The following is a 72,089-nucleotide window of genomic DNA, read 5'->3' as shown; positions in this document are numbered from 1 at the left end:
TCCTTCCTTCCTTCCTTCCTTCCTTCCTTCCTTCCTTCCTTCCTTCCTTCCTTCCTTCCTCCCCCCCTCCCCTCTCTCCCTCTTTCTTTTATCTTTCCTTTTCTCCTTCTCTTCCTCTCTTCCTTTTTTTTGTACCTCTTCCCTACTCTCCATCCTTCCACCCTGCCTTCTGTTCCTCCTTTCTCTCTTGCTAAGGTTATTTGTGGTGAATCACTCGTAATTCTAAATGCCTGCTAGTTGTCTTTCAGAATAAGTGGCTGTTTTTGCTTTGTTCCTAATCTAGTATTGAAAGGTGACAAATTAAGTTAAGAATAATTATGACCTGTGCATTATATATCGATTTCCTGACAATTTCTAATCATTCCCTGAAGAACAGCTTTTGCAAGCTTACAGTTGCAAAATTTATCCTGAGATCCTACTTATTCAGCCATGAAAACAGTTGTGAAGCTGTTGGATGGTGGATAAATAGTACTGTGCAAGCAGGAGTCATTAAGACCTCCAGCAGTTAAGATACCCACTTCTCTCAGTGACTGGTTGGAGCATGTAACAGACACAGCTGGCTTTCATCCTGGGAGCCCAACGTAATAGATAACACAGCAGAAAAAGCAGAGAAGTTACAAGGTCCAGTGAGGCTGGTAATTACCACAATTATGCAAAATCTTTGTTTCTGAAAATGCGAATTTTGATCATAAATTTAGATCACATATAATAATATTTAAGGGTCATAAGCCTTAAATAGCATATAGGAAAAATCATTCATCTCTTTTAATCTCCAAGTTTTCCGTTGTATCATTTTCTCTTGTCTTTTGAGAACATTTAAAGAATTTCTCTCAGAGTTTTTAAGAATTTTCACACATGGATGCTTCCCATGATGCTTTGATTATATAAAAGCTGCTTTAGTTTCCATTGTAATGAGTAGGAGGTATGTTGTAATACTTCAAGGGAAAATCTAACTGCTCCCTTTCCTTATCTCTGGCACATTTCTAATTCAAGCACACATTATAAAAATTTTTTTCTCCCCTGTTTTCATCAGAATCTGAATGTTTTATTTTACCTTTGTTTTAACAATAATGTCCCACTGCTCACTTTTTCAAAGTAACAGTTCTGCACTTCACTGGCAAAGAATTCAGAAGCATTTAGTTTTGTAGGTGAATGATTTCTCACTTGTTTTAATTTATTTATTTTCTTCTTAAGTTGAATAAATATTTTGAAAGTTGTCTTCTATATCCGCAGAAGTAAACCATGCACAGTGATCAGCTTTAAACTGCCAGTATAAACGTTTTCCTTTATGATTTTTTACTTGACTTACCATCTGTGACAACATTTTTCCCTTACTAAAAAATACAGTGCATACTCCATACCTTGATTTTGCCAGTATAATTAAAAAGTAGGAAAATAAGGTTTTTCTTTTTTTTCTTCAAAATCGTATTATCATCAGGAAATATAAAACTTATTTTGATTGACTGAGCCAGAATCAGGAATGAATGTGTTAACAGTGACAACCATAATTTCCTTCACAAAGCCTCCTCATTAAGTAGCATGGCATAGGATGTTTCCTTGTGTCTATGTGAGTTTTGTTTATGTAACTTGGAAACTGAATGCTAAATTTCCAGTTGCACTTTTATAAGCTTCAAACCAACATTTTGTTTTGGTCTCAGCAGACTAAAACATCATGAATTACTGTTACATGATCCTGAAATTCAATTATGTAATTTATTAGTATATTTAAAAAAAAAAAAAAAAAACTACAGTGGTATTTCAGAATTTTGTCTTATAGTTATCCTGCTAACTATGCACATTAGTGAGGTCATGTGACATTATTAGGGGTGAAACCTGTTTTGAAGGAAAAGCTGTGACTACAGAGAAAACAAAAGTTTGTGAAGTCAACAAAAAGTCAGTAGTGTGTTTTCTTTTTCCATTGAATAGTTTGCTAAAGAGTTTGAAATGGTGAGGCAAATCCAGAGAGGGACCATTAGAGTTTCTTCCCTCTAAAATTCAATGTGGACTGAAAGGAGTAAATTCTGCAGGTGACTGTGGCACACTTGTCTTGATATCATTCGGCATGGTTTCTTCTGACAGCAGGTTTTGGGCTTTTTCTGTGTTTGGCTCTTTTTCTCTGCCTATCATTCTTTTGAAGAGCAGAACAAAATTATGAGGGTTTTGGTTTGATTTTTTTCCTGACTGCAGAGAGATTTACAGCCTAGCATCCACGAAAGGTATGTTTAATTCCAGAAACATTAGTTTATTGATATAGAAAGTCTTTTGCATGTGCAAAAAAAAAAAAAAAAAAAGAAGTTAGAAAATTTGGACAACTCAACCTATTATAAGTATTTTTTTCAAAGGGAAAATATCTGGAACTGTAAGAACCTACAGAGTATTGATGAAGAAATTGAGTTCTCTGCAAAGACTAGAAAAAAGGATGGTCAAATACTGTCTTTTCCTAGGTGATTTGATAATCATAACAGTATCAGTCACCTTATGTAAGTAAGGGAGACCTACCTTTTCAGGATGCTATCATCTGATACCTTAGACACCAATATGAGGCTCTAGGTAAATTTTTTTTCCAAGTATTTGGTAAAATTTACAGATAATCAACTTAATGATAGGAAAACTTTCTGAGATCATAATAATTTGGTCGTTAATAGCAACTGATCACAAAAAATAAGACATGATCACTAAAATTGTCTGGACTCTAAAATGCTATTTTGGCTCTTGCCAAATTTCTCTTTCACTTTCGATGACTTAATTTCTAAGTGTTTCCTTTCAATTTCTTTTTCTTTTTTCACAATAAAATTCTTAGAAATGTCAGACTCATATCTTTTCATCTCTCCCATGAGCTCTAAAATCACCAAATTATTCTAAAGGGATGGGAAAATGGGAGATCACCTCATCAACCTCCTGCATCACGTTTCTGAAAGAACGTCAGGACTCCTATGTCCATGAAATTTACATCCATCGATAGCCTTACAAATCTGTTAGATCTTAGGAAACTCATTCTGAACATCCTTTTTTTCACTAATAATTCAGGGTAAGTAAGAGCAGCTTTTCCATTTAAAAGTGCAGTTTCCAAATCTTACATGGCTTACAATTTGCTGACTTTTCCTGGGTAAATATAGCTTTTTTTACTATAACATTGTAAACTCTAAATTCATAATGTAGTGTGCCATATGCATTCACTATATATTGTATGCAACTGAAAATATATTCAGCAAAATGTAACAGATCTTCTGAAATTTACTAGCATGGACCTCAGTGATACAAGGATATTCAGATATTTTTTAATGAGTTACATGAAGTGAAAACATTGATGCCTTTGCCAATGAAGAGAAAACATGCTCTAATTAGGAATCAGTCATTTCTATGTCCATCTGAAATGAAGAGTGAAATCTCCATGTTATTTATTAATGTTCCTGTGACAAAAATGTATTTTGGTCAATGTTTTTAAGCTTTTAAGTCAGTGCGTGCAAATTTACCCCATCATCATTCTACTGTAGGGAAAAAAGTGATTGGACAATTTGCAGAGAAAGCAAGAAAAGACAATTATTTTATGTTACAGTCAGTTACTTTCAAGTGACAGTCCTAATGGAAGCAGGGAATGTATTTGATGCAAGTTTGACTAACAGTGTTGAGCTGGCTCCAAAGTCACTGTTTTACTTACTTGAAGATGGAACTAAGTCAGCAGTTTGTTGTGCTCAAGGTAAGGAGGATTCACATAGGTCAATCACTTGAGTGTAATAAACAGCAGATACAGTAATTCTGCTTGGCAGTTACACTGCAGGCATTGAGAGCTGCAACCACAAATCAGCAGTGCTTACTCAAATGTTCCATGACTCTTCCTATCACTTTTTCCAAAGGATATCATCATTCAATGAAATGAACATGCTGTCACTATTAAAAATACAGAACTAAGCTATAGTTCTAAAAAGTTGAAAGCCACTTGAACCTACATCATTCTCCACTCTACAAAGCCAAACCACTTCTATACTTTTAATATTTTGATGCAAAATCTTATTACCTTTACTTACTGGTCACCATATTTGTAGAGGACTATACCTTATTTGTAGTGGAAAAAGAAAAAAGACATGAACCCCTCATTGATCTTAAATAATAGGAATATAATAACAGACAAAAAATACCATTTATTGGAAAAGGATAATATTTTTAGAGTTTGCAAACCCTATAATGTGACAAGTCTGATTCTTATTTCAATTTCTGTATTTTTTTCAGCTCTTTAGCCTGCGTTATATGGAGGTTTGAGGATCATATTAGTTGTCAGTAAAATGTACAGAAAATCAAGCCCTATAAATCTTTGTATCAGCCTTTTAAGTAAGGTAAGAAAACTCAAATTCCATGGAGGAAAGGCTGATTTGTATGTGAAAGTTTGCTGTGTCAGTTCAGGTAAACTGTCTGTAGATATATATAAAATACTTTGTCTTCCCAGACCCTGAGATTATCTCGGTTGTTCAGAGCATGGTGCTAGGACCAAGGTTGTGGATTCAATCCACATATGGGCCATTCAGTTAAGAGTTGGATGGGATGATCCTTTGAGTCCCTTCCAAATCAGAATATTCTGTGAATCTGTAGTCTTTCCAGTTTCAGTTTGAACTCTGAATCTAACACAGCTGTAATATAGTCCTAATCACTGAGGGTTATTCAACAGAGGACATCCTGTATTCAACACCACAGTCTACAAACTTGCTCCTATAAAAAAAGAGGATTTGGTGTGGAGAAAGCATCAGTGTTGTCTGAGATATGAAAAACTTGGCTTTGGCAATAAGATCACAAGGCAGAGGTCTGTGATCTTATCATGTGAACAGAGTTATCAGGCAGAAGCTGTGGGATACTATAAAGGGTTGTGGGTCAAGCTGATGGGTAGAAAGGGGAATATTTAAAACCCTCTTCTTTTAAATAGAACTTGTCCTTCTTCAAACATACTGTTATGGGGAAAAAGGGCTGGAGAAAGGCATACTGAACTGAGAAATGTATCCTATGATACATTTGTACATTTGTACATATCCTATGATATGTACTCCTTGAAAAAGAGTCCTGATCCACCATTCCTGAAGACACAGTTTAGATACTGGATATGAAAGTGTTCTATTTTATGCCTTTCAGATAATTTACTCAAACACTGCCACAGAAGCAAACATCTGAATATCTCCTAACAAATACAGTTAGGATTTAGAGAATATATACTGATTATAATTCATAGTTTTCCACTTCACAAGGCAAGGTAATTAGCTGTGAATCTTACCAGCTCTACCTACACAGAAAAATTGCACTTGACTTTTAAGGCACAGCTTACTGTTGAATAGGAGTTTTCTTCTTTCTTTCTTTCTTTCTTTCTTTCTTTCTTTCTTTCTTTCTTCCTTTCTTCCTTTCTTCCTTTCTTCCTTTCTTCCTTTCTTCCTTCTTCCACCTTCCTTCCTTCTTCCACCTTCCTTCCTTCTTCCTTTCTTCCTTCTTTCTTCCTCCTTTCTTCCTCCTTTCTTCCTTCCTTCTTTCTTCCTTCCTTCTCTCTCTCTCTTTCTTTCTTCCTTCCTTTCTTCCTTCCTTTCTTCCTTCCTTCTTCCACCTTCCTTCCTTCTTCCTTTCTTCCTTCCTTCTTCCTTTTTTCCTTCCTTCTTCCTTTCTTCCTTCTTTCTTCCTTCCTTCTTCCTTTCTTCCCTCTCTCTCTCTTTCTTTCTTCTTTCCTTCCTTTCTTCCTTCCTTCTTCCACCTTCCTTCCTTCTTCCTTTCTTCCTTCTTTCTTCCTTCCTTCTTCCTTTCTTCCTTCCTTCTTCCTTTCTTCCTTCTTTCTTCCTTTCTTCCTTCTTTCTTCCTCCTTTCTTCTTTCTTCCTTTCTTCCTTCTTTCTTCCTCCTTTCTTCCTTCCTTCTTCCTTTCTTCCTTCCTTCTTCCTTTCTTCCTTCTTCCTTCCTTCCTTCTTTCTTCCTTTCTTCTTCCTTTCTTCCTTCCTTCCTCCTTCCTTCTTTCTTCCTTCTTTCTTCCTTTCTTTTTTCCTTCCTTTCTTCTTCTTTCTTTCTCTCTGTCTCTCTGTCTCTCTTTCTCTCTCTTTTTTTCTTCTTGAGGATGTGTGTTCATATCTCATGTATTGCACACATATTATAAGCACTGAAGAGCTCGTACAGCCCTGTCATATGGTTATCTGAAATCTTCATTCTTTTTTTCATAGGAGTATGTATTTTACGGGTTTTTATCAAGTTTACATTTGACTGAGTCATAATGAAGAGGAAAACAAGTTGATTATAAAGTTTTGCTTTTTAATCACACTGATTTAAAGATTTAAGACTATTTTGGTTTGCACTTCAGAAAGACATAATATAGGGAAAATTGTGAAAGTGATGTCCTCATTGAATTCAATGTTTGTATTGAATTCACATTTATTTTATTCATTTATTGTAACTAAACCAAAGTACAGTAGAGACCAACGAGTAAGAATGGTCTTTGTCTTATTCCTTCTTTGCAGGTAGTTATATCCCCAATGTAGAAGGTCCGCACTAAGTTAGTTGGAAGTGATGGAGTACATGAATCATGACAGTAAGTAGATTTGGAAGGCAGTTGTTGAACTCAGATGTTCCTAGCAATAAAGCACCATTAGTAATGGTGTTGTTATTGCTGCCTATATATATTTTTTGGTTTTTAGTATGTGCCATCAGGATGAAGAACTGCATATCTCTATGGTATTCATATATTCAGGTAGAGTCAATTATGTTGAAGTAGGTGTGCAGTTCATGACTTATAAAAAGGTTCACTTACCGTGGAGAAAGTTCATATTGCTTGATCTAAAGTTCAACTAAAATTGTTGGAAATTGGACTTCAATAATATAAGGTTTCCTGAGTGTTGATAACTATTGTCTTCTGGAGGATTTTGTTTGCTTTTCTTTCATTTTCTTTTATTTTTCTATTCATGAGAATTACTAGACCAAGTAGGAATTTGCTATCAAACAAAAAACCAAGAGCCTTTATGTTTCTTGTAAAATTTAGATTCTGCTATTCTTCATCTTAAACAACACTTTATTCTTCTTACTAGGATTATATGAGACAAAAGAGCAAGTCTTTAATTAAATACCTATGAAAGCTTTAGCAAATTCAAAACCATAAACCAATTACAAAACCAGCACTGTAATTATTATAATAAGACCCAAATGTGTTGGTATCTTGTACAGTGATGCACATTTTTTAAACTACAACTAGATACCAGAACTTTATTGATTTGTATCATCCAAGTATGAGTATTTCAGCATTAAATTATGCAAGACTTTAGCTCAACAGAGCTGCAATAGTGATATTTGATATTGAACACATTCCAACCATGCAAATGGTTCAGGTTTAAATGATAAATGTTTAAATATGAATAGCATTTGATTTTAAGCAGCATAGTTTTATGCTGTTAAAGCTGTTATCTTATTTCATTTCCTGAGCATCTTCAAGTAGAATTCAGCCCAACAACTGATTTGATGTGATATGATGTGATGTATTACTTCTGGACAACCCCAAAAAATGTGGTTTTCATGCTGTGCTTAAGTGGCTTTTTTTGGTAGCTGTTAGGCTACTCAGGGAACTCCAGTCTGGTCAGCCCTCAGCCTCTGGGAAGGTGATGGAGTAAATTATCTTAAAAAACATTTAGACCTGAAAATGTATTAAAGACAAAAAGGCAATAGTCAACATGAATTTCTGAAGGGGAATTAAAACCTGACCAATCTGATGGCCTTCTCTTAAGAAATGACTGTTTTTCAGGATGAAAGAAAAGCAGTGGATACCATTTATTCTGTCTTGAGTAATGTTTTCAGTGCTATCTCTTGTAGCATCTTCGCAGAAAAACTGATTAAAACTAGACTACAAAATTGGGAAAAAAAGTGGACTGAAAACTGCCTAATTTGCAGTAATTGGTGGCATGAAGTCCAGCTGGTGGCCAGTCAGTAGTGATGCTCTGAGAGGCTGATATGGGGTTCAGTGCTGCTTAAGAGTCAGGAATGACCTGGGCAAAGGGATAGAAGAGTACCCTTAATCTGCAGACAATATAAAACTGCTTCAAGAGACCGTATGGCTGTGGTGCCATTTAGAAGGACACCAACAAGCTGCAGAAATAGACCAACAGGAACCTCATCAAGTTTTTCAGCACAAAATTCAAAGTATCGTCCCTAGGAAGGAATAATCCCCTATGCAGTACATGCTGGGGACCCACTGAAACAGATTTGCTTCACTGTTCTGGCTGACAAGAAGTTGAACATGAGCCAGTAACATGTCTCTTGTAACAATATAAACCAACAGCACTTGAGGCTACCTTGGGAAGAGCAGTCAGCAGGTAGAGAGAGCTGATCCTTCCCTACTGCTCAGCCCTGGGAGACACATCTGGACTGCTGGTGTCCTACCTGGCCTCCTCAGTGCTAGAAGATGGACACATACTGGCACAAGTCCAACAAAGAGTCACAAAGATGATAAAAGGGACTGGATCATTTGGCATACAAGGAAATGCTGAGGGAGCTGCAATTCTTCAGCCTGGAGACAAGCAGCCTCAGGGGCCTCTGAACAGCACAAAAATGCCTGATGGTCTAGAGTAAAACAGAAGGAGTAAACTATTCTCAGCAGTGCCCAGTGAGAGGACAAGAAACAAAGGGCACAAACTAAAACATAAGAAATTAGATTTAAACATAAGAAACACTTTCTCCTGGGAGGGTGGTTAGAGACAGGAGGATGTTACACAAAGGCATAGTGAAGTCTCCACCCTTGGAGATATTAAAAATTCAACAGGATGTGGCTGAAAGCAATAAGACCCAGGTGACCTTGCTTTGATCAGGGGGAGTTGGACTGGAAATATGCTTCTATTGTTTGGGGTTTTTCACTGAATTAAGTCTAGCTTATTCAAGGAACATAAGCAATAAGCTAAATATAAAACAAGAAGATTCAAGTACAGTGGTATTAAACTATAATTGGTTTCCAAGGAATGAAAAAGCATCTGAATCCATAAAGATAGGAATCTGGCATAAAGGCTCTGTAAAATGATAAAGCAACCAGTATTGAAATAATATAAAGTGAATAGAGGCCACAACACACCTGCAATTTTTATCCAAATGAACTGGGTTTAGTGACTGAATCTGCAACAGGTTTAAATATTTCAGAATAGAGAAGTAGAACTAATGTAAATCAAGATTATATACCAGAGACTACAAGAGAGCTGATAATCCTCGAAACAAGTGGTCTGACCTGAAATGGCTCTGTAATCACGCTGGGCAATTACAGCTTAGCGGATATCTTTAAGGTGGCCTTCCTTAGCACGTTTATTAGAGTCACAATCTCTGCTCACAGAGGTATGTGGACTGTTAGGCCATACATTGAAGTCTTGCAAAACTTTTCTGAAAAAAAATGTACACAAGCAAAAAACAAAACAAGATGTTTTTGTCTGTCTGGTAAAGCATAAATATGAAAAGGTATGAGAGGAATAGTCTCTTAAAAGAATGTGTGTAATTCTTACTAACAATTATTAGAACATTTTGCTAGTATTTGGTATTGTCTCATTGTTAGTATTTACATCTAAATAGAATTGGAAGAGATAATTTTTTTATATATTACCAAAGAGAAAAACTGCAGAGGGATTTTCTTCAAAGCAGGTTGACTTAATCATCAGTAAAGCTATACTGGCACACTTAAGCCCTACATAGCTAGCTTATTAGCTTCTAAAACTACTTTGGCTTTTTTTTTTTGTTTTAAGAAAATATCCAACAAAAACAACTCTTGAGAAAACAAAAACTATTTTTCCTTACCTAATGTAAAACAAAAATCATTCTACATCTCATTTCTTTGGAATGACCATCTTCATGGTCATTCCAAAGAAAAAGCTGAAATATCAAATGGGGAAAGTATTAAATAATTTATTCTACAAAACCTCAGCCTAGAAATCTTGTATTGAAACTCTGAGGCACATTGTATGTCAAAGGTAACAATCCATTTTAATTAGATAGATCTGAATTCCTGTTTACAGAGCTCAGGTGTAAAATGCTACTGATTGCAGTAATGAAAAATTGTGCTGTAAATTATTTGCAATTAAAGTATTCTTGATGGAAATTTTGAGCACATTTCCGAGTTTTCATGTAGCTCTTTTAAATATAATTTTTGTCGGTAGATCATAGTTCTCTGTGTGTTTATAATCATGGCATATACTAATCGCTGGACTGATGTCAGTACTGTCACCTATGTGGGATTCAAAATAGTTCGGCTGTGTTCCCAACATTAGTACTTTCCATAGTTTCTATAGAAATTTTCAAGTAATGCTTTCAAAGACATGACATCACAAGATCATTATCACTTATGAACACCAGCAGCACCAAGCAAGGTCTCTTTGAAAGGTTAACAACAAATTACTATGAAAATGCAGTTTTCTCCTTGGTGTCATATTAAACGTTCCTTTGTTTAAAAGTACAGACCTAATGTCAGCTGAACCATGCCTTTGTCTTAACGACTTTATCAAGTGAAAACATTTACTCAGAAGTTACTCAAAGTCTGTTAGAAAACCTAGAAAGAACAACACAACTTTTTACCAGTGAATAAAAATTACTTTTGTAAGTGATCTATATACTAGAGAGCTTCCTGACCATCTGTGTATGGTGCTCTCAGATCTAAAGAAATACTTTAGAGGAACAGCAATAATATCTTATTTCTGGCTTATGCTATAAGTAAGACAACTTCATGTGAACTTTTCTAGTTGAACTAATTTAAATGTTTAAAGAAAAAAAAAGAAAGAAAAGGAAGCTATTAAATTATTTGAAATTCCAGAAAGTAAATTTGCACCACTATTTCCAGAATAATGCTGATAGCGATTTTAGTTTTACAGGATTTTAATTTTCTAGTCATACTTAAAAAAAAAAACCAAAAAAAACCCAAAAAAACAAAAACATGATAGAGTGCAGTAAAACCAGCTTACTTTGCATATTATGTAAAGCTCAATGAAGCTCAAATCTGAGCTGTTGCAGTGTGGCTCTGCAGAGCTCCACGAGGTTTTTCCTTTTCTCCTGCTCTGTATGTTATTGGTTGTTTTGAACTATGCATCCTGCCTTATCAGAAGTCTATTGGTGTGTATCCCTGCCTTTCTTCCCCTCAGACCTTCCTAGATTGGCTCACTAGAGCTAATTCCCTCCCCTCTTCCCTTTCCTTATAAACCCCTGTCAGCGTTAGTCTGGCGTCACTGTTTTTGGGCTCCCAGCCCTTTTGCTCTTCCCCCGCACTCCTTCCCCCCTTTCGCCTCCCCTGCAACCCCCCTGAAGACCCGAATAAACCTCCCTGGGAGAACAGAAACAGTGTCCAGTGCGTTCTTTCGTCTCACCGTGGTTCTTGCAAAGTTTCTGTCGCCTGAGCTTCACGCCGCGCTGTGCGCTCTCCGGACCCGGACTGGCGCCAGCCAGCCCCGCTCAGCACGTCCCATGCAGCCGTTAGCCTTTGGAGCGTTGGGGCTCCAGCTGCCTTTAGGGGACAGCGCTTCACTGAGCTACAGAAGATCTCAAAAAATACTTCAGTCTTCATGGTCTTTTCAATTCCTGTTCTTTTCATTGACAGTTCCTCTTGTGATTCTTATGTTCTCTTAATTTTACTACAAATCAAAATAACATGTACACACCAGAACGTGTAACTTCAATCTTTTCCCTTGTGCGTCTAGATCTAGCACATTTCACAGGAAGACACACTGAGAGCTGTTAGCAGAAGACATTCTATCATGAATTCTATCAAGACATTCCAGGTAATCTGTGAAGCATTGTTTGTCTATATTTAATAATGAACCTATTTCTCTGTGCATTTCAATCTCCACAGCTTCTTAGTCAGTCTTTTCTAAATGCAGATAACTACAAACTTGTATAATTCCATTAAAATCAGAAGAGCTGCTCCTAATTTACATGTCTTGAAATCAAATCTAATTGCCATTGATGTTGACAGTAATATCTTGCATTTGTGTATTGTTCTTCACTTGCAGATCTCACACTGGGTACAAATGAGATGATTATCTTCATAATCTCTATTTTTCAGTGAAAGTAATTGAAACACAAGACATGAAGTAATTTGTTCAGCATCTTTTAAGTCTTGTACACATATTCTTTAGACTGTATTGCCTAACTACAGCCTTTTCACAAACACATTGGGCTCTGATAAATCAAGAACACATTTAATATGTCATTTTTCACCAGGTATTTCAAAATTTGTTCATGTCCAACAATAGTTTGATAGTTTGGTGTTGGGGGTTTCTTTTGGGAGGGTGTTTTGTGATGATGGTGATGATAGTAACATTATTAATAATTTGATATTTTGTTATTTTATTTTTAAAACCATATTGAGAATGCTTTCCTCTATTTAGATCAACTGATTAAACCAAAATAAAAATGTTGATAATTTCGTTAAATTTCCTCTTATTTCACATTAAATTTCACAGGAGTCGATCAATTGATCTGATGGCCATTCATGCTAACACTGGAAGGCCAATGGCATGGCTTGCTCACTTGAAAAAAAAAAAGCAGAATAATTGCTTTGAGAATAATTTATTAGCCTAATAGCATTTCTAATTCAAGAATACTCAGCCCAAAATATCTAGTACAGAATAATGTTATTATCCCAAAATTACCTTCTGAGATCATGCCGGAATCAAAAGCTAAATGTACTATGCAGAAAGGTTTGTGTATTTATGTTTTCTTTTCATGGTACCAAGGAAATCTGTAACATACTTTTCTGTCTGTTCTGTGTTAAAAAGCAGATTTTGCATCTGATGTGTACTGCCGAAATAACAAGACCTTGTGAGACCTATGAGATCTGTGAGCATTCATCCTTTTCTATTATATTCTTGATTAGAGTTAAGAGTTTTCTCTGAGAGTAGCCAGACTTTCTGGATGCAGTAATCTGAAGAATAAACATTGGAATCACTTCACAGAATGTTACAACTATTGGCTGTTATTCTCTGTTCCAACTTTTCTTTGTGATTTGTGCAGGAATGATGCCACAGGTTTCATGTTACTGGCCTTCTGATTGTGTTATTACTGCTCTGGTCCTCTTGTCCTTCCTATTAAATTGATGAGGAGCAGCTGGCAGCCTGGAGTCCCTGTTTCCCTGTTTTCTTTGTCTGTGGTGGTTGGTTCTTTTTGTTGTGTGAAAGGTGGCAATTTCTCACACATGACACAGATGTGCTTCATGGAATCTTAGTCCCCTGTAATTTAAAAAGTCTCTTCTGAAAGAAAGTAGCCTCTTCACTCTTCACTAAATTCCTTTTCACATCTCCTTTGGAAAGGACATTGTGTGATAAACAACCTCTTTCCCAGCTGCCTGAAAATTTTTTGTGGACTAAGTGTGGAAGAATTCAATGGCCCTATTTACTCCACTGTGTTAAACCAAAATCTGTTTTTGCAAGATTACTAAATTGAAACATAATTTTACATAGATTTACGAAGAGCTAAAATATTTATACTTTCAGCAGTAACCTGAAATAATATATTAGCTTGAAAAATTTTTAGTCATTCGTTGGTCTTATAATAGAGCTGATGAATTGGTTGAAAATATTAATTATTCTATTCTTTCAGTGAAGATACCTGACAGATATTATTTGGTGCAGGAAAAGATGAAGGAAAATAAGTCATATAAGGAAATGATGAAATTTCTTCTGTTCCATAGTTTCATGGAAATAATGCATCACTGATATGTGCCTTAAATCACAGTGGAAAGCAGAACATTACCCAAGCTATAGGTATTATTTTAAAAGTATTTCATCTCTGTGCTGAGAAGAAAGTACTTGACATTTTTCCTTAAAGCAGAAATTTTATGCAGAGTACCTCAGGATCAAGGCCAAAAATTACTTATTTTTCTTGCCTAGATTCAGGGCAATTTCTGCTGACTTTTAATTCTATACTTCAAACCCCTCTATTTCTGACTTTGGAATCCAGGAATGAGAAGCTGCTGGGTTTTTTAATGCAATTAGCATGATACTAAACAGATTTATTCTGCTTATGTCATACTTGAAACAGGTTTATCAAATTATTTCATGGATATTCAGAAAAGTAGGCAAAAGTTAGCCATCCAGACTCCTTAGTATATTCCAGATCTTTAGGAATATGTAATGATCTGTCTCCAAAACAGTATTTCCATCCGTAGTCACAACCTCATTATTCCTAGCCTAATTCTGCTACAATTTTGGGCTTTAACCTAGCATAAGGCCTTTAACCCCTCTAAACATTTGCTTTACAGTAAATTCTATATTTGCTTTGGAGTCCTGGTGTGTATGGCTGAATTTCAGTCCTTGTCTGCTTTTTATGTCAATCCTATGTCCTCCGTCTAGTCTCCTAATTTATTTTTTCTTCCCAAAATATGCTTTCTAAACTCTTACCTTTTTCATAGGCTTCATCTGTGCTTCTAAGACCAAGCAGTAGTAGCAGCAGAACTGAGATAATTTCTCATTTCTTCTGTAATTTTTTTAATCCAGAAGAACACTGGACACAAAAATTGAAGACAAAACTTACTGTAAATATGAATAAAAATATTTCAGATCTTTAACAGAGAAATGTTTCTGTAGCAATCTGAATGGAATAAAAAAGAATATGTGAAGTGAAAGCAAATTAAAAAGCACCAACAAAATGTAAAAAAAAAATCCTTGAAAATAGAAGGTCCCTGTACAGTAAATAAATTATTTTTGAAATGTCACAGGAAAGCAAGTGATAGTGTAATATTCTCAAATGGCTTCTGTTTTATATTCAGAGCACAATCCTGTTCAACTTACATATATGCTGCCATTTTGGATAGCAATTTTAGAAGGATTTAAGCTAGTTTAATATTTAGAAGAAGAAGGTTAAACAAGCCTGACTTTCTGTACTTTCTCCTTGCAGATTACTTTATTTTAATAATAATGGGACACTTAGTTTTATTTAAAGTGCTCTGTGACTTACTCAAATATAAAATTAAGTAATAGGTACCTGAAAGCAGACATATAGAGACCAGAAAGATGTAAGCAGAGCAGTCCTTGTGCAACTTTTTTTATCTTGGGAACAAGACATTTAACTGTTCTGGAATAAAATAATCTATTTTTGTCTTTCCATGTGTTTTGAATTTTCGAGTACTTTGGGTTTGTATTTTTCTTTATTTTTGCACTTTACAGAAACTCTGTGATATGTACAGAATAAAATCTTTGTGTCTCAGCGTAAGCTGGGGACAGGAACAAATCTTCTTCCTTTTTAAAAAAAGAAAAAAGACATCAGAGCAGCTAGACAGTGATGACAGCAATAAAAAACCCAAAAAAACAAGCAACACTGTTTTGTGGATAAAGCTAGAGACATGTCTAAGTTAATTAACAAAGCCTAGAAATTTTGCCACAAAGTCAAAGGAATCATTTAAATATGGTCAGATTTGTATTTGTTAACAACAACAACAAAAGTGTTAGAAAGGTCAATACTAATGATGTTATATGCTATAATGGAAGTCTTGGCATTCTTAGCTATCAATTAGAAACCAAATGATAGCACTAACTGTATTCCAGATATTACTGAATGAGATAGTCAAAACTGTCACAGAATTAAGCTAAAAGAGTCTTTTATTTTAGAAAGTACTGAATATTTTAAACAAGGTGGTTGTAAATTTTATGGAAGAACTTGTCATATTGAAAAATCTTGTACTGATTAGTCATTGGTTGATTGTGTTCAAATAGAATTTCTGAAGCTTGAGCTCAAAACTCAAAATGCATTGGCTAAAGCAGAGTGTTAGTTGATCAGCTCAATAGAGGAGGTGGTGTGGATTCATATGTTGAGACTTTCTGGACTCCTTTTTCTAAAAAATCAAAGGCACTATACACATATGCTGAAGGAATCATAACAAACTTAGAGTTCTGCATCTCCAGTTGAATGAAAAATAAAATAGCCTACCCCAAAAAGGATATTAAGAGTTAGCAAAAATTCTATAAAATGGGATTTTAAAAGAGAGATATCTCTCAAATTACACTAGACACTTGTATATTGTAATGGTATCCTTGTCTACTGAGTTGTAACTGCAGTGTAGCCATACTTCCAATTTCCACTTTCCTTTTCAATTTAAGAGCCAGGGAAAATATAAGCACCAACTGGAAAGCCTATTTCTTTAGAAAATATGAAGATAAGGAAGAGTGGAAGTGGATAGGTAAGTTAAGTTAGTAATAAACATATAAATTGTAATGAAATATATGGGCTAAAGGCTATTAAAATAAAGTCTAATTCTGTTCCAATTTTCAATGTGACTTTAATTTAAGACACTTCTCCATGAACATAAATAGTCAGAAATTTTCCTTAAGAAAATTAAGCCCTCTTCACTTTTGGTAGTTTTCTTGGAGTAGAATAGAGACACAGAATATTTCTTATTACAGATAATTTTAGGAGATTAGTATGAATATTACCTTTGTCTTGGCCCTCTTTAAGTACAATTAAAAAACCCCAATAATTAAAATCCATCAAACAATAACTTTGTGGTTTGAAATAGTGGTTCAGTTTTGCTCAGTATTTTGAGCATTCCCCTGTCCTTCTGTGATCATTAATATTCACACTTCTAAGAGTGGAAGTAATAATAGAACTTCCATAAATTTAAAACAGATTGTTTTATCATAAGGTATCTTGTAGATAAGATTATCTCCCCATTGTAAAACTTTAACTGCAGTGAAGTGACTGACCAGAACCACAAAAATCTCTTGCATTTTTCCATACAGTCTGTTAAATTTCAGTGATGGATTCCTCACTGCAATGGTCTTCTATTTTATATCAAATGTATACAAAATTACTCTTTCATTAGTGGTGAGTAAGAGTGTGTGAAGGAAGTAAATATAATAATGCGCTCAGGGGTTTAGTTAATAAAATGTTCACACTCCAGAGCACTTTAGCAAGAATTTACAAAGTTAAACATTTCAGTGATTTTATTTAATCCCCATGACACTAATGCAGAGGTCAAAGGGACTGTTGTTTTCAGGGAAAAGCCATGTTAGTAAGAAAGCATGTTAGAAAAGTGTTCAGTAGGAAAGTGACAGTAAGCAAAAAATAAATAGAAGGAAAAGAATGCCTATGAAGAAATATTCACTGACAGTCATTCTTTTACTGCCCAGGCATTTTATGTGCACAAATCATAATGTTGAGAATGGGATGGGAGTACTCCACAGGAGCCATCCTACCAGCACGGTTCCTGTGCCACACAACCCCTACTGACATAAAGCCTGTAGAAGAACCATAACAGAAACAGGGAAGAATTATCCAGGGCAAAGAGATTGAACTTGGCAGGCTGTTTTGCTGTGCCATTTGGTATACACTGTCCATGTTTATAGATAAATATATGCTATAAAACATTGCCAAATCAATTGCCTGCAGGTAAAATGAAATTGTATGCTGATGTAGTGGAGGAACTCAAAGAGGAGAAGCAGCCAGAGCCATAACCCCTTCTTGACCCTGTTTGTATGCAGTGAGCTGAACATTCAGTCACATCTATCTGAATTGCCTTAGATCACCCTGTACTTCCAGGTAAATTGCACTATCAAATAAACTGATGTAATAGAGGAAGAAAATGTGTAGAATGTGTAGAATCAGTAATACAGAACTGAGAAGAAACAGTAAAATGAAGAACTTAGATATTTTTTCCTCCTGCTACTGGTGGTAGTTGTAGTATAACCATCAGAAATAGTGATCCCAATTATGTTTTACAAATAACCTGTGGATAGTATGCCTGAAAACATTACAGCAATATATTGATCATAGAATCTCAGAATCATAGAATGGTTCAGGTTGGAAGAGACCTTAAAGATCATTTAGTTCCAACCCCCCTGCCATGGGCAGGGACAGCTTTCACTAGACCAGGTTTCTCAGATCTCCTTCCAGCCTGGCCCTGAAAGCCTCCAGGGAAGGGGCAGCCACAGCTTCTCTGTGCAACCTCTTCCAGTGCCTCACCACCCTCACAGTGAAGGATTTCCTCCTAATATCTAATTTAAACCTACTCTCTTTTAGTTCAAATCCATTTCCTCTTGTCTTGTCACTACATGTTCTTGTAAAAAGTCGGTCCCTTTCTTTCTTGTGTGCTCCCTTCAGGTACTGGAAGGCTATGATGAGGTCACCCTGAAGCCTTTTTTTTCCAGGCTGAACAAAACCAATTCACACAGCCATTCCTCATACAAGAGACCATCCTGGTGGCCATCTCTGGACTTGTGACAACAGGTCCATATCTCTTCTGTGCAGGAGACCCCAGAGCTGGATGTAGCACTGCTGGTGGGGTCTCACCAGAGCAGAGCAGAGCAGAGGGGCAGAATCACCTCCCTCACCCTGCTGGCCATGCTGCTTTGGATGCAGCCCAGGATACAATTGGATTTCTGGGCTGCCAGTGCACATTCCTAGCTCTTGTCCAGCCCATCAGTGACAGCACCCCCAAGTCCTTCTGGGCAGGGCTGCTCTCTATCTGTTCATGCCTCAGCCTGTGTTGATACTGGGGGTTGTCCTGACCTAGGTGCAGCACCTTGAGCTTGGTCATATTAAACGTTATGTGATTCCCATGGTCCCACTTCCTGAGCTTGTCCAGGTCGCTCTGGATGAAATCCTGTCCCTCAGGTGTGTCAACAACACCACTCAGCTTGGTAGGAAGCTCACCTGGATTGCAAACAACTATTTCAAGGGTTGCACAGTAATAGCAACCCTTGAAGCAGTGTTAGAACATCACAGAACACACTTACTGTCACTTTGGGAAATACAATAATCTAACGTGTTTGAATTCACTGTATTTTTATTACAAGTTGAAATACCCTTTACTATACAAAGCTTTACAGTAAATGAAACCCTCCCTCTTCTAAAACACTGAATATGAGAGACTGACAAACCCATGGGAGGAAGTTGCTAAAAACAGGTGTCTTCTGGAGCAAGCAGACCAACACTCTGCAAAATTGTGACAAGGAATAAAGCTGAGCTCCTGGTTGTAAGACAAATGTATCAAGGGATTTTAACCTTTGGAACTTCATTTTTTTTAAAATTTCCCCTGAGATTTAGTGCAGAGGGAGCCATAAACAGGAAGACTGCGAGTCAAAGTGGGACTTCAGAAGACAAACTTGGACAATTAAAAAAAAAAAAAGGATCCTCTATAAATATACACACACAGAAGTAGAGCTCTCAAAGTGTTTTTCTCTTAAGGGCCAAACTCTGAAGAATAGGTGGCATCCATGCATATTTTCTCTTTTTTATATTATTTTCTTCTTATCAGAGAGAAAAGTACTTGGTAAGAATGTTGATTTTTATCCTTAAAAAGATGTTCAAACAATGGGAATTTAGGTTTTAAATAATTTTTCAGCTTCTCTTTCTGCAGAAAGATCCTGAGTTACAGTTTATCCAAGTATAATTAAAATAATATTGAATAATTTTCTTACAGAAGTGAAATTTTGATTTCCCAGATGTATTGTTATTAAAAATTGCACACCATTTTTATCCCAATGATCACACCTCCAGGCCAGAGAAAAGAGAAATGCTGAGACTAATTTTTGATTATGAGTTTTAATTATAACTTTTAAATTTTATGACTGCCAAAAATGTACTCCATATATTTATATTGCATTATATTATAGATATAAATATGAAGTAATTCTCAAATTACTTTTAATGGAGACAAGGTTGCATTAGAATACAAGATCAGTATTTATTAAGTGATTGCTAGAATGGCAGATACAGAAACTTTTTCAAAACATAAATATTATTAATAGTAATATTTGATAATACTTTGATAACTGGATATTTTTAGGCTACTCAGGCAAGAATACTGCTATCATTTTGATATATCAGAAAAAATAAAAACACATTTTTCTTACTGCTTCTTGTCACAAAGTTTGAACTAAAATAACCTAAACAGTTAATAACAAACACATTAATTTGGGGTTTTTTTAACATCCAATTTAAAAATAAATAGTTTCATACAAAAATTCTGACTGTTGCTGAAGTTGCCAAGAGTTTTAATATAACCAAAACACGGTTCAGGCTTTAAATTACAGTTATAAAGATATTTTTTACCTGCTGTCTAGAACATTTTCACATCTTCTTAAATGCAAATTAAGACTTCTAACCGGAACACACTTTCACACTTGAATGTAGCTAGATCATATTGTATACTAAGACAATATGCTATTTGTTCTATATTTGCTCTTTAATATGAAGGAAATCATCTACACTGAAAAATAAGAGGAACAGATTGAAATAAACATTGTAAAAGTAAGAAAAACAAGCTACAGGGATGAGGTGGAAGGACAACAAAAAGCTCAGATAAAATTGTAATACCAGTTGAAGAGTTTTTTTCTATTTCTTATTTAAAAAAAAATGCTCCTGCAACAGAAAATCTAAAATAAACTGAAAATTCCAACAAACAAGTAAAAAAAAAAAAACATTATTTTTTTTGAGGGGGGTGAAAGGAATGTTTGAGCAATGCTTTGAAATTTAAAAAATATATCTAAAGAACTGAAAAGAAAAACCTAGAAGGCACATTTTTAGTATTTCTTACTTTTAAAACAGGACTGAGATGATAAGGAAAATATTTTTCAGGGGGTTTTGGTGGTTATGTTTTAGGCCCTGCTTTCTCAGCTCATATTAAATATAGTCTTCCTCATTTAAATGTCATTTCTTTGGAAAGGGTCTAATACTTTAGCATATACTACTTCACCTGTAAGCGGGGGAGCAGGGTCTACAGTATCTAGAAGCAACTAGGATTTTCCTTCCTGCTGTAATTAATACAGTTAGAGTCTTAGAGCTCATTCTGTAATGTACTGACATGAGCTAACATATGAAATTCTACAGTTCAGAGCAGCCAATTATACCTGCTGACTGTCTGCTGGTAGCCATGGTATGTGCAGGCTTTGCTAATTGTTCTCACATCAATCTCAGAGCTTAAATAAGCTCAGACAGCAGCTCAGCTGGTTCAAAATTCATGCAGCTCTGGCTTTAGCAGAGGGATCCCACTGCCACTCATTAGGGACTGAAGTGCAAGGCTGCAGAGCTCAGGGGGCTTTCTGCTATGCCAAGTAGTCTGCACAGGAACATGAGAGATATATTTGTTCTTAGCCTTATGCAGATGTTTCAGCAAAACTTAGAAAAATTCTAGAGTTTCTATTAAAGCATCTGTTCTTCATCTAAGTTTGGGTTTATTCTGTCTGGCTACTTTAGGAACAATGTGTGCTGAAGTTAAAAGACACTGCTTCTTTCTTTATGCTGTGAGTAATTTCATTTGAGAGAGCAAAAGGAATTAAGGCAAAGTGTTCCAATCTATTATTAATCACTGAATTTGCACAGGTAAACATAATCAACCAAGTCTCCTCTGTCATGTCCCTGTTCTCGTTTCATGTCTAATTTGAGAAAGACACTTCTGTGAGGGAGATTGCTCCATTCTCAGCTGAAATTTGAAAATGGCTTTTTTTCCTAAATCCAAATGAAAAGCATTAGAGTTTTAGTTAATAAAATGTTTTGAATTATTGAATATGAATAGCTACATGATTTGAGTCAAGAATTTCCCCTTCGCTATGTGAACTTAGCATCTAAGGGAACAAATATATTGTACAAAAATAAGAAGAAATATCTTATTTTGAGTTAAGTTAACATTAGATCTAAACCCTGATATTGCCCCATACAAAGAAAGATGAAATATTTCCAGTTATCAGGTTCATTCTGTATTATTCTGCAATCCATTTCCACTGAATGGCCTTTGCAGAAGTGTGATTAAGAAATATTAGTGCTTCTTCCAGAGCTTCATCTTTTTGCCTAAAAGTTTCATTCAAGTGTTACCTATAATTGCGTCACTTCAGAAGAGAAGAATATGTTTCTTTCTGAACTGCAGTTTCCTCTTACCTCTAGTCACTGGAATTCCTGTTAAGATTAGAAGTGTGGGCCTCAGGGCTTCTCTTTCTTTCAGGTCTAAAAAAGTCCAATGATTCTAATACCTGACCTGTATACAGACCTCATAACAAAGTGTCAAATGTCTACCCTGAGAACCTCAACAAAGAAATGAGCACAATTTATTTTTGCAGAGTTTCACTTTCCCTAAACACAATTTTTGAAAAAAACACTTTTAAAACACTATTGTTTAAAAAGGTAAAATTAATCAGTAGGTCATATTTCATCCTTCAAACATCTATCAAAACTTTATGATTTTCACCTCTATTGCTAAAGAAACTCCAATCAATTGATGTTGTGGAATGTCCTTGAGTATAATTCTTTCTCCACCAATTCAGTTAATATTTGCTATGCAGTATAAACTGACACATAGAATAATAACGATTTTCCAGTGGAATAGCTAAATATTGAGATAAAAAAGTTTAAAGAGTACTAGCTTTCTACATCATAAATATATTAATGCTCCACTGTTACTTTTTTTCATTTTCTATCTTGTGCTAGTTCCTCCACATGTCATAACTATCAAAATTATCTCCAATCCTGACAATCCAATGTTAGCTATTTTCACTAAAAACTGTTACCTCTCTGATCTAGTAGGTTAGAGCTTCAGTTTCTCTTTATAGAGTGAGAGCAGAGTTACAGATAACTGTGCTCAAAAATGATAAGAAAACAAAATGTTTTCCTGCTCAGTAAAATTTTGTCAGACACAGCTCTCATGGCCTTGTGGATTGTCATGGCATTGGTAGAGCTATGCAACATAATGATGCATTTTCTTTATCACTTCACATGAATATGTGAACGTTCTGAATGCCCACTGGGGTTGAAGACAGAATGCCTTGCAACACATCATACCTATCACAATCATTCTACATAGAATTCAAATAATACTTCTTCACTCAAAGTGCAAAAATTAAACCTCCATGTGATCATGTGAACACAACTTCTCTGCAAATAAAATTTTGTTAAGTGAGTAAATCTTGATTGTCAAAATCTGTCACTCATTCTGTTTCTCATAATATTACATTTTCATTTCACAAAGTCTTTAGGAACAATGTAGTCTATCCCTACTGAACCCTAAAATCCTGGTAAAATATCACTGAGTCTCATTTCCCCATTGTGCTAAGCAGATGCCATTACCAAGCCTAGCACTGCAGCACACTGGAAGAGGAATTGTATTGCACCTACATGTTGAGATCCTCTCTGACATTAGTTCTTTCACAGATGCCACAGAAATTAAAATTATGTGATTTTTCTGCAGGGAAAACACAGACATTAATGTAAAGGGTGGAAGAACACTTTATATATGGGAGGGGGGAAATCTTGAAAGGTGTAATATCTGAGGAATTAACACTGTTAAAATCACATGCCTTTTATTTGGAAAAGTTTTCCTGGAAGGCAAATACATGAAAATAAAAGAATTGCTAAAGGTGAATAAATGTTGATGCATTCTGTTATTGTCCTCATTATTGGAGGTAACAGAAGTGAAGCTGAGCCATCTTCTGATGTAAACAACATTCCACACCTTTCCATATCCTTACTCTGAAATAAATACATACTTGTATGCAGACACACTTAGATACTGAAGTGTAAGACTTTGCAATAGACTTGATTCTTCATCTATAACACAGCACTGAACTTCAAGAACCAGCACTTAGATCTAGTACTGAGAAATCCAGAAAAAAACCCCAATAACATTTCCAAGAAATTAATTCCTGTGATTTAACTCCTTGAAATGAAAAGGACAGTGTTTGCTACTGTTAATACAAGATAAATGGAGATTTGACTTTTATCACTGCTTTTTGCCAAAGGCTTCTCTGAAAAGTAACAATCTTCCACTTCAAATGTTTCAGAAGATTAGAGACAATTATATCTTATATCTAATCGTCTGGTAAACCAGTGATGTTATATCCCTGAACAGTAACAGAGATGTCTACATTCATATTCATTTGTTCACACTATAATCTCATAGTTTTGGGATCTAGAAGGCAGCACAAAACCTTTTAAAATCAATACCGACCTTTGTTTCTTCAATGTATTTTCCATGAAACATAGCCTGATTATATCTGTTCAATGAACTTGAAAATTTGTTGATTTCAAATGTCTTTAATTTTATGGCAGATAAGTTCTACAGCCTTTTTTTGGAGTCAGTGTGTACTCTTGATAAAAAAATAAAATTATCAAAGACTGTGAAGCTATTAAATTAATAGTAATTAATTGTGATGAACAAACACAAAATGTCCTAGATGTAATAAAAATGTAGTCATGGAAAAACAATGATACAATGCTCTCCTATTCCTCAGAGGACTCAAGGTAAAAGAAAACACAGAGAACTTAATTAGCTCAAACACAAGGGTTTACCTAGGTATATTGCAAAATAAATTTGGTTTCACTGCATTATTTGGAGAATGATTAGAACAAGGGCTGAAATGTTTTGTGTAACTTATCAATAGATATAGTTGTACACAGTGTTGTAAATCTACTTATGTATTGCAGTGGGGTGGGCTGACCCTGACTGGACACCAGGTGCCCACCAAAAATTTTCTATCACTCCACTCCTCACCTGGACCAGGGAGAGAAAATACAGAGAAAGTCTCATGGGTTGAGATAGGGACGGAGAGATCACTCAGCAATTCCCATTGCATGCAAAACAGACTCAACTTGGGGAAATTAATTTATTACCAATCAAGTCAGAGTAGGGTAAAAAGAAATAAAACCAAATCTTAAAAATCACCTTTAACCCACCCCTCCCTTTTCCCTGGGCTTTACTCTCAAATTCTCTACCTCTTCTTCCCCTGAGTGACACAGGAGAATAGGGAATGGGGGCTGCAGTTCATTGCATTATGTCACTGCCACTCCTTCCTTCTCAGGAGGAGGACTCCTCAGATTTTTCCTCTGCTCCAACATAGGATCCCTTGCATCAGAGACTGTCCTTCATGAGCTTCTCTGACATGATTCCTTCACACCCTTCCATGGGGTCCAAGCCTTCGGGAACAGTCTGCTCCAGTGTGAGCCTTCTGTGGGTCACAAATGCTGTCAGCACACCTGTTCCAGCATGGGCTTCTCTCTCCAAGGGTCCACAGTCCTACTGGAGCCTGGCCTAGCATGGGCTTCCCTCAGGGTCACAGTCTCCTTTGGGCATCCACCTGCTCCAGTGTGGGTTCCTCCACAGGCTGGAGGCAGATCTCTGATCCCCCTGGACCTCCATGGTCTGCAGGGACACAGCTGCCTCAGCATGGTCTGCACCAGGGGCTGCAGAGGAATCATTGCTTCTGGAGCACCTCCTCCCTCTCCTTCTTTGCTGACCTTGGTGTCCACAGAGACATTTCTCTCACATGGTCAGACTCCTCTCCAGCTGCTATTGTCCTTGAGCAGTAACTTTTCTCCTCTCCTAAATCTGTTATCCCAGAAGCACTGATGAGTTCAGCCTTGGCCAGTGGTGTGTCCATCTTGGAGTCAACTGGCATTGTCTCTCTTCAATATGGTGAAGTTTCTGGCAGCTTCACACAGAAGCCACCCTTTTAGTCCACTCTCTACCAAAACTTTGCCCTGAAAATTAAATACATGCAGTATGCTCCCCTTTCTGTATCACCGAAGGACTTCAGTGGTTATTCATGGATAGGATTATATGGTCATGTCTTTGGGGGATCAAGCTATGCATATATTTACACTTCTCTGAGCACAGAGAGCTGCCATGGGTACTCTCTATGTGAGATTTTGTCTGCTCTATAACCAAATTAAGGAGAACCCAGGTAAAGGTCCCACAGGTCTTGCTGACTAAAACCTAAGGCAGCCAGAAAAAATGTTTTTTATGAAAATGCTAATATGCTTTAAAGGCAGTTTCATCCATTGACATTATGGATCCCAGAAACACAGCAAATATTTAAGAAAAGGTTAGGCATGTACTGCATGATTTTATTGATTTAGTGGGTAAATACTAAAACCTTTTAGACATTGCTGTATTGTGACATCTAATTGCAGCCCTGCATGTAAGTCTTCACAGTCCAGAAGCAACCAGCTAACACAGGTGTTAGGGTCTTCAGAGTATTTCATTTATGGCAGTATTTCATTTAAATGATTTAATCTTGTTCTACTCTGTATTTTTCCTGCACCATCAGATTATACCTATTTTTTATGAATTAATAATAAAAAACCCAACAGATATTTAGACAAGAGCACTAATAATATGATGGTGATGAATAAATAGACATTGGTGATGTAGGAACTTACAAAATCACTTCAAGCTTAAATGAACATTTCTAAAGTCATCAGTAAGTCTTCTTAGAAGACATTGCTTTTATTGACCTACCATTTGTAGTCTTCAAAAACCAAAAGGGACATGTAAAAATCTAGACATGTAATAAAACAGTAACCTTCTCTGTCTTGAACCATCAGTATGGCTACTGAAAGAACATACCTACGACACCCAACTACTTTTCCTACAAAAAATTCAAATTGTTAACAAGACTTGCTGTCTCTAAGTGACGTTTTTTTCAATGAGTAGTTTTTTTTCCACTCACAACATTAAAGTTAATAATGCATGACATTGCTTCTAATAGGTGTTATTCATAAATTTATTTTTTAGCAGAACAAATTCATTTCTTTAATTCTTGAACCACTGGGAGCTTTTATTAAATTTGCTCTCTACATATTAATTCATCTTGGCAGACAATTTATGTTATTATTTTTCTTATGATAATGATACATCAGAAGACAAAACCATAGTGTATGAAGACTCTCTCCATGCCTACTCTGCTTTTATAACCTCCGTTAACATTTATTACAATATTAAGTGAAGGTCTCATTATGTAAATCACATTTTTTATTCTTAAAGTTTCAGGAGCACATTGTCCATTTTGTAGTTTAAAAAGACTGGTCTTGAACCTTAAATAAGGGTAATACCTCTGTTAGCTTTGGGAAAACAACACACACTATTATTTTAAAGAAGTTAATTTTAGCTTTTGACAGAACGCTTCTGTTTTTTTCTGAGGCTAAATAAACTACACCAAGAGTCTTTATTCTCTTTGAGCCCAATGTTCAGATCTCACAAGTAAGGAAAGTCCAGTAAAATTTTATGCTCATTTCACTATAAAATGAACAAATTGCATGATAAACATAAGGTAGATATGTTTTATGGCTTCCTAACCACTAACTACCTTAAAAAAAATAAAGTCAATTTGAAGCAGTAACACTTGTTATGTATTTGAAATTTAGTTAGGTTTCATTAGCTTTTCATACTTATCTCTTTAAGAGGTTAGGGTTAATACCTTATTATGAGGTATAATCCTGTTCAGTGTATCTCTTATTCTGAAGAGACACCACGGTAGATCTTTTCCACAGATTTCTTCAAGTAAGAAAGCAAATACAGCCTTGCTATAACAATGTCAGAAAGTATTTTGAACTTACATTTCCTAAGTAATTCCTCCAAGGTACACATCATGTGTAACTCTTTAAAAACCCACTTTTTCCAGTAAATATAGGAGTCTTCATTGTCTCAGGAAATTAGATGTCTATATTATTAGGAATAAGCCATCTACATACTAAATTGTTTTTGATGTTGTTTTCACCTTCTTTGCTCTGGGACTCTGGCTGCATGATGAGTGAAAAGGGGAAAAAAAGGAATAATCTTTGTGGTTCTGATGTGATTAATCAATAGATTGATGACTGACTACTACTTTGTGAAATTGTCATTGACTATTCTAGTCTAATGAAACAAATTACTGACTTGAGGTAAGTACTTTGCATAATTATTGTGTTAATTTATTTAACATTTCTATTCTTTGAAGTTTTGCCAGGCTCCTAAAACTCTTCTTTATTTTTTTTGCCTCTCCTTTTTTTCTTTAGCCCTATCAATTCCTCTCTGAACACTTCATTATAGTAAGGCACGCACATTTTCTATTTCTCAAAGAATTAACAATTTTTACTTTTTTCCATTTTTTCATGGGCAGTTAAATTTTCATCACAAAAAGACAAAAAGAATGTTTAACAAATAACATTTTTCTCTCTCCCCTCTTTTGTAAAGCAGAGGGCATGGTAAATTTATCTGCTTAAGGAGTTTAATGAGAACGTGTTTGATGAAAGACTGTTAAAAAAAATTATCATGCAATAGAAATAAAGCTCTTTTTTCTCCTTTAAAAAGAGAGGGTTTTGAAAAAACATCAGTACGCTAAGAGGTTAGTTTCACTTATTTTTTTAATGCAGTAAATAAGTCAGTGATCAAAACGATCACAGATATCATATGTTTTGGAAATAGAAAAGAAAGAGCTCCATTAGATGTTGGAAACTATTTTTTTGCTCACTGAAAGCTGAAGTAATGGTGATGCATTGTTAACCTGCTAACATTACCCTGATTTAATGGTATCTGAAATAATGCTAAGATAATAAGCAGGGTCAAGTAGTTCGACAATACTTTGAGTGCCACATTCTGTGTCTTGAATATTGTCTTTTCTGCCTGAGAGGGAAACTGTGGAGAGCAGTTTGCATTATTTAAATCTCTTGATAATACAGTAATAGCAACAGTAAATGGCAATTACAAAACTGATAATAAAAAATCTTCCAAAGAAATAAGCTATTGCTTATATTGAAAGCAAAACTCATTTCATTATGAGAAGGACAGGGACTAACATTAATTGGATTAAACACCCACTGGACATTAAATAAGGCCATTTCTAAGTAGCTTTCTTTATGTTGGTTTACAAAAGACAAATTAATATGCCATAATGAAGTCTGAAAGTTTTCTTAATTCAGTCCTTAACATTATCTGAAAGCTGCTGTGGTCAGAAACATCTGGCATCCTTAAACGTGTTTTGTATCACCAAAGTATATCTGACAGAGCTTTAAGATATTCACTGTTCTTAAAATTCATGAAAAAGATAATAATTGGCAAGACCTTGTGGACAGAAACATTTTCTGCTTTGACAAGTAGCTCTATGTTATTCAGTACTGAATGATGTGTTCAAATGCTGCTGTCAGGTTTGCTAGCAATATGCATCATTCTCCTTTGTAATCAATATCTTCAATGGCTGATGACTAGCAGGGGACCAGAAGCGTGAGAACATTTAGCTGCTTGTCTTACCATATATTGTCATCTAACTTCATCTCAGAAACTGCCTTCACATGTCATTGAACAAAAGTAAGATGATACAGACCAGTACCTTGAAATTAATCTCTTTTTTCATGTTGGTATTACTTTTATCTTGATGTAAGTCAACTCATATTGTCAGTACATCTAAAGAACTGTCAATACCCGTGTAACTAGTCCTTTAAGAATTCTCTTTTGTTTTCAGATATATATATATATATATATGTATGTATATGTATATATTTGTAGTTATCTACCAATTAATTTGTTTTCCTACAAAGAATATAATATTTTTTATGTATCTGCTAAATGATATCAGGAAACTTCAGCTTATAATACACATAATATTTTAATAAAACACTACTTTTTAAAATTCCTGCTGATAGTTCAATAATATTCCTTTCATTCATTATAAAATGTATTGCACGTAAAAAATTTAATTCCCCCAACCACAAAGGTATGATATTCTGTTGTCATTTAAAATGGTATTTTCCATCAGGATTTCAAATTATATTACTGATATTTTAGGAACTGATAACATATTGCACTGTAAATTTTTTTGCATGAGCAATGGTAAATTCTCAGCCTACTTACTACTTTGTTGTTTTTCCTTGGCCGATGACAGTATTAGTTCTCTTTTTTTTTATTTTTGGTAATATTATTGCATTGACGACAGTATTATTTTATCCAATCCTCCTCTTTTTCTCTCTCTCTAAAAGACGTCATCACCATTCATCTATATGATCCTTAATTATTTTTCCCTGATGAGTATACACTTTTTTACCTCCATTAAACTGCTGTTTGCTTAGGCTGACTCCATTTGTTCCATATGACTGTTAAGTCCTCTCTTTACCTTCTGTGAAGTTCCAGGCTGGCTGGTCAAGTGTTTTAAAAGGGCTTAAGGTACTTTAATTCCCTGAGGAGGCACAAAGGAGTACCCAACAACATCCTCAGAAGGTTGAAACACAAACTTTTACTTGTAAATTTTAGAGCATTAAGGTGTAACAAGGTAGTTGGCAAATTTTAAAGCAACATTAAATCAAAAAAAAGCATTTCTCAAAGCACTGACTTAACAAAATCTGACCCTTTTTTGCAGAACTTGCCCTACCTGAACAAGCCTCACACACATACACTTCAATTGTTTTGAGCCAGTAATCATTTTCTCCCATCTTTCACACTGTGTCAGTTATCGAGAAATCAAGAGCAATGAACTTACAGTCACTTTCTCACAACTTATAAAAACAAGAATGGCTCCAGTCCATCTAGACCATACATTTTTAAAATTCCTGTAATTCACAGAATTTTTCACTGGTCAAATTTTTTTCAAGACAGTTTTAGATACTTGCTGTGTATTCTCAGAGAAGACTTGTTTCAGGTTTTGTGAGATACACATTGCATTGATAATAATTTATTCTACACCATTCTTTTTAAATTATATTGAAATTAAGCTACAGTATAACATTCTTTAGTTATTTTTTACTAAATCAGATATTAATATTTCCTCTACCTGAATCACCCTGTTTGCTCCTCCTGAATATTTTGTATAATATTACCTCTATGTCTGTTTAATGAAATTCCTGTAGTATATCAACATTCATTAAAAACAGGTTTTAGGAAGACACATACCTTCTCATTCAGCTGTTTTTATAAGTCTCACATGCAAGTTAACTAAACCTGATGATTTAAAATTGTTTATCCCCTATACATTCCCATTAGAATATTACATTTCTTTACTAAAGGGAAAGGAAATACTTCATAATTTTTATATGATACATTCCTGTTTCTTTTGAAATATTTAATTTTTAAAAAAATTTCTAGCTCTTCTATTAACACTTTCCTAATCATTGTGTAAAATATCGCCCCCTCTCTTTTATTTTAAGACTATTTTTTTCTGTGATTTCTTGTGCTTCTAACATGGTTTGAAAACATTTATTTTTTGTCTCCTAATTCTTCATTTTCCTTTATGTCTACAGACCTCTTTGATAGTTATCTCCATTCAGTAGCTGGGTTGAATTTTATTTACCTTTTTCTGTTATTCTAGTCCCTAACATTGTTGCTTACACTATACAGTGAAGCATCTAACAAGTCAGTACAAATTATTAGGCATGGTGGACGACTTGGACCAGGTTAAAGATCAAAAATTTATAATAAATAAACGCTGTTTGGGTAATCTGTACTAAAGAATGGAGGTTATTTCATACAAATTTATTTGTTATTAATATATCTATTTATCTAGATAAGATATAATATTCATAAGTCAAAAATTTTTCACTATATATTTTGATTGTGAAAAGAGTTTATGAAACTGAGCATATATAATTCTAAAGTGAGATCAGGTGCATATTCAATGCATTGCAGCTTGGGATGCATTTGATGCATGATAAATGAAGTTCATGTTTATTTCATTTTCTTATTTTCCTTTTACATTTCCATTATTTTTTCTTTTTATTTCTTTGTTTTCTTTATCTGCATCAATGCATCTGTTACCCTAAGCAACAAAAGGTGTAATACTTAGGATTCTTTTAGCCTTTTCTGTATATCTTTTACATATTTCCATTTTCCTATTGTAGTTTAAAATAAATTAAACAAATCTATCTTAAAAGTAAAAGATTCTGTAATTAAATACTATCTGAATGAAAAAAAAAATAAAAGAGAGAAAACAAAACAGTAGGTGAGATTGCAACATATCCAGAGAGAAAATGGAGACTGAAAGGATTCTGTCTGTGAAAAGAAATGTGATTTAATATATAAGGATTATAATTTTTTTCCCATTTTTAATTACATAATTTAAAATTAATTAGAAATTGCATAGATTCAAAAAGTTTTCCTTTAAGTGTTTCTTTAAAAGTATAACTATCTGCTTGTCTGAGTAATACCATTCAAGTCACTGAAACAAATCAAAACAAAAACCCACCTGAAAATTTACACTGCTATATATATATAAAGCTAAACTCTGCACAACAACCTCATCTGTCTCAATGAGTCCTTTTCATTATTGTGCTTTCAAAAAATGGACTACATTACCTATTACCCAATCAATTTCCCAACTTTTCATCTAAATGCTTCAATTTCCGATGCAATATATTACCTCAACATACAGTTTAATTAACTACAGTATCCATCATGGTCCAAGTTCAAGGTTATTTCTGTAATGAAGTATTTATTTCTATTTCTATAACCAAAACATAGATTCTAAATGTATTAAAACTGTGTTTATAATTTTTCCTGATTTCCTGATTTGTGTGATTCTAAGAAATTTCCATAACATTTGAAAGTGCATGGCAATTATTCAATATGGTATAATTTGTTCCTGAAAAATATTTACCTCCAAAGATCAAGAAATAACCAGTAGTATTTTTATGCAAGATGAAGCATTAGATAAAATTAAACTGCAAATAGAAACTTTGAATATATCTTCTTTTTAAAATGGATAAAACAAATGTTTTTTTCTTCTCAGTGCTATGAGTAAGATATCCATTTGTGCATGAACATATAATGAACACTTTTTCCTATGTGGCTTTGCTAAAGCTCTAATTTAGTTAATGTACTGGAATTGCCTGGGATTAAGACACTTCCCTTCAGAGCAGCCCATTCATTGCTGTGCATGGTATTTGTGGCTAAACGGGTGTTGATAGCATGTTTTATTTTATATTTTGCGGAATTATTCTTTCACAACATCAAGCCTTTTACTTTTTCTCCCTTCCTGGCCCAAAAGTAAGTAGGCAGGGTTTGAGACTTTTGGAGGGAACACAACCTGGAAAGCTGGCCCTAACTGACCAAAGGACATTCCTTGACATATGATATCATGTCCTGCAATGAAAACTCAAAGGGAGGGAGAGGAGGAAGGGGCAATATTTGTGATTATGGTACTTTCCCAAGCAGTTGAAAAAAATGGTGTCTAGTGCTCTATTGGCTCTACAAAATTTAGATATTCACCTATTAATAGGAAGAATTAGTAATCATAAAATATTTTGTTTAATAATTTTTGTAACAAAAAAAAAATCTGTAAAGGACAGATTTATCAGAGCTATGGTGAGTTTCTCTCTACTTTCCTGCCATGTCAGTAAAATCATTCATTTTCTTAGGCTAGTGCACCTATGGCTCCTTTAAAACTTCTCAGTAACACTCACAATAATTTTGGAGAAAAAGAGATAAACTGTGGTGAGATGCCAGAAATAGATTTGAAGCCTGTGCTGTGGAAGGGCTGCAGAGAACAAAGAGAACTGAAGATTTAAAGATGTAGGTGTTAGGTCTCTTTTCACTGCATGGCCTCCACACTGAGAAAATAAAGGACCTAACCTGCCTGTTTATTTGGGTATGATCCATTTATTAGCTGTGCTAATTAATTGGAAGTGACTAAGGACTTCATATTTTGCATTAATAATTAAGGTTCTTAATTTTTGTTTCATATACTGTATTTTTATGGGTTTAAATACCAAGTGCTTTCCAGTTCTGCTGAGAAGGATGTATTTAGCCATGGGAGCTGGATGGCAAAATTTCTGTGGCTTTACACTGCACCATGCGGAAACATAAATATCAGTTTACAGAAGCACATAATGATGGAAACCTGTGTTAGTCAGAACTGGAAATGCATCAGAGTTCACTGCAAGGATGTTTGTTGGTAGCAACTCACCATTTGGCCAGAGTATCTTAAATAAACCCAGTTTGGATCCCTCCTGCTCCCTCTACTTCATTTATTCTGTAAATGAAAACAAAATCATACGTTAATTGGAAACCTTAAAGGAGAAGTCAGCTGGGGAACCTCAGTCCAATTAGCAATCCTATTTTTAAGGCTCTGCAACCTGTAGCTAGATTTTCTTGTGCCACGAAAAGCTGACACATTGAACTGTGGATCACTTAAAAACCAGTCTTCAGGCATAAACAACGTGACATTGTACATCTTTAAATAAAGCTTAAAAGAATTGTTTACATGTCTAATCTTTGGCAGGAGACAAGCACATTTAGGCATTAAGGTGCTGATTAACATAAATAATCCAGAAATGTGGGAGTTTTATCCATCATTTAGAAAATTCTAATTAATACCACAATGAAATTCTGACACAAATAAGTGTTTTGCATTTCAGATTATAATTAACACATTGCTGAAATCTCAGGTGAAAAAAAAAGCAAAAACCAAGTAAATAAATAAAAAACCCAACCAAAACAAAAACCAAAACTAAAACAAAACCAACAAAACATCTATAGGAAATAGAAAACAAGTAGTTTAAAGAAGGAGCAAGGAATTATCAACAGTTGGTAAAACTGACACAGCTCTTAAAAATACATCTTGTAATCTGTATAAATTAAAGGGATTATGCCTATTTGGTAACCTCCTGCACAGATGAATTTCTGTTTATTCACTGCTAATGTATCCTTTTGGAGCTAATTTTTTTAACTATGCAATAAAATTTACAGAACAACTTCACAAGATGCAGAAACAAATGACTGTTAATCTTTTTTTATTTAACTAATTCTAGTAAACAAATATGATTGAAACATCCTTATTTAATGAAGGTATAGGATTCATCATTCATCTTAGTAACTCCTGATGGATAATCCTATTCTCATCTGAATGGAGAGCTAATTTTGTCTGTCTCAGCTGTTATAGAGAAATGAAGTGAAAGGTCACTTTAGAGCCAACACTATTGTCATCCTGGATTTTTACGAAGTAAAGCATCTTTATGTGTGGTCTTTTTTTGTTTGGTTTGTTTTTTTTGTTTTGCTTTGGTTTGGTTTTCTGGTTTTTAATGTTTTAATTTAAAGCATTTTTTTAATAGTCTTAGAGTAATTCTGATAATTAGTGGATTTTGGGCAGCATTTTGGAAATTTCCACGGTGAAAAAGAAAATATTTTAAAACCACAAGTGGGCCAAGGTAGAAACTATGAAGTGAGAATGGGATGCATAAAAAAGATATAATGCTATAGAGCTGTTGAAATAAAGAAAAAAACCCCGAAATAAGCAAAAACATTAAAAAATATAAACAAACAAAACAAACAAAAGAAAATCAACGAAAATCAGTATACTTGTCTGAATATTTATCCTTCTTTCCACTTGCATAAAATATTCAAAATTCCCATGCACTACAGATAAGAACTCCATTTGAAGTTGTCACAACAGGATGAAAAAGTTTAAACTACGTATTATACAATATGCAAATTCCTTCTACTTGGGAATGCTTTTATTATTTCACTGATTAATGTTTTTTCATTGGATAATCTACTCCTCTGATATTGTAACTATGAGACAATAACAATGGTAATACAGGCAACGGGGTTCTTTGTGTTTTGATTTGTGCTGTTTTGTTTTTACTTGTTTATTTGGTTTTCCAAGTGTTGGCCGAAGATACTGTGGATTTGGCAATGTAAATTCTTCATATTATACACATTTGTTAAAACACCAACAACATTTCATCTCTAGATCTGTAACTTTATTGATAGTTAACTATTGTTGCTTTAGAAATAATAAATAATGAAGATAATACCCATTTACATTTTTAAATGAGAAAGCTTTCCCCAAAAAATTAAATAAATTTAAAGTGAAGATTATTTTTTGTTGATGATGTGCTGGATTAATTTATTTCTTAATGCATACATACTTTACCACAAAAGTTGCCAGAGATGTAGCATGAGCACTTTCTCAGAAAACAGTTTTTTAAATGGAAAAACTTATGTCTTATCCAGAGTTCAAACTCTATCCCTACAAGACGAAGTTTTAAATTCTTACTTTTTGAGAACCTTCAAAGTGTCTTGAACGGCTATGAATGAAGATAATATTTCAATTAAAGATGCATAATTTCTTTTGTATTCCTAAAAACATATGAATGGATCTTAATTTTTTCCTTAGTTACAAAGACTCCCATGTAGCAAATGTGTGTTCTAAGCACACATGGCTTAGTGGAGTCATTGGAACATTATCAGTTAAACATCTTCCCACAGCCATGCATAGGAGGTGGTTGTGAAACACAGGTGGAAGATCAGAGCACTCTGCTCCAGATGCAGACACACTGAGGTTAATTTATCACATCTAGGTGTTTACAGTGTTTAAACTGTATAGTTTAGGGTTCAGTCTGAGACAGACACCTACATTTTTATATTGATGTGTCTGAATATGTTCTAAAGACTTACACTGCCTTTATAGGCAGTGAATTTAAACTCTGCATTTAAAGGAATCTAGGGACTGACTCAGCTAATGCAATTACTTGCCCACACATGAGAACCTAGTCTCCCTAAGAAACACAGGTCATATATAAAGGGATTACAAATATCAAAGGCAAGAGATATCTGAAACTTGCTCCAGCAGGAGACTGAGGCAAATACAGCAACACAAATAGCACTAAATGCCTATTTTCACACATCTGAATTTTCAGCAAAGGGATTCAGTGTCCTGAGCACTGGGTGCATTTGGCCTCTAGCTGTCAATCCACAAAGCAATGATCTCCTGTTTATATTTCGTCATACCAGCCAGTGGACATCTCAGGGTAGTTTAAAAGCCACTACAGTCCAGTGTATTAAATACTGGTACTTTCCACTAGTTATCTAATTTAATGACAGTAAAATTTTTTTGTAGGCTCCATCAATGGCATCTACTAAATAATTATTGAGTATAATATAAGCTTAGACACCCATCTCATTTTCAGACACTTATGTTATGGATAGCTAGTTGATTATCTGAATACACAGTTGAGTCTTGCCAGAACTCTCTTAGAAGGGATTACCATATAAATGCTTACAGAGGCTATTGGCAGCTCTGAGGGCTTCAGGATATCCAGAGAACCACAGAATCAGAATCACAGAATAGTTAGGGTTGGAAGGGACCTCTGCAAATCATTTAGTCTAACCCCCAGTACAGATCCTTGTGAAATGAAAAAGGTCACAGGTTACATCAATCTAAGGGCTTTCTTCAAACACAAAAGACCTTAGAATGATGCAAGAACAGATTTACATAGCGTCTTGGTTTGACTGAAAAGTCTGTATATGTCTATGCTAGTAAATTAAATTCCGTTTTAACTGTGCATATGCTTGATATCAGCAAATGACAACTGTAAATATGATCTTACATATATAACCACTAAGGCCCAGGTGAGATACTCAATGAGTTTCCTGCTTAGATCATTAAAATAAGTTTTTCTATCCTATATAGTGTGTTGGGAAGAGGTAAGGATAGGAAGTATTGAGATTTTGAATGGATAAATTAATGCTAGTATGATTGCCCCTTGGAGTGTGCTACAAGTAAGCACAGTATTTCCTTCAGACACCTTATGAAAACTAAATTATATGTTTAGTAAAACATAGACTTTTCTTGTGCATATGAAAAAGGGGAAAATAGGCATTTTAATTAATAATTTTTATAATACATAGTAAAAACTCCATATATTTATGAGTGGATTTTGTGGCATTTTTTCTCTTTCCCCAGTGAATTTTAAAATGATGTAGTCAATATATTTACTGAAAAACAGCTATGGAACACAATTTTATTTAAATACTTTCAACGGACTTGATTTACTGGTTTGTGTCAATAACCTATTTTTTTCTAGTAGATATTTGTCCTTTCAAGTTGCAGTGGCATCAACATAGTCTGCATCATTCTATTGGTCCTGTTCTTGAAAATCTGCCTCTTTCTATGTTACAATAACTCAGTAGGTGATGTAGTGTGACATGTCTTCTGTAATTGGAACATTGCAAAGTTTCTCTTATATGCAGAACTCTTGGGACTCTCAGTCCCAGAAGTATGAGTAAATTCATCCATGGCAGAAATTACTTGAGAAGAGTTGCATCTGATTGGCAGCAACTTAAGAAAAGCTATAATATGTGAAGTTGAATGTTATATTTCTCATTTAATACCTGGAAGGCTTTAAAGAGCAATTATTAATTGTATCATAAAAAATTAATTTTTTTAACTCTGTAGATACTTTCAAGTAACTTGCAACACTTGAGATATTGACATTACAGGTTATGGTACTACAAAAAAGCCCTCTCATTTTCAAACTTCAATTTTTCAATAATTGTACACAAGTGTAACTCTTAATAGGATTTTTAAAAAGTGAAAATTCATTGAAGTATGTGTTGTCCTGCAAAGCTTGTCATTGTTTACATGATGCCAAGAGTTACCTTTACAATCAATGAAATCTCATTTCTGGAGCTTAATTGGCTAAATGTGATACATCTCAAACAAAACATCTGAGGATGTATTGTTCACCTGTTTTCTTAAAAGCAGGAGGAAATATTCTGTGGTTTTGAAATTCATGTACTTGAACAAATACTTTTCAGTAAATCTTTGTGTCTAGAATTTCTTATGTCATTATACATTTCACTTTTTCCTGTTTAACTATGAACAGTTATAAATTTATTTTTAACAATCTAGTTTTAAGCTATGTTTCTAAAGTATATATTATGATTTCTAAAGGTAATTTACACTAAAAATTACTGTCATTACTGCACAGATGAATATAAAATGCATTAAGGACACTCTAGTTCATCCCTATTAAGATATTCTTAATATCCATGACACTCTTGTTAGTGCCTTTGACATTCAGACCCCACAGGAGAAAATAAGTGGGAAAAATGCATTTATTGCTGTAAATCAATCCTTTTCTCTACCAGAAATACTTCATAAAAGATTACACCATGCTGTTAGATTGCACAGGAACTGATCCATACAGTGAAGTGACAGAACTCTCACACAGGCTTGGTGTGCAGCTTGGAGTGCCAGCAAAATGTCAAATCTCAAGTTGGTGTCAGGAAACTGTCTGAACAGAGCCCTTAAAAGAAGAATATTTTAGCTTTAAATGAGAAAAACTTAGTCTGTTGGCTCTCCAACAAATGTGAGTGAAGAGACATTCCCTCGAAATAATCTAGAATGGATTTCTCCTTCCCCTCTCCCCTCTTCTAAAGCTGAATCTTAAGAGGAACAAAAGAGTTATGACACAGCACAATAAAATGAACAAAGCTCTTCTGATGAACCAATTAAAATTTTAAGGCCTTTTGAGAGAATGAAACTGAATGCAATTTGAGGTGTCAAAGAAAGTTTTATAGTGATTTTTAGAAATAAACTGTGCTGCAGAGAGAGTTTAAGTCAGAGCTCTGCAATTGGCTACTTTAGGGTCTTCTGAAATAGAAGGAATCAGGAAATGTAATCCTATTCTCAAAAGAGGTTGTCAAACAATGTCTTGGTGAGCAGACAAATAAAAAAGAATATGAGTCATATGCATACAACTCATATACAAAGTTTTAAGCTGCATATTTAACTTTGGAAAGGGAGGTTAGAATTTCATTTTGCTGAATTTATTGCATGGATGCATATCTCTTTTCCATTTTATCCTCTAGAAATCAAATATTGCAGATTGGGTTAAAGCATCTACATGGGGTTTTTCCACCTATCCAAGTGTCTTCTCAGTGTGTATCACTGAAATTAGGTATACAGCACAGATAATAAGTAACTAAATTGTAGAATTTTTTTTAGTAGAAGGAATTTTCTAACCTGTGTACGAATGGTTTATAAATTCTGAAAAAAAATATACTGCTCTGTTTAACTGAAGTCTCTTATCTGGAGTAGTTAAATACTGGCTATCATTTTAGCTTATGTGATAGCTGATGATTTTTTGTCTTATCTTTTTACACCTTTTTTAAACATTTTATACCCTTTCTCTTCCCTTGTACCCTCTATACACGTTCCTTGTACCTAGCCCCACAAGTTCATAATTCTTGTAGTCTGATATTTAGTTTAGTTTGGGGTCTTGCAAAGTGGGAAGACCAAACATTCATACTGTCTCAGAACTAGAGGCTCCAACCTTCTCTCTGGAGCAAATTTTTGTAAACTAGGCTGTAGTCTCATTTGGGGAACGGAGGGGGGGATAATTAGAATAGGGGGACAATTATTTCATTTATTGAATTTCTTATTGGGGAATTTTAGGTAGATATGCTAATTTGCGAGGTCCATAAAAGTTGTATACTCATTGTACATGGTGTGCTTCTTGGTGTGTTTCCACCTTTGAGGAGTGTGCACCTAGGATCCAAACAAATGAAGTAATATCCTTTTTTCCCTTTACTGCTGTGTCTCCTTCATATTTCTACCAACCGAAAAGGTATCAATGTGGTTCAGGTCCAAATAGGTTCAAAAATCAGATTCTAAAGGGATATCTACAAAAGAAAAGAGCCGTTAAATTTTCCACAAATCTTTCAGTATAAGCTGAAGTGAGACAACAGGGCATGGAAACTGATTTTCTGTTTACCTGCTGTGAAACTTTTTTGTCACATAGTGATACTAAAAATCAATTATTATAGCTAAGTTTCAGTGTCACAGGCTTTCATGAGCCTGGAAGTGCCAAACTCTCCCAGTTTCTCCTGCTCCTCACATTCACCTCCAGATAACTTTACTCTCAGAGACTTTTAGCATCACTTAAACCTCCCCTAAGAAGCAAGGATTTTTCAGTGTAGTTCAATGATAAAACTTTTTTTGACATAAAAAAAAAGAGAATGAGATCTCAAAATTATATCTGGAATCACAGATTTCCCATGTATACATCCATTTTTTTACAGAAAGACAAAGGCTCCTAAGTCCTAGATCATTTACAGGAACTTCAGGAGCTTCATTCAGAAGCTCCGTTTCTGACACTTAGGAAGGTATGAGAGCACAGGAGTCACATCTTTGTTTTCAAAATAAGTGTAAATATTAGGGTCACTGAAGTAGTCAAAGAAAGGATAATTATGTTTGGTTTACATTACTTTTACTTCCAGGTTAGAGAAAGTGGATTTATTTTGGTGAAATCATAGTCCTCAGTGGAAGGCTCGCTAGTTCAAAGCCCACCACACAACACAAATCTGACAGCCTTGGTGCAGGGAAAGAGCACATGATGAGGATGAGAGCAGCAGAGGTGCTGTAAGTCAGCAGTGGAGTGCCTTTTGCAGAGATGTATAGAGATGTTAACGCAGAGAGCCTGTCAGCACTGTGCCTTGAACCAGCCTGTACTATAAACCTCTCATTTTCTTGAGCAATAAAATACCCCAAACTTACACAGAAATATAAATGCAATAAAAAATATTTTCCCTGGTCTAAATACTGTTTGTTCCTTATGAATATACATGTGCTTTTTTGTAATATACTGTTAAGCCAGGGACCTGCCGAGAGTTGAGTACAGAGTAGCTAGAATATATACAAGGTCCTTTTGGAATCTAAAATTAAAAAAAAAAAGAAAAAAAGACAGAATTAAATATGAACATAAACCATTTCCTAAGATTTCTGAAATACAGTGTGCTAGTTCTGAAAATCTTTGTAGTCCCCTTGAGCATCTCCATTATAAAGTAATGGGTAAATTTACTTTACCACTCCCAAGGGCATGTTTATTTAAGATTATCTGCTAATAAAAAATAATATCAAAATAGTACATAAAAGGGAAGAATGATACCTTGTTTTATATGAACATAAACTCAGCAAGATTTCTGAACAGGATATGTTAATGACTTGTATATTCACATTGTAAAATTTTTTTTCCAAGTTTTTTCACAGAAAACTTTTCTTTTTAAAGCTACATTTATTATTTTCAGGTTTGGCAATTTACATTTTTTTCTTACAAGATCTGACCCTTTTTTATTCATGAAATACAGCTATTGTTCTGAGCACTGCATAAATTGAAGTATTTGAAAGATCACAAATAAACATTAATATTGTTTTAAAACAATAATATTGAAAACATTAAACCATCTATAATGCATTTTCTTAACACAGTCATTTTAACTTTCTGCTTGCTTATTTGCTTCTTACACTGTTTTATAATTCTGAATGTATAAAAATGATTTATTCATATTTGGGGTCCTTTATGTTTCTAATACATTCTGTGCATAAGTTTAGGAAAATCAATAAACTTTCTTGCAATTGGAGTATGAAATATCAATATGGCACTAGTTTTCTATATGCTCCTATAAGACACATGAGGATTTTTCTCCTGCACATACCTTATAATATCTTAAAATGCATATCATTATATTATTGATATCCAAACTCTTGAAATGGGCTTGATAGATAAGGCTTAGTAAGACAAAAGAGGAGATTTGTTTGTGCAAAGATTATGTTAAACGTGCTGGAAGCAATATTGAAATCACAGGAGGAGAAGTCAAAAGCAAGCAGGCGATCCATGTGCATCTCATCTCCCTGCAATTCCTAGAGGTTACGTATAAGAAGATTATGAAACTACACACAGACACAATTGAAAAGCTTCCTAATGAAAACAAATTTGCCATGTTTGATGGCTTATATATATCATCATCTTTTGACAGTAACATAAGTGGAAAGACAATTTAACGAAATAAGAAGATTTCACTTTCTAAGCAAATTGTTTGGGATAGTTCTCTTACAGAGAAAGAAGAATTGAAATGACATTGGAATAACCCAATTCCAATACTCCTAAGAAGCAGAAAGGCATTGATGGAAGTGATGCTCTTCTTTTGATGGTTATTTAATTTTCTCAGGGATATTTGAGAAAACAAAGTAGTTTGAATGGATTGGTCAATATATGATATCTATGGGCACTGTCATGACACCCTTATTTAAGCAAAACTGATTAGCACATACCTCAGACATTTGAGGCAGAAAGCTGGAGGACCCATATCCAATCCATCTCTATGCCAAAACAGCCTTAACTGCTTTAAGGCTGATAAAAATGGTTCATACTGTGTTGAACTTCCTCATGTATGGCTTTGTAGCAGTAATATTTCTCAAAAGTACATTACAGATCATCTCTTTTAGAATACTAATATATATTAGATACTTGTTTCTGCACCTGGTAATCTTACGCCTGATTATTCACATCTTCTGTATCCCTTAAAGTGAGTATTTTTGCTTGAGTTTGTAATCCCTGCCTTCCACTTAACCAGTGATAACCTTATAATGGTTAAATTTGAATTCCTTGTGTTATTCTGAACCCATTAGTAACTTGACAAGAGTAAGTCACTTGCTAAATTTATTGTTCATTTATCTTGTGTGTGAGACATCTTTCACAGCCATTTAGGCTAAAATTTGCACCGCTTTCAGTGACTTCCACTAAAGTTCTACAAAATTTCTACAGGTATACTGCAGTCTCTCCAGGTATATACATACTCCAACAGTGAAAAAATATATACTTAATAATTTTCTACCAGAATTGCTCTTCTGCATGTAGAGATAGAATGAAATCTAATAATCAGGAGACCATGAGCAACACTCATATCTGACACACATGTTAGTATGGTTCAACTATAAAGTTCTGGGATTATAATGTATTTAGCACAATAAAACACATTGTGGGGGGAGGGGGAAATAAATACAGGACTTACTGGAAAAAAAAAAGCAGTCTGAAATTATTTTGAAGTTTATTTAACTTGGGCTGAATTAGTGAAAAACTTCTGTCAAAAAAGAATAAAATTTTTAATATTTGTGCATAAATAATCAGATTGAAATTAAGGGAAATTCTTTTCATCATTAGGAAAGACAAACACAGGAACAGGTTTCCCAAAGAGGCTGTACAATCTCTGTCCTTGTTGGTTAGCAAGGTTTGACTGGACACAATCTAATCAGCCTGGTTTGGTCTCAGAATTGACCCTAAATTGAGCAGGGAACTGGACTAGAAATTGCGGCAGCGCGGTATCACGATTCACAAGCGGCCACCCCACGCCACAATGTGGAGGGAGCCGCCCGTGGTCAGAACACGCCAGGCAGACACGTGGCTGTAGCAGGCAGCGGAGCTGAAGGGGACACGAGACACCGTTGGAGGTGTGGCGATGGAAGAAATGCAGGATCACCATCTGAGGTTTCCAGGGATTTATTAAGGTCCACAGGCGAGGGTCAGAGGATGGTGGAGAGGGGTGGGGAGGCAGGAGAGGATGCGGAGTGCTGGAAAGCCAAGATGGTGAACCCCGAGTCTGGCTTTCGCAGGGGGTTATCAGGAGAGGGAAGAGAGGCGTGGTTACTCAAAAGAACTAACCAGGGAAAGCCAGAGGGGAGGAGCCAGGGATGAGAAAGGGGTAAACCAGTAAGATTACAGCATGGGATGGTACAGGCTTCTGCTGGGGAGAAGTCTCTGGAACAGCATCAATATGCAAAAAATCCTATAAACACACTACAGCAAGAAATATCCTGAGGTCTCTTCCTCTCTAAATTATCTTATGAAGTCAAGTCTTTTTTATGTCCCAGTCTGTATTCTCTTCTATATTAACTGTTGAATTTTGACTAATTCTTCAAATTATTTTTAAATATTATAACATTAGAAGCTATTTTATATAAAGCAGTATCTTTTAAGTTTGTGTCACTTCTTATTTACTTATTTGCTTCTAAATGTTAACAATAGGCTTAAGCACGCACATAACTTTAATTAATATGCTGCTTCTATTTTCTTCTGGATAATTAATGAAGATGTTAAGAACTGACTAAACACTTTGCTTTGGTTATATTCAACAGAAGTCATGAAAAATTACCTCTTTTGTAAGACTAACTTGGTGTGCTAATTCCTTACAATAATTGGCACCAGTGTTGCTATGGCTCATTATTAGCTGAATATCAATTAGCTTGAAATGTGACTGAGAAATTTATATTAATGTTAACCTAATGCTCAATTTACATTTCCAGCTGGTTTTAATTATTTGAAAAATCACCTAAAAATTAAAACATGCAATCAGTGAGGTTTCACCTTTACACATTATTTTCTGGGAATTTAATAAACAAAGAAGACACAAATATGAAGAATAATTCCTTGGGCTTTGCCTTTGTAATTACCTTACAATTGCTTAAATTACGGAAGTTGAAAGTTGCATATATGTTTATTAAGCGCTAAAAAAATACATAATTACCCCAAAAAAACCTCAGGCCACAAAATACAAAACAAAACAAAAAACAACCATACCTAAAAAAACAAACAAACAAACAAAAAAACTAAACAGGAAAAAAGAAAAGACCCAAAACATCCCAAAACCACTGTTTCCTCTTTGACAAGTATTTTGCCTGACAGAAGTTTTGGGAGACACAACACAGCAGAATTCCTCTTGACTCCACACTTCCCAAAAAAACTCATTACTTTAGATCTATTCAACCAAACCTTATTTCTATAAGGCAGAAGTGTAGCAAGTGTTACAGGTATTTTCAGTCAAGTTGAACAATGTTCTGGGATCTTGCAGCTCTTCTTATGTTATCAAAGTTTTGTTTCCTTTTTCTCCTAATGAGATTTTTATTTTCCCTATTAAGGAATGTGTCATTTCCAATCCAGATAACCAAGGGTTTGCAATATGCCTTAGAGTTAGAAGCCTCTTCAGTTTTTATCAGAAGAGCACTTCCTCTTTATGGAATGATATTTCTCTTTGTATCTTATTCTATTTTACATATTCTTTTTTTCTGATAGTATATCAGAAAGTTAAATATTAGAATATATAGAAACTATGACCTAGCATTCTAAAGAACAAAATATGCAACAGATTCTAAAAAAGCACAGGACTATTTCTGTGTCTAAGCAAAAACAATCCTAGAAAATTATACCTAGTTTAGCACCTTTATGTCCTAGGTTACAATATATGTATTTAAGTATTCTATTACCACCAGCTGTGGGCCATTAGCTGTTACCTCCTACTAATGACTCACCCTGATAACAGACAGTGGGCCATCAAGGACCACCACATGACTCAGGGACTTATCTCATCCTATTGTGAGATGCTCCACCCAGGAGGGAGGAGCCAAGCATTCCCACCTGGATATTACCTGGCTTTGGAACTACCCAAGTCAGCCCTGTCTACTGGGTTCCCAGAGGACAAGAGCTACCACTGGACCTTCAGCTAGAGACCAGACATGCACAGGATCCCTGCTTCAACTGAACCACTTCACTCAGGATGCCACCACCACGCTAACAGGGTGTCAGGTTGTATCTGACTTTGTCAGTGCTTTTCCTTGTATTATTACACCTATTTTTAATTTTTCCTATTAAATCTTAAGGATTAATTGTGATCTCCCACTGTTTTGTTTTCAAACCAATACAGCTTGTATGCCATTGTGAGAAAGCAAAAGCTGACTGAGACCTTAAAGAAGCTTCCCTAGTTCTCTACAGCATGAAAATCCTTTTTTTTTTTTCTCCTTTTAATGTCTGCAGTTAATGCCTCTTAACTTAAAAAGCCTTACATACATAATATTGATAGTAAGCTTAGAGCTATGTTGTTTCCATTAGACTAATTGGCAATGTAAGCTGTTTATTGTAATGATACACAACTGAACCACACCTAAATTTCATGTCTAGCATACTGGACTTGAAGAGTGAAATTTGTCTTCTCTGTTCTAGCACTCTGATGAGAGGACATAACAGTAGGACTAGAGATTTCAAAGATTAAAAATTAAAAATATCTATAAGTAAATCTTGTTAAAGGTGATAAATATTAATCTGAAAAAAACTTGGATAATGTAACATTGAAGGACCAACTATTGTAATCTCGAGACTTTTGTATGAATCTAGATAAGAATTATTAAAACTGTATTTCATTTGTTTATAACATATTTTTACAAAGAGCAAATCAATATTCTGTCAGACAATAGATGGAAGATTTCCTTTTTCTTCTTTTTATAAGAAAGATAACCATTTCAAAAATTCTTAATGAGCTTTTAAATCAAAGTCAACATCAAAAATAGGGTGTTATTTAAATCCTCTCAGTTGACAGGTTTGAGTTTACTTTGTGATGAAAATGCTCTCTGCATGAGGTGTGACTTGTGTAACTACAGCAGGTAGTACTGAACAACACCTTGTTACATTTAGAGCTGAACCCCTATCTGTGCACAATGTCAATTCCTTTGTTTTCTTCTTTCAACACCTTTCTGGAATGGGTATATTAATATTTTTATAGAATGTCTGAAGAAAGGAAGGAAAGAATTACATAAGTTGCCATACTCTCCCTATAAAGACCATAAAAAAACATTTCTTTACACCTATCATCTTCTAAAACTGCAATAATTATAAATGCAGTTTTCTAATTGCTTTGTTTTTCTCTAAATCTCTAAATCCAGTTAAAGCAAAAAAGACTTGCAAACGTCTTGTCATACTGCAACCACTAAGATGATGGACTATTTATATAGTCCTTATCTGGAGGATAAGAATAGTCCTTTCCCCCTAGCCAGTTTATCTGGTGTATTAAAAATATAGTTTACAATCACAGTTGCCATTAAACAAGTTACACAATTAATAATGTGAATACAATGTTTTTGAGATAATTGGCCAGCATGAAATATGACACCAGTTAACACTGAAGGAAAAGATGCTGGGAATTAAATTTGGGTTGGATCCTTTACTCTCTTTTACTAGTGGTATTTAAATACTCTGTGTTATGCAACTAAATCTTAAACAATCATTTCAGATTTAGTACTGTGTTAAGATTTTCTTTGCATTTCCTCCCTTGCACGTGAAGTAGCTCTTTTGAGAAACGTCTCAGATCACATCTTCCAATCTTTATACTTCTAATATTAAAAAGTGATATGAATGTAATTCAGATCCTTTTTAATACTTGAAATTTGCAGTCACTGTAACATTTTAAGATCAAATGTTAGTGTTTCTTTGCATTCCTAAGATGTTGGATAATAATTTGAAATACTTTGAGAAGCCAGTTAAAACTCCTCCTTAAGAACAGATATAGTCAATCTGTTGACTATATCAACAGATATAGTCAATCTGTTGACTATATCAACAGATATAGTCAATGTGGAAGGAAAGGTTGCTGCAATCGTATTGTATTTAATATCTACTTGATATTTTCCTATGTATGATACAATACAGATATTTTAAAATTTTAAATTGATAAAAACCCCCAAACCTTCTAAAAAACTGTATGAATTTTTGTAGTTAACGGTTATGTTTGTACATAGAACACTGTAAGGAGGTAAAAATAATGTTTTATTATGTTGAATAAAAGAACAATTTTTATTTGCCCAATTATTATCTTCAGGAAATTTCAAGTTTGAGGAAAAAAATACAAAACTGATGTTTAAATTGATACAATCAGTGAATTGGATCACAGACAAGCTCTCTTCTCCTTAGTGTCAGTATGAACCTGGATAAGTCACTCAAATTCATTATTGCTATTTGTGATGCATAACTGCAGCATTGGAATGGAGGTAGGATCTATATCTTTTCAATATTTGTACTGAAAACATACTAGTAAAAGTCACCTGGACTTAGAAGTTGGAAGCAAAAAATGCAGCAGTCTGCTATTCACACCTTGCCTAGAGTTAGTGATTTTTTTTTTTTTCTTTTTCCTTTTATTTTTTTTCTCGCAAAAGAAAATCAATAATACTTCCCAGGTCTCTGAAACACTTTAATGGCTGGAGACTAAGAGTTTCAAGTAAGGGAAAAAAAATCCTCAAAGAAGTAGAATGCCTTGAAGTATAATTGAAGTTTTGCTCATTAAGGGCAAACCTGTGAAGACTTGACATTTCATCAAGTTTTCAGCCAGAGTTCCTAGAGAAATAAGCTTGAAAAAGTTGTACAGAGAACTGAGCTTTCTTTTGCAGTGTTGCCTTTTGACATAAACCTTAGTCAGTCGTTCCATTTTCAAGAAGTCAATAGTGCAATTTAGAGCCTTTAAGACAACCTGTTGACCAAGACGAGCATAAGCTAAAGGAAGCTACACTCTCATACTCATTATAAACAGATTCTAGACATTGTCATGGTTCTAAGTACTTTATTGATTTCCCCCGTAGACAGGCTCTGACTCTTTGGTACAGGTCTACTTAGGACTAAAAGCTGAGGTAAACTACTCCAAAATAGACTGAGTCTCAAAGAAAGGGAACACTTGAAAGGTCATTGAGAAACATTATTTTTTTCTGCAGTTATATACAATGCATTTCAGTAAAGACAGCAAAACCTTTGCATTTCAAATGTATCAGACCATAATTGACTGTGAAATTTACACCAAATCATAATCCCTAGGGGATTTAGACACAATTGTCTTTCCCACTCCCTGGCAATATCTCTACCACAACAAAGTAATTGTTTATTCAATGGATTTTATCTGTATCCTTTCTGTGAACACCAGTCCATGTTTGCAGCCTTTCTCCATTTGCTTTTTTCTCACAGATTATTATTGTCACTTTCCATTGTCTTCTCTTTCTTTTGCATATCCTCATTTCCAAGTCTTAGTCATTATAGGATGGTGATTATGAGTTCTTGAATATTTGCCTACAGTTTTTACGAAATTACCAACATCTGCGCTATTAAGTTTGCTTGGATTTACCGCTGGTTAAAGCTATTTATCTCACATAATTAGTAACTAACAGCAAGTTTTTATATCATTGTTTCCAAGCAGATTCATGTCTTGTATATATTTTTTTTAAATCCAAAGTGTGTCCTATGTGGTGGGTGTTAAGAAAACTTCCCTGTCCAACCATTCAGGAGCCACTCTGGATGACACATTTGCACCACCTGAGTACGGACAGAAGCCGCTCTTCAGCCACACACCCCACACTCACATAGTCAGACGAGTTTTCCCCACCAGCTTGACCCTAGTTTCCCCACAGCAGAGTCTCAGACATCCAATTCCTTAAAATAATTTAATCATGGTGCAATAATTAAATAACAAAGCAACAGCTCAAGCCGCTGCTTCCAAGGAGAGACTCAGAACAAAGGAATCCCTGGGCTTTTATGCCCTCTCAGACTAAGTGAAGGAAAGTCTGGGGGTTATTGGCTCTTGCTATGGTGTCTCTGAATGCCTGGTCACACGACTGAGCCACAGGTCCCAGTGTCCTTCATTACACAAAGAACCGGCAGTTCCTGGCCTCTCTACCATGTCTCATACTCTAGTAATTGAAAAACCATCAAACTGGAGAAAAAAAAACAAAAAAAACCCAAAAAATTCAATCTTTATTGAGCTACAGTACCCTCAGGTTGATGATTTACAAATAAAAGCTTCATCAACATAAACAAAACTTTACCGAGTCCCTTGATACGGTTTTAGCATTTTGAGAAGCAGGTTCACTTGCAGGAGAGATGAATTCATTAAACTGAGATCTAAGCTTTTTCAGAACAAGAAAGGAAGTCAACTATCCAGCCTTCTCTAAAATATCTCCGGTGATCAAGGGTCTTCGTTTTTGCCATTAGGTTGATGATTACCTTTTGGATCATTTCTGGAGACTTTCATGTTATTGGGCACTGAAACTGCAATTTTCAAAATCTCATGGGGAGCAACAATGACAAGTTTGACTCATCCAGGGAGAAATAATTCTCTGTAACAGTTTTGAGTTTGATATGTGTGCAATAGATTAAAGACGAATCCAGACTTTTAAACTGTAATCCAAATCCTTTGGTCCTGGAATCTAATGTGGAGGATTTAGAGATGAGTTAGGGTTTGCTATTAAAAATACTATTTTGCTGAAAAAGGCTTAGTGCAGTCTATAATCTCTGTCAGGAAGATATTCTGTTTGGAATATCCTAGTGTTAAGACAATCACTTGCAGTGTTTCTGTGTTCACTATAACCTTACCGTACAGATCAAAATAACTAGATCAAAAAGCTCTGAAAGTTATCTCATTAATTGTATGCTAAAGGTTGGAAGTTGAAACTATTGCATATCTTTGGTCGGTCTGCAAAAGCACATCAAACCTAGAGCTAAGCATTCTCTGTGTTTAAAATATATCATATATACCATAAAGACTGATGATATGCCTAACCAGCTGTGTGCTTGGACTTTCCAAGGTTTTCAAGAAAGCCCTAGGACACTTTCTAAATCAATACTTTTCTCTGAAACGGGAAGCACTAATTCAAACATTGTGTAACTTTTAGATATTTTTTTAATCTAACTTCAAGAGTACCAATTAGATGTATTCCAGACAGCTCTTTTCATGGTCTAGCAAAACATCTGAGAGTATTACTTTCCTGCACTGGGCACTTTTGCTCCATATGCACAGGTATAATATTGAAAAATAAGTCATCATAAAGCAAAAAGGGACTTTCTAGAGACTTTTACAGATCATAATGAGTTTACATGGAAAAGTTTTGATAGTGAGAGATCTACAGGCCTTGTTTCTATGGGGAAAAACCCTCTGTGCAACAGCAATTGTAGCTGCAGAAGAGAGGAATCAGAGTATGTGAGACAAATAGCTCTGCTGACACCAAGGTAAGTGAAGACGGAGGCAGAGGAGGTGATCCAGGTGTCAGAGCAGAGATTGCCCTGCAGCCCCTGGTGCAGACCATGGTAAGACCAGTTATGTCCCTGCAGCTCTTGGAGGCCAAGGAGGAGCAGAGATCCACCTCCAACCTGTGGAGGACCCCACACCAGAGCAGGTGGATGCCCAAAGAAGTCTGTGATCCTGTGGGAAGCCCATGCTGGAGCAATCTTCTGACAGGACCTGTGGCTCCATGGAAGGAGAAGCCTACAGTGGAATAGGATCCTGGGAGGAGCAGTGGAGGAACTGACCTAAACACCCATTCCCTATTCTCCTGCACCACTGTGAGGGAAGAAGTAGAGAATTTAGTGGTAATGCTGAGTGGAAAGAAGAAGGGGGTCGGGGAAAATGCTTTTTAAGGTTTGTCTTTGTTTCTCACTACCTTTCTCTTATTTGATTGGTAATAATTTAAGCTATTTCCCCAAGCTGAGTCTGTTTTGCCCATGATGGTAATTGCTAAGTGGTCTCTCCCCATCCTTATCTAGACCTATGACAGCATTTCGCTATATTTTTTTTCTGCCCTGTCCACCTGAGGAGGGGAGTGGCTTGGGTGGGCACCTGGCGTCCAGACAGGTCAACTCACCACAGTGGTGCTCATCAGTGTACTCAGAGTGACTATCAGAAATACCTAATGTTCTTCTAAGGCTAACCCTCAGTTTGTTTAGAATGCTGAAAAGACTAAAAAAAAACTTTCTTACCAAAGCCAGAGAATAGAAAACCTGTTGTTCATATCTCTCCACCTTGAATTAGATTATTATCTTCAAGATGTTTCACAGAAGATTAGCAACTTTTGGTAGAATTTGATAAAATATTAATCTGTTTTTATTTGACTAAGTTCTGTTTTCTAGAATACTAATACATGGTTAAGTACTCGTAGACTGCTGCAAGTCTTACATGCAGGAGATATCTTTAAACAGTGCAGAAACTCAAAAAATCTAACGTATTTTCCTATGGACCTTTAGAATTATATGTAATCTGTGAGTGCCAGCTGAGTCATTTAATCAGCCATCCCAGCCCTGTAGTAAGCACCATAATGATAGATTTTAAAATCTCTTATATCGCTTAAAGCTTTTAATATCAGAATATAAATCCCTCAGTCCTGCGATCTTAAGTTTATGCTTAGACCCTAACAGCTGTGCAGAACCTAAGAGGTTTCTTCTCATCACCAGATCTAACTCTTCGTATTTTTCTGTATAGATAAACCTAAGGAGAAGTAGGACCACCTACAGAACAAGATGGAACAATATGACAAAATAACTGAAGTTGTCATTTAATATGTTTCAGAGTATCACTTGTCTCTGCCTACAAGTCTGAGAAAAAGTGTCATCAACAGTTTGACTGATGTCTGCAAAATGTTTAAAGGATATAAAACAAACAAACTGTCAGCAGAGGAAAATCTTTCCTTAGCACCCTTCACTTACATATTTTTTCATTATAATAATAGATATGATGCAAATACTTTTTTTGGGGCACCATACGTCAGTTAGAAATAAATTTTTTAATTTTGTAGTGTTCCTGAAGTAGAACATAAAAGGTTTTTACAGCTTTTGGGGGTAATATATATATACTTTTTTCCAGAGGAAATGTTGTATATACACAATTTGTTTCATCTGAACAAAAGGTGGCTTCATTAGTTTCCCAGTAACTGTTGAATAAGCACATCTAACAGATCCAGAAAAAAATGGGATAAATATTTGCCTCACAAATGATTTTATTGTAAATCTGTGACCTATACATAAAAAAATCTACCTTATACTAGCCCCTTAAATCTCAAGTATTAAATTTTAATTGATTTACAGTTGATTTAGAAAGAGCAGGAAACAGTTGCAAAGAGAAGAGTAAATATTGATTAGACATTGGAGGTGCCACTGAAAGATGAAATTCTTCCAACATGTCATAACTCATGAAAACATATTTGGCTTCATTTGTTTGGTATATGCAGGTATACTCTGCTTGTGTGTGTGCTGGCAGTCCCTTTCTGAGACCTGGAGTTGAGGGGGCATCTGATCTCACCTGTTTCTGTGTATGTGGGCAAGAAGGAACTAAAACTGCCAGTTAGAGAGGGAGCATCTGGCATCATCTGCAAAGAGGCAACCTCAAGCTGTTTAAACCATCTGTGGAGAGGAGAGAGATGCACAGAGAGTGAGAGATACAATCTTCAGAGACCAGCATAAAGTACCAAAACTGAAAAGCTATGATCTCAAATAGAAAACCTGCTCTCTTCTTAACTGTGGTCAATTTTTGGATGGTGATAGAAAAGAGAGACTGAAGTTTCCGTAGCAATGGAGCCATCTATCTCTGCAGGACATCAGATATCAGGACTCCACGCACATACTCTGTATGGGAAACATTGGAAGTCCTCAGAAGTCTATGTGTTGCAACAGGAAAAAGCCTTCTGACTTACTTTTGAGGTGAAAATGCAGACATGTCAATTGTCAACCACTCCCATTTCTAAGTCTCATTCAACCTCTCAGCCTCTGCTATTGAAATTAGTGCTGCTGAGTTATGTATCTCTGTAAACAAGGAAATTTTTCCTCCTCTTTCTTAGTCATATTTAAACATGTCTCACTTAAACCAATGGAAAATATTTCTAGGTGGATTTGTACAAATCCTTGTGGCATTCACTGCCTCAAATGACTAACACAAATCCTCCTTATTGGAGCTCTCATTTTAAGTAATTTGTCACTTTTAAAATCTACAAGGATTATTCCCACCTCATCTGTGGTTGTATATACACATTGAGGGTGAAGATTCTTATTGCCATGTTGGTTGGAATCCTGGCTTCTGATTGCCTGCTTGTTGCATTTTTCACACAAACAATGCCATTTTTTTGTCTTCCCACTTCTGTGTAGAAACAACTTAAAAAAATCCTCACTTCTACTTTAAATCCTTCCTTCTAACTTGTCTTTGTGGTAGTGACAGAAACCACTTGTCAGTGATTAGCCAGCTGGTGTGACCACTGCTTATTGTACTGGTTACAGCTGTCTTACTGCTATTTTTCTGTTTCCTCTCCATCTGTCTTATCCACCTGCTGTCTCTCATTTCAAACTTAAATTTAAGCTCCCTGGACAAAAACTCTCAATTTGTGATGCTTGTACAGTGCCTATCACAGCGTGTCCTTAGCTATATAGTCCCCTTCCATAGTAACTAGTAAGTGATAAACTGTCTGAGAAAGAGGGACAGTACAGATCCTGCATCTTGGGGTGAATTTACCCCATCTGTTCACTGATATGGAAACCTAAGCAAGTTTAAATACTGCTGGTTGTCTTGGCAAATTACCTGGGAAGTAAGATGAAATAGCACATTTTGAGTTCCAGACTGTCATGACTGGACCCTAGAAAAGCCTGAATGGGGGTGTCTTTATATAGCAGTGGAAAAGGTAAATTTGGGAATATAGCAGTTGAAGGAAGGACAAAACCTATACAATAGGTATTATGGCATACATACCTGTACAAGTTGCATAATAGTGTGCACACTGTTTTATCCAATACCAGGCTTCATACACAATGTTTTTACTGTAACGCCATTTGCTTCTCATCTGGCCACAGAACCTCAAAGAATAGAAAGTGAAAATTGTGAAGCTGTGTTTTATGTTCTCCACTCCAAACTTCTGATATTTTATGCCAGCATCCAATTTTAGAGTACTTTAGTGATTTATTTAATTCCAGATTTTTTCAAAATTGTATTATTATTATTTTTATCTTTATTACTACTACTACTACTACTAATGTTAGGAGGACATCTCTCTTTCCAAGAATGCTTTCCTAAACATGGCCAGGTCTAATTCAAATGCTACATAACACCATACCACCATTGTAATTCAAATATAGTTCAATAATATTTATTTATTGTAGAATCACATGGTTTAATCTATATTTATGGTTGAGAAGGCACCTCTGTGAAAAAAATCCTGTGATCCAACGTGATATTGTGGAACAACTAACTGCATGAAATTAAATTTCTTATATTCATTGCCTAAAGGCAAACTGAGGTGCTCAAGTTTAGAGAAATTCCATTTACATGTTCATAAGTTTGCAGGTGTTTAAGAATGAAGACATCATGCTTTCAAGCATTAGTCAAGTACTTGATACTTGTTTTGGACATCCACAGCTTGAGTACAAAAGAAGTAGGCTGGAACAAAATAGGGTTGTGAATTTGAGGTACAAAACCTAAACTGTCACTATCTGCACAGATTGTGTCATCCTGCTTTATGTGGATGTCTGCCAAAAGCTTTATTTATTTTGTATTGAAAATTTTCCAGATCCTGTCCTTAGTTTGCCTTCTTAAATTTCAGATGTGTGTAATAGAACAGTGACAGATCTAGCAGAGATATTATGAATGAACAAAAACACATGAACATTATTATCAAGATTTAGAATTACATTATTATTTTCTGTGCTCTTATTCTTGATTTCTATGTTATCTTTTCTGAACTGATAACTATATTTACATGATGCTAGAAAGACAGATAAAGTAAGAATCCAGTCTTGAAGTTTGCATAAGTATCAGTGAAAAAACTATCAGATAAGACAACATAAAAAACCCCCAGTAGAATAACTGAAAATTCAGCCAAAAAACCAATCATCAAACCCCCTCTCCCCACAAAAGATCACCCAGCACAAAAGCTTTAGAAATTCTTGGATTATGGATATGAACATGTCTTGACATCTGCTCCCAGGAGTACTTTCAGAATAGGGATATATCCTAGCAGCATCCAGATTTCCTTCCTTGCTCTCCTCCTCCTCCTTCCCTTCCCCCTCCTCCCTTGGTTTCTATGCAAAAAAAAAGTCAGACACCACTGACTGAAGTGAAGGAGGGAAGTGGTCCAAGAGATCCTCTGATACGGTTGATTAGGAAACTGGAACCCTAAGGCACTCCACAGTTTGCCCCAGCAGGAAACGGTAAATTGGTACGCTGGGGATTAAATCTTTTTTTGACTTAAATGGGGAAAGGCAAAACAAGAGCCACAGGCAGAAAACTGATTTGCAAATTCACAAGAGAATTGAGAAATATTTTAAGGCAGCTTTTTCTCTCTTCTTTTTTTTAAACACGGAGGGATTTGCTATTAAAGGAAACTGCTAGGTGAAATAGTAAATTATTATAGTTGACCTGAGCTACTTTTTCCATGCCTATATTTTGGGCAGCTGGAAGGCATTGTGATAAATGAAAGATTATTTTGATTAAATTACTTAGTATAGTGTTGTGGTTTAACCTCAGCACACAACTCACACAGCCTCCAGTGGAAAGAGAGAGAGAATCAGGAGTAGAAAAGTGAGAAAACTCATGGGTTGAGGTAGGTACAGTTCAACAGGTAAAGCAAAAGACAGACATGAAAGCAAAGCAAAACAAAGAATTCATTCACCCCTTTCCATGGGCAGGCAGATGTTCAACCATCTCCCAAAAAAAAGGGCTCAATCTCATGTCATTTGGGAGAACATACATCATCCCTCTGAGTGTCCCCTCTGTCCCTCCTTACTAGGTGGTATTTGAGGCTCCTTCCAATCCAAGCCATTTTATGACTATTTACATGCTATTTGAATTTTAACTTAATGAGTATTTAAGGCTATTAATTAATTCATTCTCTTGAGATTTAAAGGTTTCAGCCATACCCTGTCAAACCAAGCTTTTGGGGTTTGGGCCTTATTCTATGTTTGCTTAAAATTTCATAATATTGATGACTTTGCTGGCAAAAAAATTTGCTTCTTTTAGTTATTTTTCAATTTAGATACCATAACAAATCTGAAAATGCAAGCCGAAGTGAAGTTTCTCTCTGTCTGCTTCCATTATGACCTTTAAGAAACTGTGCATCCCTTGCTGACATTTAAGGATACTGGCACAGAAAGCTGATTTACCTAAACTGGAAGGGAATTTTACATAAATTAAATTTGCATAAACCTTCGCAAAAATAAAACACACTCTATTTCCATCAATGTGAGCATATATTCTAAAGACCTAAAATTTTCAGTATTTTAACTGTGCCCTATGGGTTAGGGCACAAACACTTATCTCCAGTAGTTAAGTTTGAATTTAGTTAATTACAGTTGCTAACTTGCATGATTGCTATCTTTACTCAGGTAGTGGTCAAAACTCTGCGATAACAACCACTGCCACCCAGAATGCAGCTATCAAGCAGCGACAGGCAATTACAGTTACTTTAATTTCCATAATTGTTCATATTTCTACTTTTACACTAGTGAAGTCTCCTTTTTTTAATGTCCTTGATAAGAAAGATGATTAAAAAGGCTGCAGTGTTACTGAATAATCTAACCTTATTCATTACTTTCCATCACTGTTTTCTGTATGTTCTGCACCAACACACTTAGTTTCTCTTTTATTTTTTTAAAGCAATTACCAAAAATATCCCTAATTTAGCAATGTCTCTGAGAGCTCTTTGTTTCTGATTTGGGGTTATTTCAAAGTCATTAATTTGCTAAATTAATGTAGGTGGAAAGCACTAAATCTAGTATTTTTTTTCCATCTTCTTGTGATAGTAAACTTATTGTGCAGGACATTAATTATATATAGACTAAATTGTTCCGGGAGATTTTAGTTCTCAGAAATCTAATGTTTGAAAAAATAATCTGGCACTGGGCTTTCTGTGAGCTGTTTCTATATGTGGATACAGTCATTGGCTTCAGCTAACAGTGGAGATTTCAAGGGGTTTACAAAATTCAGAAAGCTCCTAGTATTCCTTTAGTAACACAAACAGGAACCAGAGCACAGTGCTTTACTTCCTCTACATGGTAGTTCTGATGGTATCTTCATCTAAGATCTCTCACCAAACACTATTGCAGAAGTCTGCAGTTTTGAGATGGAGATTAATAATGAGTGGGCCTGTGTTTTAGCATGCCGTTCATTCTATGATTTGGTCATGGAGCAGTATAAAAACATCACAATGATCAAAAAGGATGTTCATTCCTCTCCAAGGACACTTCAATTGTGATATCAACAATGATGGATGAAACACTCCATTGTCTGATTTTCTTTCCAGGCACATCAAGTTTAGAAATATAATTCATGTTTCAGTAATTTATGTTGAACTAATGACCTGAAAGCTTTCCAGATTTTGTAGGTATAGAAAAATTAGTAACAAGTAAAGTTAGTGGTTTGCTGTTTTTTGGGGTTTTCTGCAGTCTCATTTTTTTAATCAGGTCTACCTTCCAGTCACAAGTGCACTGTCCCCTTCCCCAGGAAAAAAAAATAGCAAAAAACTCCAAGAGAAAAACACTGAAGAACATTAAGATGATTAAATGAAGTTTCCTTCTGAAACTGAGCTACTTCAGATTGCATTTATATACTCATATTATTGCAACCACTGCCTTTTTTAGTTACTTAACTTTAATTAATATATTTTGTACTTTGCTGTCTATCACAGGCTTTTTTACAACAGTCTATCTTTTCATCCTTTTTTTTTGTTTAGTTACTTTAGCTAACTATTAGACTACTATTCCCCTGTGCCCATGTCCTTATTAGGTGAAAACTCTAACAATATGAAATCAGTGGAATAATATCTGTTAATATTAGATCAAGATGTCTAATATGAGAAATAAATTTCTGACTAAAGAGGACAGACCAATAAAATTTCACTCTATCATTTACCTCACTGTCTGGTTGCCAGAAGGACATCTGGAATTGTTTTTAATTGTTGTTCTAGCTAAAAAGGAAAGCAAATAGAAAGAAGGGGGAAAAAAAAGACAAAAAAGAAAGGACAAAAAAAAGAAAAGAAAAAATGAGAAGAGGAAAGAAAAAAGCTAGGAAAAAAAAAGGAAAAGGAATGGGAAAAAAGAAAAAAAAATCACATTGCTTTCATTCAGAAAATTCATAGATGTGCCTTACTCTGCAGGTAACTATAAAAGGACCTTGGTCATGACAGTTAGGAAGAGAAGGAAGTTAGTCATAATTTTCATCTCTTAGCTTCACTACACACACCGTTTTAATTATATGAGTTTTGGCCAGAGAATTACAGGTTCTAGGAAGAGGAATAAGCCTCAAGAGTTTTGCCACAGAGTGAAAAATTCAAAAATGGTTTCTATAGAGCAATCGTATCCCAAAGATATTCTTTCAAGTTGATACCTTCTACCTCAAGTATTACTCAAGGAAAGATATTTGTCTGGCTTTTATTCAGAAATACATCGATAATGAGAAGTAAAATAGTCCTAAAATAAAGCAAATAAGCCAAGAGCTTTGTTTTGGTTTTGCAGTGTATTTGAGATTCTTACATGTTAATGAGAATGGTTTAACCATGTCATTGCTAAAACTGTTATTTATGAGGTTTCTGTAAATATGTGATAGTGTAGCAAGATCAGCAAATAATTACTCCTGTTCATTTATCCAAATATTCTCTAATTTTTGCTTTCCTCCAACATTATCATATTTATGAAATTATGAGGGAGTGATGGCTAGAACCGAGATTAATTTTCAGATTTTCCCATCTCTTTAGTCACATTTCTTTGAGAAATAGAACTATCTTACAGAAAATAAGACACTTGAGGTTTGAAAGCACCACTTAATGACAATATGAACTTTTGCATCTGTATTTGTTTAAAAAGGAGGAAAAATTATCAAGATCTGGATGGAATCAGATACCTTTTGGGACTATAAATTGTTTGCTTCTTGCTTTTACAAATATCCCTGGTGAGCTTGTGTGCTGTTTAAAAAAAGATCTATTTTACAAATGGAACATATCTTTCGGAGTACTGGAACACACAGTGCACCTACAGAGGAACCTTCTGCCTGAATGCGAGGCTATTCCAGCCCTCTGATGTAAAGTAAAATTAAAATTACAGCCAGAAGGAGTCCCAGATGCAGAAGCAAAGACAGCCTGGAGCTATTATTTTTTCACACACAGTTACTGCCTTTCAGGTTTCAATACCCAATACCACTGAATGAGAAATGCTACATTCCTTATTCAAACAAAAGTTTTAAGATCAGAGCAGCTATCCTATTCCAGTGAATAACCTTATCTTGACACACCAGCTAGTACCCCTGCTACTGTTAGCACTGTGTGTACTTTGATAAACACAAGTTAGTCTCACCATCCTTTGATTTTAGATCACTCTCTCCAGCATGGGGACATCTGTGCTACAATCAGTAATCAGACTGGTCAGTATGGCAGTCTTGAGCAAATATAGGATAAATTCTGGAGAATTTCATGACAGGGTACCTCATATACAGAAATGAAGTATTCAAAGAGGGAAAATGCAGAAATGCACCAAAAAGATTTTTATTCCCTCTTGGATATATATTCTAATTCATGGACAATGTCCTTATAAGCCAAAAGGAAACTTGAAAATACTGGTAGGTAGACCTTTTCTGACTATATACAGTAGAAGACAAATATCCATCCCTTAAATTAAGAAGTAGAAATCTTTGATTAGTATTTAATACAGTGAGATCTGTCTGATAGAAGAGTGAAGTACTTTCTTTGTTCTGTTATGAAGAAAAGTTCATGCTTTCTCAGCTACCTGACGTGTTCTGGATATTGATGTACAGTTTGAAGTTTTAGTTGAAAGTCACAGGATAAGGATCAAAATGGAAATAATGTGGAAAAAAAAATCTTGCAGATTTTGTTGGAGCAAATGCATATTTTTTAATTAACTTTGCCGTTAAGCTTCTCACGTCTCAGGTTTCATGAGGTCATCTTAGGTAAATTAGAGGGACTGTGAAAAAAAGGAATTAATTGAAAAGTTTCTAAGACTGTTTTACTTGATTTAAAGCAATTTTAGAAACTTAGATCTGGAAATATATTGAGAATATTATATTTTTATAGGATATTATTATAAAGACATGGATTCAGAGATCCTTTGAGGTTGACATATAAAGATGTAGATATATAGAGATGATAAAATAATAACTCCTGTCGCAAGGAATCTTTAGAAGAACTGAAATCAAGTATCAGCCATACAAAGAAAGGAATTCTGTGTTAGGAAAAAAATCTAAAGCAACATAAAAATATGAAAAAGAAGCGAGACCTGCTGAAATCAGCATTCCAGAACCGCTTACCCATATCACCTCTTCATTTACAACGAACTTCCTCATAAGTACATTCTCACAGCTGATTCCAAGTGCAGATGATGAAAGGGATGAGAAATGCTTCAGCTGCTGGCTATTATGCCTCATCCAAAAGGTACAGCTTCAAGACAGAGAAGGCTGAGTTTCCATTTTGTAGGGAATGAAAACGTGGCACAATGTTAGTAAAGCAGAAAATTTTAAATGTCTGTGAAATTCTGAAACTGTGTCATGACCAGATTAAATTCTACAGACTGCAAATTGCTCTGGGCTGAAAATAGGAGCATTTTAGTCAAATGATTAACAGAAACTGTTTCTTATTTTTGTACTCCTATATCTCCGGTCTTCTCTTGCTTGATGTGAGCACCAAGGGAAAATAAACACAGAGAGAATTCACAGGTCATATGTGGATACCAACTGGACTAACATGAAGTAAAACAAGTGTTGCTCCTTTTAAATGTTTGTGTGAATATCCCTAGCTAACAAAGATAAAAGGAAAGTAAGCGAAAGAAAAGGTTTTTTACTTTCTATTTCACCCTTAATGGTGTCCACAAATCAGAAACACTCTTTTGTTTTTAACTGGGATAGCACTACTTCTGGAAACATTCCATGCTATTGTCATGAACATCTTCCCAAATTTACTTTTCTGACATCTATGTAGTGGCAGAAAAATAAACCAACCAAAAGAAGAATAAGGAGTAAGTCATAAGCAAATAAAAATGGGCAGGGATGGAACATGATTAACTTAAAGGATTTATGTTATTATTTCCCAGTAGCCAATCAAATCTGAAAATTTTATATAGATCATTCTTTAAAAAGTGTATGAAAAACTTGTTTGTTTGTTTGTTTCCCATTTCAGCTGGAATCCAGTGATTATTTTATTTATAAATTTTAGCTGTTAAAATTAGTGCTATGTCACTACATCTTTATACCACAGCTCTTTTATATAAAAATCCCTAAATGAAGTGAACATCAATGTCCATTTCTTGGAAAAATGTCATTATGTTATGAAGAAAAAAACCCACAGCCAATGAAAGAACCCCCACAGCCAATAAAGAACCCCCATAACAAACACTGGTCAATTGCTCTTTAATATAGGTAAATGAAACTAAGTCCTTTATATCACTGTCGGGGTTTGACCCTGACTAAATGCCAGGCATGCCGACTCTCTCCTGCCGCAGATGTGCAGGAGAGGGGAAAGAAAAGAAAACTGTTAAACATACACCAATTTCATGAGTTCAGTGAGATAGGACACTGATGGCAGGACGCACAGAAGAAAAGGGAAAGCAGGCTCCAAACTTAAAGTTGCAAAGTGATTTATTTACCTAACAGAGTCGGAGAATAAATGAGAGGTAAAAATAAGCTTTTTAGACACCATTTGTTCATTCACCCCCCTCCCTCTTAATAACCCATTTTCTATTCACCCCCCTCCCTCCTTCCAGCTTACAGCTCCGGTAGGGGGGCAGGGTGTGGGGTATTTTCACAGTCCATAGAGCAGGTCCATCTCCACAATCCTTCTACTACAAATACTCTTTATCTCTACTTATCTCTCTCTCCAGACAGTTCCTCTGCTCTCATGTGCTCCCTCTTAAGAAGCAGTCTCTCCGTTCACCCCCCTTCCCTCTTTCCAAACCAACAGCATGGGCAGGGGGCAGGGTGAGGAGTTTTCTGGTCAGTCCATCAGGCAGAGGGGTTCTCTACTTAGCCACGGGGTCCCTCCCATGAGAGACAGTCCTCTGGGAACTTCTTTGGTGTGGGTCCAATCTCATGAGCAACATCCCGCCCGAATTCTGCTGCAACATGAGTCTCTTTGTCCATAAGGTGCTGTGCAGACTCTCCCGAGCCGAGGCCAGGCTGCTTCCATGCCAGGAGCAAGGTCTTTCTCTCCCTTGCAAGGCCTTTGCAGTTTTAATTCTTTAGATGAGACTCTCACTGGTTCACAGCTTCCTCCAGGCATCCACCTGCTCCTCTGGTGTGGGCTGTGGGTGAATTTCTGCATCCTTGTGGACTCCATGGGCTGTAGGGGAACCTCCTGCTCCCCCCATGGCCTACACTATGGCTAGCAGAGGGTTTTCACCTCCCTCTCCCTCAGGAGGCGCCTGGAGCACCTCCTCCCTCACCGTCTTCACTGACCTTGGTGTCTCCATGCTGTTCTCCCCTCACATATTTTCACCTCCTCCTCCTCCTCTAACTAAAAAGAAGTGCGCGCCTGCTTTGTTTTGATTTTTTCTTAGATATGTTTTCACAGAGGTGTAACCAGCACCTCCAATTGGCCCAGACTTGGCCGGCAGCATGTCCATCACTTTCAGAGCCATCAGAGATTGGCTCTGCTGGACTTGGTGAAAAACTTCCAGAATTTTCACTCAGGAACACAGGAGCCATCTTTGTGCCAATCCCCACCCCTCAGACACTTCTTCAGGCCTACTAGTACAACTTTTGGGGGTTTAAATTTCTCTTAGATGTTAAAAATACCTTGCTGATGTTCTGAGCTAAGCTAAACCACCACAATCATTTTATCTTTAAAGTGTCTTCACACTGTGATATCAGGACTTCCACTTTTTCTGTAGGGAATTCTTTCTCTTTTTTGTTTTCCAGCTAAGGTTCACTTTCTCCAATTCAGATTACGCAAAAGAAAAGATAGAGATAGAAAAGTATAATTGACTTAATTTAGTTTAATTAACTGCAAGAGAATGGAGACAATTAGTTAATGCATCATAATGAATTGAATTATGAAATTAATTTCACCCACTGGGAGAAAATGATCCCTGCAATGGGAAAAGTAGATATGGAACAAAAAAATAAAACAGCAGATTGCTTTTTCTCTAAATTAGGTTGGCCAATCCAAAAAAAACTAGGATACTACATATGTACTCTGTGGTGGCATTCAGTGTCTTGCAGGTGAAGTCTGCATGGTGAGTTCTAGGGAAAGCCACTGCAGTAAACATACTGAAACATAGAAGCAAATTCCTTATTTCTGGAAATTATTGTCAGCCTTAATTCTGCTTTTTGGGTATAGAAGTCAGTAATTGTTGACTGTGAGTCTAAATGAAATAATGAAATAGTGAAATGTCTCTAAGTAAAATACAAAAAGAAATACATATTAAAAAAACCCCAAAACCCAAAAAAAACCCTCATCCAACTCCTTTGAAAGCAACTTAACACTCTGAAAGAAACCCCAAGCCTGTTTATACACCACAGTAATAGAATATTAGTTGCATTAATCTTGACTTTTAACCATGCTTTTGAAAGCTGAGATCCCCATTCAAGTGAGATACCATAACTCAAAACCACCTAATTTATATTTTCTACTTTTTCCAAGAGAAGCAAGTTGAAATATTTTAATCCTTTTTAAACAATTTGAAAAATTCCTAACTTTTTGAGTATATAAATAATTTTGCTGGGAAAAATTTGTTAAATTTTAGAGCTGCTTAATTTTTTGTCCTTTTCCAGAATTGTACTTTTCTGTGTAATCTTGCTGTACAGAAGAAAAATATCTGGTTACATTAGTATAGTATCATCTATTTATTTTTTTCTATTATTTATTGTATTTTAATTATTTAATACAACAGGAAAAACAGGTAAGTTCACAAGATTCCTTTCCTAATGCAGTGCCAACTGGTTTACTGGCAAATTACAAATCCTACGTCAACTCATAATAAATATTAAATCTAATTGTTACTGCTAGATAATCGTGTTCATTTTACCTCAATCATCTTTCCCTTAATTCTTAAGCTACTATTCAAATTGTCCAGTTGCATATTGCTTGATGGTAGGAGAACACAAAACAAAAGCACGATTTGGAGACTGAAAGAGGCAGTTTCAGCAAATACAGTGTTTTATTACCTTGGGAGCAGGAAACTGTTGCAAGTCTCTGATGCAGAGGGTCAAATCAGAATCTTTTATGAAATTCAAGGCACTGTAAAGACATGTGAGTGAGGTGAAAGGAAGTGAAGAGGAAATGCAGTTATACTTGAAAATATAATTGCTGGTCAACTCACTGCTTAAAAAGAGAAGGTCTTCTTTGCTCTTACTTATGTTCTTTTGCTATGGGACGTAGAAAACACTTTTCATACAATTTCACTTCCCTATGATGGGTAGAAACAAAACATGCAAAACTAAGCATAATACATTTTAAGCTTTTTAAGTTTCCATGACTTTCATTGAAAAATATATCATACTGCATAACTATTAGAATGAATCTGAGAATCCATTTCATATCAAAGTTACTGTCACATTGATATCAACTGCAGAGAGGAGTGGCAGCCTGCATAGCCAGTGCTCCAAGGGCTGCATTGGAGCTCCCACCCCAGGGCACCTGTAGCACAGAACAAAACCTGTGCAATGCTCTTACTGTTGCCGTTCCAGACTGCTTTCTGCTTGCTATTAATTTATCACATGAGCCTACAGACACATTAGAGAAAACATTCTGCCTTTATGCATGAGATTAATTTCATAAGGAGGGCTAGAAATCAACACGTAGGATTTGTAGAAATGGACTCAAAACATTTCCAAAAGAAATTACGGAACTCAGTGAAGTATGTTACATTGGGAGTTAGCTAGATGGTGCTAGAAGCTACTGATGTATTGCTTGAGCTAATGTGACCAAAGACAACAGTATTTTAGGTCAGAGTTGAGGATAAACTGGACCATTTTATTTGACTGGCATTTTGATGGTTGACAGTGGGAGGAGTGGGTCTTAAGTAAAATAAAATAGCTTCAGAGTTCAAGACAGTGAAAGAATACAGCACTAAAAGAATCAGTTCTTTGCATAGATATTGTTGTCTGGGCAGTGAAAGGCCTGAACGTCCCTTGAGATTTCAGAGGAGATGTCAAAATGATAGCTAGGAGGAGATAACTACTTTCACTATGTCAATTGCATAAATCTAATTTTGGTACTCAGGCATATAAATTCATGTCCAATTTTCTATCAAAAAAAGAATAATCAAATTAAATTTTAAAAAAATCCTCCTGACAGTCAAAGCCAGTGTCTTTTTCATGTGATTGACATGAGTGACACAACACAGGGAAAGATGGTTTAAAAATTTGGTGGTATAAAGTTTCTTCAGGTCAAATAGAAGTACATAGATTATGCAAATCAAATTAAAATTAAATACAAATTAGCTATTATAAATAAAAATTTAAAAAACAAAAAAAGATTCTGCCTACCTTTTAGTAATGCATGCTGCTGTCATATTATAGCCACATATTTATATGCACAAGTCTATTGATGCAAAAACGTGTTTTGCATAACAAGTACTAAACCTGTTGTGGTATCATCTTATCCCAGTCAGTACCTTCCTCTTTCAAGAAGACCATGCCTTACCTACATGTTCTTTTGCAGAGCTCTGTTTCTATCCAGGACTAACCTCCGCTATTACTGGTGTCAGCAGCAGGCAATAGATGCTGTGCTGGAATTATCACTTAGATATTCTGCTCAAGATCCTTTAGTCCTAAGCTAGTCAGACTTCCCAAGCAGAACAGAGTAAAAATCAATCAGTAGTACACTAAGTAGTACACTAAATAGTGTACTGCAGAGGGAACTCATTGGAAATTTCCTGCCATGATGTTTTTTAGCAGAATAAAAAAATAATTATGATAGAGAAAATTGTGTATGAAATCTACAAGATAGAAGAAAATAGTACTATGAACTTATACCCCTAGGAAAAATTGAAATAGCTTAGGCAGAGATAATTCATTTCCAGCTTCTTCCTTCCCTTAGAAAAGAGAGATAATTTGGTTAAAGCCAAAATGTTTACTTGGCGTGGTCCTGATTATAGAGAGATTTGGCTTAGATATACTCTAACCTCTCTATTCTCAGGAGCTGTAACAGTCTCTCATATGCCCTTACAGAGAGTTAAGCTGTTTCTTCTGGGAGAATAAGTAGAAGACAGTGGAGCAGGCAACACCTTGCTGACAACTGCATTATTTCTTGGTAATAGACTGTGAAAAAAATAGTTAAGAGAATGAATTTTGTCCATTTAGATAGTATTTCATGTTCTAAATTTCATACCCAGTTTTCAGTAGGGGGAAGGTGGCTGTCTTGGTGTGTGTAATTCAGTGTGCACAGCTTTCAGATCACCAATTATATTATGTTGGCTTAGGTATAATTTAAATTAACATTGTTTCCTCACTATACTTTTTACTAATGCCAGAAAATGTTATATAAATAATATTTAGCGATTAAAGTCAGCATATCAAATTTTGTGATTGTCTCTAGTTAGTCTTTTTTTTTTTTTTTCTAAAGAGAATGCAGAAAATCCAAACCATTTCTCCTGCTGAGATTTTCTTCAAACAGCCATTTTCAATTCCAACTCATCTCTCTCCCACATACTCTCTCCTTTGCTTGCTCTATTTTTTTCCCTAGCTTTTTTGCTTTTCCTCTAAAAGCAAAGGAGATGGAAGCTACTCTACCCTGTGAAACTGAAAGTAACATACATTCCATTCACTGGGCTCATGGTCACCTTTCATGCATATGCAAACACATAGTCCAAAAGGAAGCTTTTCTTTTAGTGAAACTAGTACTGGTAATAGCTTCATTAGATAATTAGGTGTTATGCTATCAGTTGATACCAGTAGCATCATTTAATGCCACTATCTTTGATGTAGATATAGTGTAGTTTGGAAATACAGTCTGATCTACTGAGAGCATACATAATGATATCACAGTGAGAACATGTCTAATATTCATTTGAAAATCAGTAATTTCTGACTTAATCTTCTGAAAATGTCCATTGGGTTTCCGGTAGCATTGTGCAGGAAATTATTGAAAGAGATTTCAGCAAGATGGTTCCCGGTTTATTTACAAGGAAATTCTAGTCGTGACAGAAAGCTTCACTACTGAGTGGGTTTATAACAATACAAGATTTATTTGAAGCCTAAGCTCATTCCTATTGCTGTATTCCTTCAAAAATCAGGCTTTTCTCATTTCTGGAACTTCAGCAGAGACCTCCCATTGCTGCAGGTAGACCAGGAATACATGAGACTTTGGAGAGAAGATTTCAAGTATCATCATTTACACTATGGAAGATTTTTTTCCTACTTTTTCTCTTCTTTTTTACAACATAGTCAAAATTGAGAGAACACATCATCATGAAAATTCCTAGACTGTTACTTTTGCAATTCAAGTTATGCAAATGAAACTGTTTTTGTAGTTATATTTTCCCTTACTAATCAAAAGATGGATAAAAGAGTTCCTTTCTTTTTAACATTTAATGTTTCTGGGAAAGCAAAAGCATGAGGATTCTTCTCCCCATTCAGCACTAAATGAGAATACACAACTCCTTGAAGCAAGAGCATTAGACTGCAGTATTATACTTTGCAAGAGAAAAAATGTGTTTTTAACCAGTAGGATATGAATCCTCAGCCACACAATTTGTACTTCATTACACTGATTAGTCAGAGTGATACTGGACTACCAATTCCAATATTTTTTGAAAAAACCACTGTCTCAGGTAATTTCTAAGCTTTCTCAGTAGTTTAAACTACAGTAATTCTCATGCAGTTTAGAGAAACTAATCGAAATTCACATTTGGTATGACAACCCATGAGCAATTAATTTTATTTTTCTGATCTGGAACACTGACAGTGATATCAGCTCCTCTCCATTTCCAACTGAACGAATGGCATTTAGCTGCTTAGTTCAGTTAGTAGGTTTAGTCTAGTGATGGTAACGTATTTCAGCAGAGGCATTTGTATTTCTCTAGTGGGTTGTGCAACTTTCTCTGCTCATGAAATTAGAGTGCTGTCTATGCCTGAGAGAATTCATTTAAAGTTGGTTTGATTATGTCTAGACTGAACCACAGCCAGTGAAGCATAAAATGATTTCAGAAAAAGTTTTGACTTAATAGCTTTCTGGTGAAAATGTTTTCACAGTCAAGTTACTTGGCCATGAAGTAATTGCTGTATTAAGGAGTCCCTATCCTAGTCACATCAGGATTGTGAAGCCTATCACATTAATCTGAAACCTGCATATCCATCTGACTGTGTATCAATAGAATGAAATAGGAGAAAGCACTTTCTATGGTGACTCCTGAAATAAAGGAAAGAGGTGAGGGTTCTGGATTGTACCTGGTTAGCAAGAGATTTTGATGCATGAGAATTGGGAGACTAAAATATGTGGCAAAGTATAGATTGTGTCTGGAGTTCACGCTTCAGTTCCTGGAGTCAGCTGATGCAGGTGTGAAAACTCCTATTAATTTTGTCTTTGGATTTTCTAGACAGAAAAAAAAGAAAAAAACACCTTCCAGAGAGCATTAGTTTTACTTGCCCTGAACCATCAAGACAATTTGCACATTTTCTTCAAAAATAGCCAGCACTTTGGAGTATATGGCGATTTGTTATAACTATGTGATAGTTCAGACAATGATGCCAGATGTCTGGGTAACAAAGCTCAAGTCTTATGAATGTTTTAAGTGGTGAGAACAGAATGTGGCTATTAAAATTTAGCTATACACACTCCCCGTGTGTATGACCAAGGAGACAGACAGAAACTTCTCTTACAACAGGTGTTGCACCAGACACCACTGCTGCTCATAGGGTACTAGAGCTAAGTTTAGAAATTCCTGTATTGCAGCTGTTTCCAAGATAAGATTCCTGAGAGAATGGATTCACTGTCTCAGTAGCTGAGGTGTTATATAAAGAAAAAATCACTTTTATCTCAACAGGGGGTTGAAAATTCTTCAGCAACTTGATAGTTTCCATAGAAATTTTCTATAATTCAGGACAATCCCTTAGGTAACTCTTCAGGTTTCAAGAAACATCTATTTCTTTTTACAAGAATTAAGCCTCATGGTTTCACATATCTGTATGGGGAAAACAAAAACAAAAAACAAAAAACAAAAAACAAAAAAACCAGACAAAACCAACCAAACAAAAACACCCAAAAAAATAAACAAACCACCCAAACATGATATAGCATGTCTAAGATTCAGGCAAGTTGCAAAATTTCAATCACAATGTGTTAGTGGTTTTAAAACCACCTAACTGAGAAAGAAGAAGATTAAAATGACCAGGGTTTTTTTTATCCCAAAATACTTCACAGTGTAGGCTGATGGAAATATCTCAGCATGTCAGCAATATGTCTAGAAAATTTTTATCTGTTCCAAATTTTTGCAGATGCTGAAGAACAAATAAATAAAAATCTCTGATATTTTTGCACTAAATTCCAGGAAGTAGCTCAATTTTCTCATCTTGGAAGAAAGATTTTGCTGTTGATTTTAAGCAATGGATTATAGCTTCTGGGGAGCCACCTATTTATTATACTTTCAATGTCAAAGAGATAAATCTCAAGAAACCTTTTTGAATGAAAACAAATCAAAACCATTGCATTTATTTACCTTTTTTACTGTTAACCTACTTATTCAGATCACATTTCCTGTCCTTGCCCTCATTTTGTTAGAACAAAACATTTTGACACAAAGAGAATATCTTTGAGATATTTCTGAAGTTCTGAAGCTATGGAATTAACTAAAGAAAGGTTAGTGGGTTCTTGTTCTGTTCTTAGGGTGGGTGGGTAAGCATGTACTCAAAACTTGATTTCCAGGTGATTTGGAGCATATTCTTTTCTAAATAAAAATTTCTGCCACTAAGCTATTAAAACACACAGCAAATGAGTATGACAGGAATGTGCCAAACAGATGAGGAAGATGTGATTACGATTATGCCCATTAAATTTTTCTATTGTGCTAGAAATTTACAAGAAAGGAACATTAGACAAGCACCACAAAGCATTTCTAAATAATTAACTCATTGTAACACTCTTTTGATAAAGGAGAAAAGTAACTGAGGTGGTGTCAGGGCACTGAGTATTCTGGTAGGTTGTAATGGTTCTGACCACCTTTTCCTGGGACCCCTTCCCTCTCTCTCTCTCCACAGGGGTGAAGAGCACCACTGCTACTCAGTTCAACACCTCCAGTCCTGGTCTGAGCTGTGCTCAGCTAGGTTTCCTGCTCACATTGAGATGGTTGGAACGACCTGAACCTGACTTTTTCCCTTGAGTAGGTTGATGGTTTCTGTACTGTTTATGGTACCCTCTTGCTATCACCAGAGCAGTTCCACTAACTCTACCTGTGCTGCAGCACTTCACAATGGTCAGGGCTATCTCTGACTATATTGTCACCCAGGATCCTAAGCTGCCTGCCCTCTTGAAATGACCCTGTTTCTGCTGCTCCCTGACACATATTGAGCTGCCAAGAAATTATCAGTTTAAGATTTCTGTTTATTGCTTTCTCATACATCAAACTCACATAAATAATATTATCATAATTTCAAACTTGTTCACTTCAGGGACTCCATATGAGATTATTACTAAAATGGTGGTGTTTAATTTTGGGGGTTTTCTTATTTATATTTTTGAAAAAATAGAATAGAATAGCATAATTGTATTGGAAAGGACCTACAACGATCATCTCATCCAGTTGCCTGAGCAGTTTAGGGTTGACCAAATGATAAACATGTTTCTAAGGGCATAATCCAGATACTTCTTAAACACTGGTAGTTTTGGGGCATTGCCCACCTCTCTAAGAAGTCTGTTCTAGTGTTAGACCATCCTCTTGGTAAAAAAAATGCTTCCTAATATGCAGTCTGATCTTCCTATGACACAGCTGTGAATCACTTCCATGTGTCCTATCACTGGATACCAAGGAGAAGAGCTCAGCACTTCCCTCTCTGCTTCTCCTCCTCAGGAAGCTGTAGAGAGCAATGAGGTTGTCTGGTTGTACCCCAGTCTCCTTGTCTCTGGACTAGACAAACCCAAAATTCCTGGCCACTCCCCACAGAACTTTCTTTCCAGCCCTTTCACCAGCTTTCTTGTCCTCTTCCATTTAATTCCTCATTCAAGTACCTTAAATATAAAGCAAGAAAAAAAGATAAGACATCTTTATAACAAAACCACCTATTTGCATTCCTTCTGATCACACTTTCCATGTATTTTCCTTTCAAGTTGATCTATAAAATAAAAATAAAATAAATTTCTTCATGGTGATTGAAAAGCTCTAAAAA

This window comes from Lichenostomus cassidix, chromosome 3 (genome assembly GCF_008360975.1).
Source record: "Lichenostomus cassidix isolate B80296 chromosome 3, HeHo_3.0, whole genome shotgun sequence".
NCBI lineage: Eukaryota > Metazoa > Chordata > Aves > Passeriformes > Meliphagidae > Lichenostomus > Lichenostomus cassidix.
The sequence above is the reverse complement of the archived record's forward strand: the minus strand, read 5'-3'. Positions refer to the sequence as shown.